General features: G+C 36.6%; 8 protein-coding genes and 1 long non-coding RNA gene across 14 annotated transcripts; 3 read left to right on the forward strand and 6 right to left on the reverse strand.

Annotated features, from left to right (window-relative positions):
- Positions 1-10,530: 10,530 nt before the first annotated feature.
- On the reverse strand, positions 10,531-11,341 carry LOC125186033 (uncharacterized). The gene is made up of 2 exons (XR_007170351.2): positions 11,028-11,341; positions 10,531-10,837 (listed from the first exon to the last, which is right to left on the reverse strand). It is a non-coding gene; the product is annotated as an uncharacterized LOC125186033 (long non-coding RNA).
- A 12,166-nt stretch (positions 11,342-23,507) lies between these two features.
- On the forward strand, positions 23,508-27,809 carry CRK1 (CDPK-related kinase 1). The gene is made up of 11 exons (XM_048084441.2): positions 23,508-24,600; positions 25,228-25,358; positions 25,581-25,622; positions 25,712-25,820; positions 25,920-25,998; positions 26,080-26,376; positions 26,525-26,637; positions 26,730-26,837; positions 26,939-27,001; positions 27,086-27,253; positions 27,353-27,809. The coding sequence occupies exons 1-11, from the start codon at positions 24,112-24,114 to the stop codon at positions 27,488-27,490; spliced, it is 1,737 nt and encodes a 578-aa protein (XP_047940398.1). The 5' UTR covers positions 23,508-24,111; the 3' UTR covers positions 27,491-27,809.
- A 9-nt stretch (positions 27,810-27,818) lies between these two features.
- On the reverse strand, positions 27,819-30,589 carry LOC125189436 (pyrophosphate--fructose 6-phosphate 1-phosphotransferase subunit beta-like). Its single transcript, XM_089059233.1, has 12 exons — positions 30,499-30,589; positions 30,134-30,234; positions 29,676-29,752; positions 29,508-29,613; positions 29,206-29,409; positions 28,929-29,099; positions 28,736-28,851; positions 28,537-28,666; positions 28,372-28,456; positions 28,239-28,283; positions 28,091-28,159; positions 27,819-27,999 (listed from the first exon to the last, which is right to left on the reverse strand). The coding sequence occupies exons 1-12, from the start codon at positions 30,587-30,589 to the stop codon at positions 27,923-27,925; spliced, it is 1,272 nt and encodes a 423-aa protein (XP_088915359.1). The 3' UTR covers positions 27,819-27,922.
- A 626-nt stretch (positions 30,590-31,215) lies between these two features.
- Positions 31,216-34,480, reverse strand: LOC125190186 (transcription factor TGA2.3-like). 2 transcript variants are annotated; one of them, XM_089059019.1, is made up of 10 exons: positions 34,079-34,480; positions 33,425-33,528; positions 33,132-33,229; positions 32,855-33,049; positions 32,719-32,775; positions 32,578-32,637; positions 32,362-32,485; positions 31,989-32,260; positions 31,676-31,906; positions 31,216-31,592 (listed from the first exon to the last, which is right to left on the reverse strand). In XM_089059019.1, exons 1-10 carry the CDS (start codon positions 34,174-34,176, stop codon positions 31,443-31,445), a joined length of 1,389 nt encoding a protein of 462 aa, XP_088915145.1. In that variant the 5' UTR covers positions 34,177-34,480; the 3' UTR covers positions 31,216-31,442. The 2 variants fall into 2 exon arrangements, with proteins under 2 accessions (XP_088915145.1, XP_088915146.1); XM_089059020.1 differs by having other exon boundaries at positions 32,855-33,040; positions 34,079-34,478.
- Positions 34,481-41,111: 6,631 nt separating this feature from the next.
- On the forward strand, positions 41,112-44,548 carry LOC148926736 (uncharacterized). 3 transcript variants are annotated; one of them, XM_089058060.1, is made up of 3 exons: positions 41,112-42,043; positions 42,138-42,304; positions 42,461-44,548. In XM_089058060.1, the coding sequence occupies exon 3, from the start codon at positions 43,139-43,141 to the stop codon at positions 44,066-44,068; it is 930 nt and encodes a 309-aa protein (XP_088914186.1). In that variant the 5' UTR covers positions 41,112-42,043; positions 42,138-42,304; positions 42,461-43,138; the 3' UTR covers positions 44,069-44,548. The 3 variants fall into 3 exon arrangements, with proteins under 3 accessions (XP_088914186.1, XP_088914187.1, XP_088914185.1); XM_089058061.1 differs by having other exon boundaries at positions 43,125-44,548; XM_089058059.1 differs by having other exon boundaries at positions 42,138-44,548.
- Positions 44,549-46,431: 1,883 nt separating this feature from the next.
- On the reverse strand, positions 46,432-51,137 carry LOC125189435 (nudix hydrolase 16, mitochondrial-like). Its single transcript, XM_048086715.2, has 4 exons — positions 50,686-51,137; positions 48,683-48,797; positions 47,177-47,260; positions 46,432-46,975 (listed from the first exon to the last, which is right to left on the reverse strand). Exons 1-4 carry the CDS (start codon positions 50,754-50,756, stop codon positions 46,703-46,705), a joined length of 543 nt encoding a protein of 180 aa, XP_047942672.2. The 5' UTR covers positions 50,757-51,137; the 3' UTR covers positions 46,432-46,702.
- A 979-nt stretch (positions 51,138-52,116) lies between these two features.
- Positions 52,117-55,264, reverse strand: LOC125187473 (amino acid transporter AVT1A-like). Of its 2 annotated transcripts, XM_089058190.1 has the most exons (13): positions 55,135-55,264; positions 54,754-54,961; positions 54,409-54,671; positions 54,120-54,334; positions 54,013-54,036; positions 53,757-53,937; positions 53,463-53,682; positions 53,249-53,384; positions 53,132-53,152; positions 52,875-53,019; positions 52,736-52,779; positions 52,593-52,658; positions 52,117-52,366 (listed from the first exon to the last, which is right to left on the reverse strand). In XM_089058190.1, exons 2-13 carry the CDS (start codon positions 54,900-54,902, stop codon positions 52,274-52,276), a joined length of 1,557 nt encoding a protein of 518 aa, XP_088914316.1. In that variant the 5' UTR covers positions 54,903-54,961; positions 55,135-55,264; the 3' UTR covers positions 52,117-52,273. The 2 variants fall into 2 exon arrangements, with proteins under 2 accessions (XP_088914316.1, XP_088914315.1); XM_089058189.1 differs by lacking the exon at positions 55,135-55,264 and having other exon boundaries at positions 54,754-55,080.
- A 6,243-nt stretch (positions 55,265-61,507) lies between these two features.
- LOC125188056 (uncharacterized) lies at positions 61,508-62,527 on the forward strand. The gene is made up of 4 exons (XM_048084797.2): positions 61,508-61,688; positions 61,771-61,891; positions 61,986-62,058; positions 62,163-62,527. Exons 1-4 carry the CDS (start codon positions 61,664-61,666, stop codon positions 62,412-62,414), a joined length of 471 nt encoding a protein of 156 aa, XP_047940754.1. The 5' UTR covers positions 61,508-61,663; the 3' UTR covers positions 62,415-62,527.
- Positions 62,528-62,618: 91 nt separating this feature from the next.
- LOC125188054 (nonsense-mediated mRNA decay factor SMG7-like) lies at positions 62,619-68,844 on the reverse strand. Of its 2 annotated transcripts, none has more exons than XM_048084796.2 (8): positions 68,564-68,844; positions 67,512-67,580; positions 66,367-66,975; positions 66,129-66,251; positions 65,628-65,860; positions 63,594-65,542; positions 63,240-63,356; positions 62,619-63,146 (listed from the first exon to the last, which is right to left on the reverse strand). In XM_048084796.2, exons 2-6 carry the CDS (start codon positions 67,578-67,580, stop codon positions 63,622-63,624), a joined length of 2,955 nt encoding a protein of 984 aa, XP_047940753.1. In that variant the 5' UTR covers positions 68,564-68,844; the 3' UTR covers positions 62,619-63,146; positions 63,240-63,356; positions 63,594-63,621. The 2 variants fall into 2 exon arrangements, with proteins under 2 accessions (XP_047940753.1, XP_047940752.1); XM_048084795.2 differs by having other exon boundaries at positions 67,512-67,658.
- Between the last annotated feature and the right edge of the window lie 401 nt (positions 68,845-69,245).

The raw sequence follows: 69,245 nt of genomic DNA on the forward strand, positions 1-69,245 counted from the left end.
AGGACATTATCAAACGAGACTCACCTCGTGCACGATTCAATATAATAGCAATCCTAGCACCGCTAGATATCGATCACCACTGCCCAATATATCAGGATAATTGGGCTACGAAAAACCCGCACCATTTGATAAGTCAAAGCAATGCATAATCAATACCGTATGCTCAATGCTAACCTACATTGATTAAGAAATAAATATTTATCAAGACCTCGCCTTTCAGTAGATAGCCCAAGGCAAGTCTTGCTGTTAGATCCGTTCAGTGCTATACCACACCAATGTCATCTTATTTCAGTAAGGCTTAGAAATATACGGACTGACATTGCAACCTTTCTCGATGGGTAGTCTAATTCCATCTAGGTTGTGAAATTCATATTTTTCTTTGTTTAGAACTGACCGTATTACCTTAAAGTGGACGACGCCCACAACCGGTCTACTAAAACAAAGACTTAGACTTTGTTAAGTTAACTTATACATTTAAACATGCATTAACATCCATTAAATGTAAAACATAACAACATTATGACAAAAATAATCTGTTTTATTCATTGGAAAATAAAATAAGAGTTTTACAGTATTCAATCACTCGAAACGTGATTTCTAGTATACAAACTCTAACAATCTCCCACTTATACTCAAAACACTTTCGAGTATACAAAATGTGCTAACGTCTAAATCTCCCACTTATACTGAAAGCGGATTGAGGTCTTGAATTAGTCGAACTCCCATTCCTTCAACATGGCTTTCATACGGCTTTACCGCTAACGCCTTCGTGAAAGGATCTGCCAGGTTGTTTTCTGACTCAATCTTGACCACTTGTATGTCTCCTCTCTGCACTATATCTCGAATGATATGATACTTCCTCTCTATGTGCTTGCTCGTCTTATGAGCCCGTGGTTCCCTCGAATTTGCCACAGCACCAGAGTTATCACAATAAACGGTGATGCGCTTGGGCATATTCGTAACCACACCTAAGTCCAGAAGGAAGTTCTTAAGCCATACAGCCTCCTTTGCAGCCTCCGAAGCGGCTACATACTCGGCTTCCATGGTAGAGTCTGCAATGCATTTCTGCTTTACACTCTTCCAAACTATAGCTCCACCTCCTAAGGTAAACACATATCCGGAAGTTGATTTTCTCGAATCCAGATCAGCCTGAAAGTCTGAATCTGTATATCCTAAAGGACAGAGCTCGGCTGCATTGTAAACTAGAACATAGTCCTTAGTCCGATTAAGGTACTTGAGTATGTTCTTTACGGCAGTCCAATGTCCTTGGCCGGGATTTGATTGATATCTTGCTACCATGCCAACAGCAAAGCAGATATCGGGTCTAGTACAAAGCATAGCATACATGAGACTACCAACTGCCGAGGCATATGGTATTCTTCTCATCTCTGCTATCTCAGATGCTGTCTTAGGACACATCTCTTGAGACAACTGGATGCCATGTCTAAAAGGTAGGAAACCTTTCTTGGCATCTTGCATGCTAAAGCGTCTAAGTACCGTTTCGATGTAAGATTCTTGGGATAAGCACAACATTTTCTTACCTCGGTTCCTAAGAACCTTGATACCGAGAATGTGTCCCGCATCACCCATATCTTTCATCTCGAACTGGCTGGACAACCAAGTTCGCACTGATGACAACATCTTTTTATTGTTTCCAATTAGAAGAATGTCATCTACATACAAAACTAAGAACACAACATTTCCTTTTTCAACCTTCTTATACACGCAGCTTTCATTAGGGCATTTTTCGAATCCAAACTTTTGAACAGTTTGATCGAAACACTGGTTCCATGATCTAGATGCTTGCTTGAGACCATAAATGGCCTTCTTAAGCTTCCAAACCATGTGTTCCTTGCCCTTCACTACATAGCCTTCGGGTTGTTCCATGTAGATGGTCTCCTCAAGACTCCCGTTTAGAAACGCAGTCTTAACGTCCATCTGCCATACTTCCCAATCCATGTAAGCTGCTATAGACAAAAGTATACGGATCGATTTGAGCATGGCCACTGGGGAGAAGGTCTCATCGTAATCGATACCTTCCTTTTGGGTATACCCCTTAGCCACTAGTCTTGCCTTGAAGACTTTAACTCGTCCATCGGGTCCACGTTTACGTTTGTATATCCACTTGCTCCCAATGGCAGTACAGCCTTCGGGTAGGACAGACAAATCGTAGACGTCTTTGTCTAACATAGATTGTAGTTCCGAATCCATTGCTTTCACCCATTCGCAATGATCGACATCAGCCTGCGCCTCTGCAAAATTCCAGGGATCCAGTACATTGCTGTCCGAGGAGTGATCCATACACTCACCCAAACCAATGTATCTATCGGGCTCATGAGAGACCCTCCCACTGCGGCGCGGCACTACAATATCTGGAGTATTAGTTGAAGTTTCTGGAATTGTTGTTACACTTGGTAATTGTTCTTGGTTAATGGAAGTTGAAACTTGAGTTAGCTCTTCTAGAGCAATCTCACTGCTGGACTTATGATTCATTACATAGTCTTCCTCTAAGAATGTGGCATGAGTGCTCACAATCACTTTCTGATCTCTGAGACTATAGAATTCATAAGCTTTCGTTCCTCTAGGGTATCCTATAAACACGCAAACCTCAGTCCTAGATTCCAGCTTAGTTGGATCCTTTTCCAATACATGAGCCGGACACCCCCATACTCTGAGATGTTCTAGATTGGGCTTACGCCCATTCCACAACTCATATGGGGTAGTAGGAACAGATTTAGAAGGTAAGACGTCTAAGAGATAGTTTGCAGAAAGCAAAGCATGACCCCAAAACGAAACAGGTAACCGTGCATAACTCATCATCGATCTGACCATATTTAATAAGGTCCTATTCCTTCTTTCAGCCACGCCATTCTGCTGGGGTGTGCCCGGCGCAGTCGTTTGGGATTCAATCCCAGCTACCGATAAATAGTCCAAAAACTCGGCACTTAGGTATTCGCCTCCGCGATCAGATCGCAGGCATTTGATACTCTTACCATGTTGCGTCTCTACTTTAGCCTTAAACTCCTTGAACTTGTCAAAAGTTTCAGACTTGTAGCGCATCAAATAGATGTATCCGATTTTCGAGTAGTCATCTGTAAAGGTGACGAAATATCGAAAACCGCCCCTTGCCTCGGTTGACATTGGTCCACACACATCAGTATGAATGAGCTCAAGTACTTCTTTGGCCCTATTCCCCTTTGATCTAAAAGATCTCTTAGTCATCTTGCCTTCGAGACAGGACTCACACTTCGAAAACGGTTCCTTCTCAAGACCTTTAATAAGATCTTGATCAACCATCGCATGAATCCTTCTTTCGTTGACATGACCAAGTCTAAGGTGCCATAAGTACGTTTCATTCATTGAAGTTGAAGGTTCTTTTCTTTTCTTAGAAATTTTCGATGTAGCATTGAGTTCTGATTTACGTTGATTAAATTGTGTAGAAGTGATCGTGTACAGATTGTTTTCCATGATACCGCGACAGATATAAGAACCATCTTTCTTAATAACGCAATTGTCATTAAAAGAAATCGAATATCCATCATAAGACAATTTAGAAACTGAAATTAAATTTCTTCTAAAAGAGGGTATCAACAAAACATTCTTCAAAATCAAAAATCTATCACTAGAAAAACGTAAATAAACGTCTCCCACTGCAACGGCCGCCACTTTCGTAGCGTCGCCCAGCTGGACCTCTATCTCACGATCATGTAGCCGTCTTGTCACCTGCATCAAGTCAGGATCAAAACATATATGATCAGTTGCTCCAGTATCAATAACCCAAGTATGAGTAGATGTCAAAGCCAAACATGACTCGACTACTAGAGCATGGTGCATACCTGTAGCCTTGCCCTTTTTAGGACAATCTGGCTTCCAATGACCTTTCTCTCCACACTTGAAGCATTTTCCAGTTTGCTTCTTGTCACCCCGCTGTTTCTTCTTTCCCTTAGCATTGTTGACTGCTACTTGGTTCGGTGCCTTTTTCTTTCCTCTTCTAGCCTTAGAGCCAGAGGAATTAGGCGCGATACTCATCATAGCTACTTTAGCTTGAACCATAAGGTCCTCCGCCGACTGAAGTTCAGTCAGCAACTCTGCTAAAGTATAATTCCGTTTGTTCATCTCAAAGTTGAGCTTGAACTGCTGGAAGCTAGGGGGAAGACTCTGAAGGATTATAGTAACCTGGGACTCGGGATCGATCGTCCCTCCCAATACCTCAATCTGGTTGAGGTGACTCATCATCTCGAGGACGTGTTGCCTCACAGACGAGCCTTCCTTCATAGACTTCGTCATGATACTCCGAAAGGCTTGAGACTTAGCCGTTCGATTCTGAGTACCAAAAAGATTTGCGAGATTTGTCATGATCTCGGCGGCAGTTTCCATGGCAGAATGCTGATGCTTGAGTACTGATGACATAGAAGCCAACATGTAGCACTTAGCCATCTCATTCGCCTTATGCCACCGTCTATGCGCATCTCGCAATGCTTGGCTGGCACTAGCAGCCGGGACAGCTGGGCGTGGAGTAGTGAGTACGAACTTGTACTCTTCTGCTGTGAGAACGATATCCAAGTTTTGTTTCCATTCGATGTAATTTTGGCCTTCGAGTTTGTTTTCTTTGAGAATGGCAGAAAGAGGATTAAAAGACATCTTGACGAATTTTATTGCACTGCAAACAGAAGATTTTACTATTTGTCATAAACTTATGTAAGGAAATTGAGTAGATTAACCATAAAACTTTTCAAAATCTTACAACAGCAAAATTAATAAATTGTATCCTCCTCAGGAGGTTAATACGCATTAAAATTTCGACAATTTACTGGTCACAACACCGACATATCAATAGCTTCCTCCTCTGGAGGTTGACATGTCAAATGCTTCCTAAGCACGACCACCTGGTTTAGCATTACAGTATTTTATTTCTACAACACACTCCCATAACAATGTTCATGTGTTGATAACAAAATCAAGCTATCTCATAAATTCCGATTGAACCCTGAAACTCGCAATTCCTTAGGATTATTGTCCCTACTCTGTAGGTGGCGATAATATTAGGAATCACTTTCTAGTTCACTCTATTCATTATTTGAGAAGTCCGCCCTTATGAACTTACTGTTTTCGTAGGATTATTGTCCCTACTCTGTAGGTGGCGATAATATTAGAAAATCAGCTTCACAAAATTTGGCAGTCCAACCGATGGAGACCATATATAAACCATTAGTTCATAATTATCGCTTAGATATTTGGGTTATGGTTTTAATTAATTATCCTTTAGCCTTAAGGCAGATTAAGACTAATTAAATTCTGTTGGTATTTAATTTACTGGATAATTAAATCTTTTATAATCTTTAATATCTTAATATAGAAACTATTAATCTAGAATTTAATTCTCATTCATGTCTTACTATAAGATATATCTAAAATAAAATACATTATTTATAATCTTAATTAGACATGAAAAATCAAATTCATATAATTTCCAAGTTCAAGATTAGGAAGAATATCAATTATATTATTTAATGTATTCTTATATATATCATATCTTATAATAGATTCTAGATATATATTATAATTAGGAAACTATTAAATTATTCTTATCTATATCATCTAGGATATAAAATATTCATAGATATAGAAAATAATCCAAATATTCCTAAAATCTAGGGAAATCTTCCCAAAATGTTTTATTTCATTAAATAATATTATTTTTAATGATATCTATTAATTAAACAATTAAATAATCATTAAAATAATCTTTCGTCAATTTCTAGAGATTCGAGGTTGGCACGAATCTACACAACGAAGATACGAAGATATCCCCGGAGATTCTCGCCGGGACGGCGTGTTCGCCCCCCGACGACCGCCGGAAAACCCGCGCCTTACGGCGCGCTCTTCCTTCTCCCTTCTTCCTCCCGGCGGACAACCGCCGAGATTTCACCCTCCGTCGTCGTCGAGCCAGAAGGCGCAGCCAGAGCCACGACCTCCCGGCGATCTCCCACTGCCCGACGAGCTCGCGCGCACCAGCAGCCGGCGGCTGCTCTCGGTTGCGCCTCGCTAGGGCTGGGTCGGCTAGGGTTTCGGTATTGGGGTTAGGGTTAGGGTTTTGCGAAGAAGACCGGCGCCTCGGTGGTTCTCGGACGAGCCACCGTGCCAGGCTTCCTCCGTCCGACGCGTCTGGTGCCGCCTGGGCTCGCGGTCTCGATCGGCGGCGCGCGCGAGCCCCTGCTCGCATGCGCGTCGCCGCGTGATCGCACGTCCTCGGCTCCTGTCGCGTCGCATCGCGTTTGATCGGGGCCGGCTAGGGTTTGGCGGGCTTGGCCGGTGGCGCGCGCGAGCCCTTGCTCGCCGGCGCGTCGCCCCATGCCCGTCGCCCTCGGCTCCCACTCGATTGGCAACCCTCTTCGATCGATCATAGCGCAATTCGTCCCGGCGCAAGCGCCGACGAATCGCACATCTAGTTCGTTCGAATAATTCAAGTTCTATGATTCGAATGTTCTTGAGTTCAACATGCATAAACATAAAAAATAAAAACACAAGAACATGCTTCGTAATCAATCAAGACATGCATACATGAATTTCGCGAAATTTAAATCCAAATAATCAGAGCCAAAGACTGGCTCTGATACCAATTGTTGGTGCACGCAGCGGAAGAGCATGTAAATAAATCACATAATAATCAGATCTATTTAGCAGATTATTTAGACAAAATCTATTCGCGTAATTATCACATGTATCATGCTCATAACTTGAATTAATCATGCTTTAAGAATATTGAAAACCTAAAACATGCTTTTCTACGGAGTAGAATAATACCTAATTAATTCTCCAAAGAATTGAAGATGGCTAGCGACTTCTCCACGTGTAGCTTTAAGTACTAGACCACAAATCTTCTCTCTGGTTCCCGAACTGTACTCTAATATCAGTGTGGGCTGATCTTACTAGAATACTAGGACTTAAATAAAGAAGACAGAAGAAATCCTTTTTGGAATAGGACTCAAATTCGAAATCTCCTACAGCTGGGAGAGATCGAAATTTTCGAAAATTGCAATATGAGATATTGTGTATTTTCTGTCTCCTTTATTCTCCTATTTATATTAAGTTCCTTTTGGGCCCAGACAGGGATCTATGGAAGGCTTTGGATATGGGCTCATCCAATTTACTTTTTACTAATTAAATTGAACCCACAATTTAATATAAGTTATAATTGGAATATTACGAGCAGCCACTACAGAAGTAATATTGAACTCTCCCCATCCAAATCCGAAATTATAAGTAATCCGGGTTTCCGTTTATCTTTCATTTCCCGTGCTTAAGATTAATATGTCCATTAATTAATTAATGTCTGCTATTGACTTAATTAATTAACTTCTTATTAATTCCAAGAGTGGACTTAGCATGAAACACTCATTTATTATTCATAGAGTAATCATACTCCAACTAGCTAGGTTCCGAATAATAAAACTTAGTTTCGCGCTCCTCTTGAGGACATTATCAAACGAGACTCACCTCGTGCACGATTCAATATAATAGCAATCCTAGCACCGCTAGATATCGATCACCACTGCCCAATATATCAGGATAATTGGGCTACGAAAAACCCGCACCATTTGATAAGTCAAAGCAATGCATAATCAATACCGTATGCTCAATGCTAACCTACATTGATTAAGAAATAAATATTTATCAAGACCTCGCCTTTCAGTAGATAGCCCAAGGCAAGTCTTGCTGTTAGATCCGTTCAGTGCTATACCACACCAATGTCATCTTATTTCAGTAAGGCTTAGAAATATACGGACTGACATTGCAACCTTTCTCGATGGGTAGTCTAATTCCATCTAGGTTGTGAAATTCATATTTTTCTTTGTTTAGAACTGACCGTATTACCTTAAAGTGGACGACGCCCACAACCGGTCTACTAAAACAAAGACTTAGACTTTGTTAAGTTAACTTATACATTTAAACATGCATTAACATCCATTAAATGTAAAACATAACAACATTATGACAAAAATAATCTGTTTTATTCATTGGAAAATAAAATAAGAGTTTTACAGTATTCAATCACTCGAAACGTGATTTCTAGTATACAAACTCTAACAGCACCAATGTCTACGATTTTGTGATTAATCTTTATTATGCTATAAAGTTTTTTCGTAGGCTAACACATGCCGACAATGATTTACATATGAAAGTTTTTTCAGTCTCTTTTAACCATGCATAAACAAAAATACATTCATCCAATGTGTGTGAGTCGACCAAGTGATAGAATGGTAATTTTTTAGGCCAAAAATCTCAAGTTCAAGTATATTGTGGCGTGACCTTTGAATTTGTATTCATTCATCTATAAAAAAACGTTTCTCCCATTAATATTTAAATTGACAAACAAAATTTATTGTTCATCATAACTTGAGAAGAAGTTTAAATAAAAAAAGTAATAAGGGATAGTTACTGAAAGGTACGGTTAAGTTCGATGTGTGTTCAAGGAAATAACAGGTTCCCTAGGTCCAGCAAATCCACTAGATCACGCGGTCTAGGAACTCGTTGGTCGCAGGAAATCCTGGTCGTCGGACACACAGAGCACTTCTTTTAAAAACCCTCAACCACTTTACTAAACCTAGTATAGGGAAGTAGGGATCGATCCCACAGAGAAGGATGCGTAATACTCATGTTCAAGGATTTGGATGTGTTTTTGGTGTTGGCTGCTGCCACGCATTTTTTGGGGTTGAGGAAAACAAATTAAACGTGACTTGGGAATCTTAAAACTCCTAAACTAATAGCTAGACCTAGGCGAAATAATAAGAAAACGTTGCGAGAAAATTAACTGTTCGATCACTAGATCTAAGAGAACTACTCTACTTACCTAGACCTAGGAAATAAACGAACTGTGGGGACCATGACTGAAAAAGCAGAGTACGGACGAAAAGCTGGCAGAATAACTAACTCTAGTACTAGCTAACAGCGACATCATCTTCTACAACCAAATTGCGTAAAAACTCATAAGAAAATCAACATGAACGAAATCAAAACAGAGCAAACTAGATCTAAGTCAAATTTATGCATAATCAACGAAGAACTGAACAGATCTGCAGACGCTAGACGAAGTAAAACAGAAAACAAGAAGAAAACTCAAATCCGTCTAACAACTTTCTTTTCTCACTTCGGATCCAACCTCAGACGCTAAATCCACTCCGGATCCAAGCGTCCGACACAAACTCCAACCAACAGAAATAATTCACCACTTCCGATTTAAACAACAACCTCCAATCAGTCAATAAACCACAGATCTATCACCGAATTCTCATATCAAACACCACAACATCAAAATAAAACAGAGATCGACATAATACTTGTTAACATAAACTTCCAGCAGCGAGATCTACGTAAATCAACTCAAAATATCACAGCTAAACACGATTCAACAAAGCGAAAAGATAACGAGTATCTTCAACAGCCAAGTCGACTCCCAAAAGTGAAGTTCGACAGCAAAAAGAGTAAAACAACTGAAATTAAGAGAGATTGTATCTTCGTCCACACTCGGACGGTGTTGCAACTGCGAAACTTCTAAAGAAAAGTAACCTTTCGTACCCGACTACCCCAGATCTCCCATTCCCAAGTGTGTGTAATGTGTGTGAGCTAAGAAGAGAGTGAAAAAAAGTGATATGATGTGCGGTGCATGCTCTTCTATATATAGGCGTTATAGTGGACCCAGCGAGATATAGATAGACTTTGATGCCCTCAGCTATTGACTTCCTCTGTCACGCCTTCTTTTCTTTTAAATCCTGCTCACTTTATTTCATTCCTTCGCTAGACCATCTCCTTCAGCGTTTCCTCGATCTAGCGATTTTTCTTCACACACCTGGCTTAGGAAACGTGTTAGCCCCAGCAAATTATAACGTTTTTCACCACATAACCGATGCATGAAATTAGTCTTATCAGTTACCTATGCTGTCATTTCTCAAATCATTGGATCTCTCTCTAACTGCAATAACATTAGTGGAAGTAAAACTTTCCACTACCCTTATCGTTCAAAACTATTGTAGCTAGGAATTATTAATTACTATTAACCATTACTTTTGTATGTGCTCAAATCAGCTACCTTTTAATTTTTATGTAATTAACCTTCTTTGTCGTTCCATAAAAATTTTGCATATGATATGGATTACGATGTATAAAGATACAAACAAATACACACACGTCCAAAAATTAATATTATACTATCATTGTTTAAAATTATTTTTATGGGATTCAATAATTTATAAAATCAAAAAGGTCATTCTAACAACGTCATGAGTCAATAGAGCGCGAAATTGAATAAAATTAAGTTAAATAAAAAATAAACAGTATATTTTAAAAAACAAAGATCCAAATATATTAGTACTCATTTAAGTACTCTCTCCGTCCCAATAAATATGAAACATTTGGTTTCTGGCACAGGATTTTATGCAAGTGTTGTTTTGTGAGTTAACAAAGAGAGAGAAAAAAGTAGAGAAAGTGATGTTTCCATTTTAGGAAACGTTTCATTTTTAGTGGGACAACCTAAAAAGGAAAACGTTGCATTTCTAATGAGACAGAGAAGGGAGTATATAATAACAAAATTATATATACATTATTATAAACCGACTACTCAATCAATCTCCAAAATGGATCAAACATCCAAGCAATTCTGGCGGCCATGGCTTGCTTCTTCATTGTCAGCTGTCACCATAATCCTCCGCTCGATCATCATCGACTGCTATAGCGAATCCAAGCTGCACGCCGCCGAAGCCCAACACGAGACCTCCATCTGCGACAGCTTCGACCCGAGTCTTCCCCATGTCTCGATTTAGGAGCTCATCACCGGCGACGACTACGAAGCTCAAGAGAAATGAAATTCTTATCAACTATCCGAAAAACGTTTAATAAAAATTCAGCGAGAGTATCAAGTGTTCCATTACAGATCTCCAAGGAAGGTCTTCTTGATAAAGAAGAATGAGTAAAAACTCATTCATGAATGTTGTTCTTCAAACTTGTCATAGACAATACCAAACAACTCTTACCCGTGGTGTGGAAGTATAGAAGATGGTGGTCTTTGCATCAGCTTGAAAGAGAAGTATCATCTCTCTCTCTCTATCTATCTCACTCTCTTCTTCCATTCCCACTCCACACAAAAATCCCCTCAATTGAGAGAAATGTGTACTATGAATTTGATGATGACATTTTTTTATATGTGAAACTTGGAGTATTTCGTCACTGCAAACAAATTCTGATTTTGTAAACTGCATCTCACCAACAATTTATAGACAAAAGTTTACGCATTTGAGCTTTTTTAATTAAAATTAAAATTAAAATTTAAATATTAGTACTACTACACACTTTACAGAACTTTTGATATGTTTAGCTGAATTGGCACGCCAGCTCCCATGACAACTGATACAGATAGCAGCCTTTTGCAGGCTTATTTTTCTGATAAAGATTACTTTTGAACGCTACACACTATCTCCTCGATAATACTGATAATACATATGCTTTCATATATACACAAACTGCAGTATATCACTCATTTTCCCGCCAAAAATTGTGACACGTGTCGTTCCAAAAAACTGCTGCATTATATATGTATGGATTTCACTATATGTACAAAATATATACTACTCCCTCCGTTCCATAAAAATTGAGTCGTATTTCTTTTTAGTCCGTCCCATAAAAATTGAGTCGTATTTCTTTTTAGTCCGTCCCAATAAAGTTGAGCCATTTCCTTTTTTAATTAAAGACAAAACATCTAATCACTTTTATTTTATTCCATCATTTACTTTACTCTCTCTTATTTTTCCTACTTTTTTCATCTCTTCTATTTATTTAATATAAATTCTTAATCTCCGTACCCAAAAGTTTTGTCTCAACTTTTATGGGACGGAGGGAGTACTACTAATCATTGAAATTGGTGGAGACTGTGGGCCCCTTTGGACTAACGGGGCTTTGCTCTTGTTTCGTGAGTACTTAGTAAGCGTGTAGTTTGTGTATAATATGTGTATGCGCACTATGTATTATGCGTGTGCAATTCATTTGAGCTCAATTTCATCAATCACTTCATTTTTACCAAACAAAACAAATGATTACTTCAAATTCAATTCCATGATATTATCGACCTTATAGGTTTTCTACATGTTTATAATATTATGGGCTTTATAATTCTCTTGTCGTATAGTATACATTAAGTTTTATGATGTAATTTTTCTTATAAGTTTTGCTTAGTAAGTACTATTTGAATGCAATATGATAAAATTATACTAATCCTCACCTCTATGCATAATCAAATTATCGGGATAGAATCTCTTAATCGTGTAAATTATAGAAGTAGTATGGAACTTTAATAGCCCTAAGGTCGCGTAAAACTGGATCATAGCCCAAAATTTTAACCCATCTTTATTGGGCCTCAAAAATGTAAAAGGCTATTTGTTTTATTTGAGAATCTAAATATATGTTGCTTTAAATTTAACTTTTTTCGTTTTTTAGCAAAAAACTGAAAAATACTGATGTCAAATTTATTAATACTCACCTTCACAAATTGACGACCATTCCCCAAATATGGCAAGGACCTCTTCCAGAATGTGAAAAGGAATCCAAATCTCCAAAATCAAATTTGTATGATGAAATTTGGAGAAAATCCTAAAATTGAGTAAAATCTATGAGTGAAATCACAAACTCTTTCCCTAGACCACATCGTTTTGAATAATGAACATTTTGTTCACCGTCGGTAATTTCAATCGCCACATAATCATCGATTTGATCCAAAAATTGGCAGTATGATGATTGAGAAAAATAGAAAATTTGATACTAGTATTTTATTTTTATCCTTGTTGAGTAGAGTAGAACATAATTCCACGTGGTTCGGTAATTTAAATGATGATTAATTAAGAGAATATTAGTCGATGTGATGGTCTTATACGCTGGTCATATTCTAATGTGAATAAAAAGGAAATGATTTTCAATGATTAAAATCGAAAATTGCGGTCACTTTTGCCCATTTGTCAGAACTAAATGAAGACCAGCAATGGTGGGTCACCAAATATATTACAATGATGCTTCAATAAAAGTAAAAGTGTTTAATCTCTAAGAGACTAATAATTGCTGTTTTATTCCATAATCCTACTTGATTTTACTCTTTGTATCAGCAAGTAAATATTTCCGTCTTTTCCATTTATCTTTTTACGCGTTAGCTTTAGGAATAACTATTTCAATATATGAAGAAAAAGTTTGATTTTTATTCCGCAATTATTTACAAATATAAAAATAAAGTAAATATACTTTATTCTGAAGAAAAAAAATATGAAAACAGAATAAAATTAATACAAATCTGCAAAATTCAGAGCCTAACGTCTTTAACTCTTTTTATGATGAATTCTGAAAAGATGGTGCCATATTTATAGAATCCAAAGATTTATTCATTCCTTCACCTATCTAAGGTAATGAAGTCGTGACTCGTGTGCAAGTGTCCTCTCCCTGCATAATCTGAGATTTTTCAATCAGTCGACACTGTTATTGTGTGCCTCAATTCAAAAAAATAAAATTCTGAGATTTGAAATTGAAATTGAACTTAATTCAGTTCATAAATTATACGGAGTAGTATTAATGTTGCCTTTTCCCCAACCTAATCAAATCACTACATTCATATTCTCAATCAACAAAAAATAATTAGTACTACTACTAACATTCATGATTGAGAAATGCGTCGTGATTGGCGTTTCCTATCGTCATTGGATTCTTATAATTTTTCTTCAAAGCTGTTATAAATAACACTAAAATTATATAATGTATATTTATTATTTGGCTGAATAACAAACAAAACAACACAATTCCACTGTCTCCCATGTTCATGTGAAGATGGTCTAATTCTTTAATTCTCAACAACTACTCATTCCGTGTGTATATCAGTATATGTACGCCTTGGTCTAATTCTCTAATTCACATTCATCAATTATTATGTATATTTTAATAATTAATATCCATAGGAATTAATAACAGCAAATTATAAAAAAATGTTCCTTCATGGTTTAGTAACTTAGAATAAAACAGAACCAATATATTCTAATAATTTTAATGGAGTTATGGAAGATGAAATCAAATACTCCTAATTACAAGTGTTAGAATTAATATATTCTAGTAATTACATAAATATATAAAATAAGTTAATAGTATATTTTTCTAAATGTGTATTACCATATTTCACATTAAAATAGATAAGCTGTTTATATTCATTAAACAATACATGCACTTTTTATACATAAAAGATGGAGTAGAACATATATATAGTTGACACATAAAAACTTAGATGAGGGAATATATATCTAGAACTCTTTTAAAAATTTGTTCGTCTTTGAAAACCAACTTTATTCCTCGAAATAAAGATATGGAGGAGAGAAGGGTATCAAAGAATAAGAATTAATTCTCTCTTTTTTCGCCTTTGATAAAAGCTCCACTATGCCCACAAAAGGGTGGCAAATTCTTGTACAATTATTTTATCAGACCAAAAGAGGCCTGTACATTTTATCATTCTCATGATTATTGGATCCTGTTTTTTTATTTCAAGAATTTTGTCAATACATAGTGGTGAAGACACAATTGAGATTTAATTAAGCAATTTCATATATTTAATTGCATAGGGACTTTCAAAAAAGGGAAATTGAAAAACCAATAGGACCAAGCACTGTGCTTTTCTTAATTCTTCAGTTGCTTCGAAAGCAGAAAATTTGCGATTAATAAAATGCGATTAGTTGTTTAGTGTCTTAATCAGGTTTTTCTTAAGAGAAAAGGGATTACTAAATGTGTGTGAAATAATCATAATCACTATCTATTTTAAAGCCCTTTATATTAGTAAGTATGCAAACTGATTAACAATTTGTCACCAGCTCCAATTTCTTTTTCGTGTAAGCAACCGATCGATCTGAAAATTATTATAATATGATAATTACCGAATTGGATTTGAATATATATATTTTAACAGGAAAATAATTATGATATTTAATAAAACAAAAAAACTTAGAGAATCCTAGCTACTATAGTAAATTTGGCCATTAAAAGTAATATGGAAAGAAAGGTGTTAGAAGAATCCAGAAAAATCAAATAAAGATAATGGGAATAAATTCTCTCCCTATGATCAAATTTGGGATGAGGCATGTCACATGTGAGCATTTGTCAATTTTCAATGAATGTGGGTGGATTTATTATTTTTCACTTTTTCTGGAGATAAACTTATACACATATATTACGAAGTACATGCATGTGATCTATTCTACGAAAAATACTAAAACTACAACTACCAGTTTAATTACATGTAAATTAAATGCCCCTTTAAATTCTATAGTTGCCTTTCCGTTTGCAATCCGTTACTTATTTTGCCATCTTCCAATTAAGTTTCTAATCTTGAAAAATTACTCTGTTTCAAATCTTCCAAATGTTCCATGGAAGAACATGAATTCAAATCTTCTTATCAATCCAATCAACATTTTTAAAATGAACCATTAATCAAGTGGAATGATATATAATCAAATATGAGTCCACTTATAATAAGACGATGAAAATACTAATATATTTGAACTTTTAATTTTCAAATGACCTTGTATTCAAATTAAGAAATTGGGATCGGATATAATATGTATACAAAGGTTTTCAGTGACTTAAAATTGCATAAATCTAAATTGACCCAAAATTATTCAAAATTAATATTGTTAAAAAAACAAGGCTAAGAGATATAATCCAAGATTAATAATATATTGATATACAACATTTTATATGAAAAGGTAAAAAGACTTGCTATCCTGGTGTAATCATTTTGAAGTAGTGATTTCGTAGAAATAAGGTAACCCCAAAATAGATAAGTTAAATTGATAATGACAATGGGTACACACTTTCACACACACACTCGCATGTATTATGGATCAATTTGTTTTTTCTGTTCGTATTTTCCTTTTCTTCAAATATCATCTATAAATAATTTTGTCGTAAAGTACAAAGTAAAATAAAATAATCTACTCCATGCGAGATGACAATGCTTAAAAAACACACCACACACTCGTGATTATGATTATCTTGAGATTAGTTACATAAATCTTAATTAAGTACTCAACAAAATTCGAAGTTACACATGTAACTTTAGTTAATTTTGTAAATAAATAATCCAATCAAATATGTGCAGGCTATTGAAGCACATTAATTTTATGAAATTTATGGCTTGGTTAGTTGTTAGAGGCAACAAACTTAGTCGTCATCATATTAATAGCGTTTTAATGACATTTATGGAAAATAGGCCACCAACACTTTATCTAAACAAACTGCTAATTGTGACTATGTAATTATTCAACTTAAATCTAATTTAGTCGTTTCGTTTGTACCTTGTGATCGTGCCTTAAATATGTATTAACCCATGTTTCAAATTTTAATATAGGGCTTCGTTCGCACGGTGCAGCCACCCTAATTAACGTTTAATTAAATTATAATTATAATCAAATTATTTATTAAATATTTACATTTTAGTCATGGATAGAATTGAATTATGGTTCAACAATTAAACATTACTCATGAAATAAGCCCATCTCTAACCGTATTGCAAAACCTAAAATGCAGTAGAATAATACTTTCAATGGTACTGCAAAACCAATCCCATTATAGATTTTTTAAGAAAAAATACATATCTTTAAGTTTGCACTAAATGTATACCAAAAACACTTTTTAAAGTTTGAGTTATTGCATTCAAGTCTAAATCAATTCATATTTATCAAAATAGAAGAAGAGAAGGGGAGAGAAATTAAAATATAGAGATGGGAAAACTTACGTAAGCAGACGGCGTGGAGTGGAGAAGAAGAACATGTGAAAAATTAACCTAATTTAATTTTATTAATATTTGATTAGTAATTTAATATAGTGGGCTGACCCATATTAGTATTATAGGAGTATTATTTAACACAATTGGAACTAAACAAAGAGAGCCGTTATTTTATTCCAAAATACAAAATCCAATTTTATTAGATAAACTAATAGGTACATATAAATCTACGGAAACAATTATTTTATTAGATTGATTAATAACTATACATACATTAATACAGAATCTAATTTTATTAGATAGATAACAACTATATGTACATTAATATTATTCAATCTAAATATGCTACTTAAATATATCAAAAAATAGTTAAATATTAATAATTAAAGATAATAGATTATGTAATTTATTATTTAATCAATAATAGATTTCATATTTAGTTATATTAGTTAATAAATCTTATTCTATTATTTAATTTATTTTAAGATATTGACAGAGTGTTATGGAGTTAATGTATAATTTAGATAAAATATATAGGTATAATTGAAAAGTATAAAAAGTTAGTGGGTGAGGAATATTCTTTTGAGTTTGAGTTTAGTGTAAATGATTGGAACAAAATCAATATTTAGTGTAACATTTAGGCCATCCGCAACGCTGTCTCTTATCCGTCTCTTAACCGTCTCATCTCTTCACTATTCATGGGTCCCACTGTACTTTTCAGCTCATCTCTTAACTAAGAGACAACACCTGCATCCATCAATCTCTTAACCATCTCTTAACTATTCATTCAATTTCATTTTTTATTTTTAATTCCAACAAATTCAATTAATAAAAAACACACTTCATTATAAATAAAATAAAATTACAATTTAAATACCTAAAAAAATAAAAAAGACATAATTAAAAAACTAGAAATTACAAATTGCACACTTAAACTCAAATAAAAAAAATGGAGGCAAAGAAGCAGAAGAAGGAGTTCTCTAGTGACGATCATCTAATGGTTGCCAAATTTTGCCCAAATGTGCTCCATTAGATCCTCCTGGAGTTGGGCGTGGGCGGTAGAATCACGTGTCCTTGCCCGAATAGACAACCGCTCTTGCAAAGACGGATGCACTCCCGTTCGAGGCGGACTACTTACGGTTGAGCTTCCCGGGGTTTCAGGGTCGAACCAATTTCCCGCCTCAGGTCCTTCGTCGGCGACAATCATGTTGTGCAAGATTATGCACGTATACATGATGTCGACCATATTCTCCATAAACCACTGTCGAGCCGGGGCTTTGATAATGTTCCATCGAGCTTGGAGAACCCCGAACGCTCTCTCCACATTCTTGCGAGCAGACTCTTGCTTCTGCGCAAAAAGAGACTGATTTTCGTCCGCAGGCCTGTTGAACGTCTTCACGAAGGTTGGCCACTTCGGATAGATGTCGTCGGCAAGATAGTACCCCATTTTATACTGGCGATTGTTAGCGATGAAGTTGATGGCCGACGCTTTACCATTCAGAACTTCAGCGAAGAGGTCGGAGTTGTTGAGCACGTTGACGTCGTTGTTCGAGCCGGGGACCCCGAAATACGCATGCTAAATCCATAGCCGGTAGTCGGCGACGGCCTCGAGTATAACGGTGGGGTGGGTGCCTTTGTGGTCGCTCGTGTATGACCCCCTCAACGCCACAGGGCAATTCTTCCATTGCCAATGCATGCAATCGACACTCCCGAGCATCCCGAGGAATCCGTGCACTTGTTCGTGAAGACGGAGCAGAAACTGACAATCTGCGGTGGTTGGCTTCTTCAGAAATTCGGCGGTGAAGGCTGCCCGGACGCCTTTGCAGAAGTTCAACAAACAAAGTCTCCTAGTGGATTCTCCGACGTGCAGGTATTCGTCGAACGCATCCGCCGTTTGTCCAGTAGCAAGCTGACGGATCACCGCAGTACATTATGGAGCGTCGTGTGGCTAGGACGGCCAACAGCGTCGAACCCTTCTCTGAAGAACTCTTCCCGTGCCGCCAATGTACTCGCGATATGCAAAAATAGCGCGCGTGACATACGGAAACGGCGACGGAATTAGATATCTCCCCACACCGGGTTCGGACTGAAGTAATCACGTTCCAACCTTGCGGCGGCTTCCTCCTGGTTATGATGGATGTATGTCCGGCGTCGCCTAGGAGGCGCGGTGGCTTCCTCCTCCCTACGTCGATCTTCTTCTAACGATTATTCCATTATTCGACGCATTTGCTCAAATGGATCCATAATTGATTAAATTTGGGAGAAGAAAAAAATAAAGGAATGATTTTATAGAAGTGATTAGAGAGGAAAGAAAGAGAGATGAGAAAATAGATGTGTGTTTGTGTGTAAAATGGAGAATAGAGAAGAGTATATATAGAATATAAAAGAAAAATTAAAATTAAAAATATGACCGTTGAACGGTCATATTACCATTTTTTTAAATTTTTTTTTTTTTGAAAAATCTGATTTAAAAAAAATTGAATTATGACGTCATAAATCCGACGCCACGCCAGCCGCCCGCGCGCGCCATGTGGCGCCGGGCGCGTGTCTCGCCAGCTCGAGGCCTGCCTCGCCGGGACGCGTCGGGCGTCGAGACATCTCGTCTCGTCGAGACGAGACGGGAGCCGCAACGTTGTCTCGTCTCGTCGAGACGAGACCGAGACCGCATCGCGCAGCGTTGCGGATGCTCTTACACTAAAATGGGTTTGGGTTTAGTGTAATGGTTGGAGATGCTCTAATTCACGAGACAAATATTTACTAAGAATATTTTCAACCATACATCAAATCTAATGTTTTATGTAGAAAAATTCTCCGATCATACTACAAATCCAAATCTTTTTTTGCGTTTTTCTACGAAACAACACCAAATATGGATGTGTATTGTAGTTACCATAAAAATTTTGTGACATATATACTCAAAATTAGTGTAAGATTTGAATTTGGTGTAAATAGTTGGAGTAAAATTACGGTTTGATGTGATATATACTTAAAAATGAGTTTTAAGTTTGACGTAAATGAATGTAGATGACACCTGTATATACCTATTGGATGATAATGCTTGAGAGATACAGCGCTTGTGTTATTTCGATATCCTAATATAATGTAGGAGTAATTGTTAATGATTACTGTACTAAATTAATTACAACTATAACGGTAGTTAATCATAGGTCACCAACTTAAATAAAAAAATAAATCTTGATAATAATGGAAGGAATTAACAGTAGGATGAGAGCACTCCCAATGGAGTTCCCTAAAAACTCCCTTATTTCTCCCTAACTCCTGCCACATCAGCGCCACATCAGCACCAAAATTTATCCCCAGTTTTTAGCCAAGTGCTACATTGGTTTCTCCCTTATTTCTCCCTTATTTCTCCCTAACTCAACATTTCATTTTTACATCATTATTTTTTATATTATTTAATTTTCCCTACAAATGTATTTAATAAATAGACTAATAATGAACAATTCATCGTTGTATTAATCATTGGAAAATATAATACAACGAGAAAAAAAAAACTACAAATAAAAAACGCAAATAAACAAAGATTTAAAAAAAAAAAATCTAAGACGGAGGGGCCGGAGGGGCGTCGGGATCGAGCCCCAGCGTACTCTGCAGGTGTTGGATGCATTTCCAGAGGGCCGCCTTTTCTTCAGGGGTCCCGCCGCCGGTGAAGTACAGCGTGTACATCTGGGTCAGATTGGCGACATTGCTCGAATAAGTGGCTTTTTCTAAGTCGATGACGGATTCCGACGCGACTTCCGACGTTGCGCCCTTCCCCTTCCGCCTCCCCTTCGCCTTCTTCACTCCCTCCGGGCGCTCGTGCGGACCATCCCCACTCAAGTCGATGTGGGCCGCGCTCCCCTCGCTCTCCGAAACGCTAAGTCGCGAGCGCACCGATTTCCCGTGCAGCGCGTCGTGCATTCCCGTCCGGAATTTGGGGAGATCCTTCAGCTTATCGTAGATGTTCCAATACTTGAAGCCCTTCGTCGACAAGTACTGGCTACTATACATCCGGATGGCCTCATCTCGGACCATGTGCTCGTTCTGGCCACTCGTCATGTGAGTCATCAAGTTAGAATAAATACCGTTGAAGTGCCCGCAGTCCCTCATGAGGCGCTCCCAATGCCGACGGATCGCCTCGCTGCCATGGTCCTTCATTGAGGCAGTCTTGTGGCTCCTGTACTTCGCGGCAATCCGCTCCCAGAATATGATCTCAGTCTGGTAGTTGCTGCGCTCCGCGTCCTGTGACGTGTCCGCCCAGCAGTCGGCTATCAGCTCGGACTCTTGCAGAGTGTAAGTAGTCCTTACCCGCTTCGGCCTCTCATCGGAACCCGTATCAGTCGCAGCCGACGACGCCGGCGCCTTCCCCCTCCCGCTCCTAGAAGGCGGCTCGGTGGGCGTTTCTTCCACCTCGAAGTCCTCCGCGCTCAGTGTCGCGGCCTGAGATTCTTGGTCGCCTGGGGTTGATCCGGGGGTGTCGAACTGGGGCCGATACACATCGTCGGCTGGAAAGGGCATTCTGCCGGCAGAGTTGAAGTACGGAGAAAGTCTCCGCGCCGGAGGAGTCTGCAAAGGAGACGGACCCCCGTATGGAAGTTGGCCGGGAGGAGAACCCATCGCCAACAACGACTGCATCCACTGCTCGTTTGCTTCATCCGTGTTGGGAATTTGTGAACTCGACTCTTTCCCCTTACCCTTATCCTTACCCGATCGGGAACTTTTCTTCCAAAAGCTCATAATTTTGATGAAAATTGAAGATTGGGAGAAGAGATTGAAAATGGAGAGAATGAAGATTGTGGGTGATGAATGGAGGAAGTGGAGGAAATATTTATAGGGGTGGAATGTAAAATAGCCGTTGGGTTCAAAAAAAAAAAAAAAAAATTTTAATTATCGCCGATTATCGCCGAGCGTCGCCACAGTGGCCGGCGATCGCTCGGCGATAATCCGGCGTTAGAACGCCACTCGGCGAAGCAACGGCAACATTATCGCCGAATTATCGCCGACTTCGCCACAATGGCCGGCGATAATTCGGCGATAACCGGCGATTTATCGCCGAGAATTCGCCACCTCCATTGGGAATGCTCTGAGAGAAGCAATGATATTGCATGTCTTAATAATTCGTGAATAATTATTGGTGCAGTCAAGCTGTTTATTTTAGTCACATTTAATTGTTTATGCTTAGTTTTTTCATTATAAAATCAATAAAAATTTTGATCTTCATGTGCACGGTCAATTAATTCCAATTGAAAATTCTGTCATTTTAGTATTGCCAAATTCTCTCGGCTAGTGAAGAATGATTGTGTTATTTTGCATTTGTTTATTTGTGTTTGGTGCACGAATTGGGCATTTTCAATTTAGACATTGTAAAGTCCATAAATTTTTCCCATATTATTGTTGACAATACGTCGGCTTTATTTTAAATTTTTTAGTATTATAACAAAAAAACAACTAAAACGATCGTTTGATTTTAGTATTAGAACTATTGGAACATTTTTGAGTTGTATATAATATATAGTTTGTCATATGTCACAAACATTAATTTGGAGAAAGCTGCAAATTAACAAACTTTGTATTACATAAAAAGATGCAAATTAACAAACTTTGTATTACATCAAAAGAAAAAGAGTAGGTTAAGATATGTGCCTTTTAAAATGTTACTCCCTTAATTTCACAATAAGAGTCACATTTTGTCATTTCGATTCATTCTACAATAAGCGTCAGATTTCATATTTACAAGAAGTGATAAATAGGTCTCACATTCTACTAACTCATTTCACTTACATTATATTATAAAACCAATGTAAAAAAAGTAGACCTTATATTCCACTAACTTTTCCAATTAATTATTCTTTACATTTCTTAAAGCTCGTGCTTACACCAAATGTGACTCCTATCGTGGGACGGAGGTAATATATTATGTTCCTAATACAAGTATATATTATTCATGAGTATCATTTTTGTTTAATCGTATTAGTATCATTTTTCTATTCATGAGTATCATTTTTGTTTAATCATGTTAGTAGCATTATTTTTTTCTGTTTCATGCTTGTTGGATCCAAAATAGTTCGAATGCTCGAAAAAGTTTCGGAACAAATAGAAATGAAGACCAAGTGGACTACGAGCCCCTCCATGACGATGGACTAAGACCAGCTTCAATTTTTCTAGCTGTGTGTGGGACGGAAGGAAAAGGACGACATTTAAACGAGGGAGAGTGAGTTTTACAAAGCTCCATCGTTTTAGGGTTAAGCAAGGTCAAAATTGGAATTTTAAGATTAAAGAATGGGTACTTTTTCATGTTATATGAGCTAACATCACAAAATAAGATACTATCATACGCTATAAACCAAACAGGGGTGAACATACCTTTCTCTCTATTATACATACTATAAAAAGTTGGAAATTTAGCACTAATGACAGGAGTATGATTTGCTGGTTTTCAAGAATATGTACCTAATTAAGATGTTTGAAAATTGAATGCGTTGATCAAATACCAAAAAGCCAGTCAAAGATCTATCTACAAGAGATTAATTATAAAAGGATAATTTTACTTAGTTGTATTCGGATGTTTATACTCTATCTCTCTCGATGAAGACAGGCTGGAATGATCCAAACCCTAACCCCACCACATTATCACTCTCTTGCAATTAATAAGAGGCCCTCTAAAAAATGATGTATCCTTCACATACCACCCAACAAAAATCGCAGAAAAAAAAGTGAAATTCTTGGCATAATATCAGTGGGAAAACGAATTAAATAGGAAAAGGTGAAAAGAAAAGAAGAAAAGAAGAAAAATTGAAAAACCAGTTGGAAGAGAGAGAGGGTTTGTGCTCTTTTCTTGTTGCCTGAGGCAGGCATCTTTTCTTCTCGCTTTAGTGCTCTTTTTCTGACTCCCATTTCCTCACCCTTCTTCTTTCTGCTATTCTATTTATGTTTTAATCCATTTTTTATTCCAAGTTTCAATCTTTTTCTCTGCTTTCAGCTGATTTCCTAGCTTCTATTTCTACCCATTTCCTCCTGCTGATCACATTTCATTTTTTTTTTGCTTTAGCTTAAAATCTTTTCCGGCATTGATCACTGCAAAATACTCATCCCCTTTCGTCATCTGACAAGATTTAATTTTTTATATTTATTTCCCCCCAATTTCTGGGCCTTTGGTTTTTTGTCCCTTGTTGGATTTGCCGTGGGATTCCATTTCCACTGGCAAATTCTGCGGTAAATTCTATCTGGGGTTGTCTTGATCAAGCTTTAAACTAAGCCTTTGTGGATTAGCCCTTGGGACTTCCTCCAAACTGTTCTCTTGAATCTTCGTTGTTCTTGATTCCATGGGACTTTGTCATGGGAAACCCATTGAATCCCCAGAAAATCTCTCTGGAAATTCGATAATCCAAGGTGAGAACAATGAGCACGCACTCAATTCAACTGGGAAAACCCCCAAATTCCCATTTTATAGCCCTAGCCCTCTGCCTAGTTTATTCAAGAACTCCCCTGCTAATTCCAGCAGTGTTACTTCGACCCCTCTCCGATTTTTCAAGCGGCCGTTTCCGCCGCCGTCGCCGGCGAAGCACATCAAGGCGTTGCTAGCGAGGAGGCACGGCTCTGTGAAGCCCAATGAGGCCACCATACCTGAAGGGAGTGAGTGTGAGATTGTTGGGTTGGATAAGAATTTTGGGTACTCGAAGAGTTTCTATAGTCATTTTGAGATGGAGGAGGAGGTTGGTAGGGGCCACTTTGGTTTCGCTTGCGCTGCTAGAGGGAAGAAGGGGGGTTTGAGAGGGCAGGATGTGGCCGTTAAGATTATCCCGAAGTTGAAGGTTGTTATTGTTGCTGTATATATATGTGTTTTATATATGTGTTTTAGTTGTGGGGTGATTGTTGTGAATTTGTCTCTGTTGTGGTTTTTGATAGTTTTAGTGGTGTTTCATAAATGGCAATTTGATGTTTGGAAGTGTTGTTGCTTTTACTGGATAATGAATGTGTTGTTGCTCTTGTTTTCTGCAATTTTGTCTATGTGTTGTGCATTGTTTATGTTTTTCTTGCATCTTCTCTGTATGTGAGTTGTGGAGCTTATGTAGACTGCACGATGTAGTTGAATGGGTTGATGATCTCACAGTGTTTGCTGTTTCTGGGATCAATGCTCGATAGGATATGATGGACCGTGTTGTGTAATGCATGATTTGTAGTGATTTGATTAATGACTTCTATTTTACCTGCTAAAATTACGATGTTTATCATCTTATTTCATGGACCCTTGTTTGTTGGCTCTCTCAACTACTCATCAGTGCATTCGTGTCATGAAGTAGTGTAACGTGCTCATGGGATTTCAGGATATGCATGGTTTTGCTTTTGATTGTTTTTTTTGTGCTTTAAAGGCGTGCGATTTGATATATGGAACATGGCTATACAAAAAAGGGGGAAACTAAATGACTTATTATGTGCAGATGACTACAGCAATTGCTATCGAAGATGTTAGACGAGAAGTAAAGATACTACGTGCCTTGACGGGGCACAAGAACTTAGTGCAGTTCTATGAGGCCTACGAGGATGAAGACAGTGTCTATATAGTGATGGAGTAAGTTTGGACTTCGGATCCTTTCTGCCCTACCAGTCATTTTAGTGCATTTCTTATTATCTAATCTTTCAGCTCTCTGGTATGCGTTGATTCAATATAAGTACAAAATGCAATCTTTGGACCTCGATAGGGGATACACGTCTAAATCCCCTCTGAATGATAATGAGTTCTGAATGATAATGAGTTGTATGATGGTGTGCATTTTTCCCATTACTTTAACAGGTTGTGCAGAGGAGGAGAGCTTCTAGATCGCATACTTTCTAGGTATACTTATCCATTTACCCTCCTTTTCTTTAGTGAAAGATCTCCTGCGCTTCATCTCCTTTTTAGTGACTTTTTGTTTGTTGCTCCAGGGGTGGAAAATATGCGGAAGAAGACGCAAAAGATGTGATGGTACAGATTTTAAATGTTGTTGCATATTGTCATCTCCAAGGTGTGGTTCATCGGGACCTAAAGCCTGAGGTACATCTTGATGTCTCCAACTAAACTTCGTCCCTTGTTTTTTGCTTAAGGGGTAACATTCTTTTAGCTTATTGGCTTACATTTCTTGAATTACCTCAGAATTTTCTCTTCGTCTCCAAAGATGAACGCTCCTCTTTGAAGGCCATTGACTTTGGACTCTCTGATTATGTAAAGCCAGGTCGAGCCTTTGCTATACACTTCCCCTTCTCATTGCTAAAGTGCAGTTGAATCTGATGGGTGTATATTTTGATTTTGACAGATGAAAGACTGAACGATATTGTTGGAAGTGCTTATTATGTGGCACCTGAAGTCTTGCATAGATCTTACGGAACAGAGGCCGACATGTGGAGCATTGGTGTGATTGCTTACATTCTTCTTTGTGGAAGCAGACCCTTCTGGGCGAGGACAGAATCTGGAATCTTCCGGGCTGTTCTAAAAGCTGACCCTAGTTTTGAGGAAGATCCGTGGCCAAATTTGTCTCCTGATGCCATAGATTTTGTGAAACAATTATTGAACAAGGACTATCGTAAAAGGCTAACTGCAGCTCAGGCTCTTAGTAAGTTGCTCGGTTAAATTATTTTTAGAATTATGATTGATTTATTTTAATTCTCATTCTTATTGGTATGATATGTTAGGTCGTGTTGGAAGTGTCTCAACTTACACGATTTCTTCATTCATTACGCTAATCCTGTTCTCCTCTGTAGGTCATCCATGGCTTGCTGGTCATCAGGACGTGAAAATTCCTCTTGATATGATCATTTATAGGCTTGTAAAAGCTTATATATGCTCTTCTTCGTTGAGAAAGGCAGCTTTAGGGGTATGTATATCTTGGATACACGATGCTTCTCTGAATGATGTTTCTCTGCTTTCCCCTTTGAAATAATGTGTTTCTTTCTTCAATCACGACAGGCTCTTGCAAGAACTTTGACGATTCCTCAACTAGCGTATCTTCGAGAACAGTTTACATTATTAGGTCCAAGTAAAAGCGGATTTGTTTCCTTACAGAATTTCAAATCGGTCAGCAATCTCTCTCTCACCTCCCTCCGTGCGTGTGTGTGTGTGTGTGTACACCAACTTTATGCTTTTTCTAGTTTATCTTACAACCACCTCGACTGCAGGCCATGGTAAAGAATTCGACTGATGCAGTGAAGGATTCACGTGTTCTTGAATATGTTACTGTGGTAAGTGTCCCTTTCAGTTGAGAGTTTAACTAATGAACCTCATGGTTTTCTTCTTGCAAAAATTGATGTTCTTGTTTCATGCAGGTGAGTTCTCTTCAGTACAGAAAGTTTGATTTTGAAGAATTCTGCGCTGCAGCAGTAAGCGTGCATCAACTGGAAGGAATAGCTAGCTGGGAGCAACATGCACGCAACGCGTATGAATTCTTTGAGAAGGATGGGAACAGGCCCATTATGATAGAAGAGCTAGCTTCTGTATGCCTCTCTCTCTCTCTCTCTCTCTCTCTCTCTCTCTCTCTCTTTTATGCCTCGCCTGATAGAAATTTCTTACCTCGACTTTGCTTTCTTTGACAGGAGCTTGGACTAAGTCCATCTGTTCCAGTCCATGTAGTTCTGCAAGATTGGATTAGGCACTCAGATGGGAAGCTCAGTTTCTTGGGATTCGTAAGGCTTCTGCATGGAGTGTCCTCCCGTGCATTTCAGAAGGCTTGAAGCTCGTTCTATAACTGTGGGTACCACATTTGCTCGATAAAGGGGCATCCATCACGTCCCTGTTAGGTCTTGCACATATTTGTTGGACGTTGAAAGCTAATACCGTGTTTGCAGCAGCGTATGATCCGGCTTCGGTATGTCTTGTTAGTTTCATTTCCGTACCTGTGTTGTGGCGATGAGATGTAGAGGAATGGAATGTATAGGTGAGAGTGGTAGTAGCAGAGGTGTTTTCAGGTCTAAATTACAGCTTGTGCCTTTGGTGTATTACTTTGTGTAACCTCTGCACCTAGCTTCTCAATAAATCATATAGTTGTGAGGAGCTGTTGAGTAACAAAACATCCTTCAAATATGCAGAATTTCATAAAGTCTTTACTCATGAAAAATCTAGAATATGAAAACAAAATAAAGGGTATTATGCCTAATTGCATTAGTTTAAGCATAGGCATCAAGTTCCAGCATCAGAGTGTGGTTTGTGACATTTGATGTTGGACCCTGAAACTGAAGTGGACCTGCAACCAGACAGTAATAACTCTTTAATTTTCTGCGACGCGGCCCAAGATGAGAAGAGAGTGAGCTATATGTCGTTGTAACTCGATTTACCTGGATTGCAGTAGTGATTGTTGAGAGCCCATTCTTCACGCATCGATGCAAACTTTTTGAAAGGAGCGCCTAATTGTACACAACAGATGTGGTTAATTTTTTGTTTACTCAAGAAAAACAGAGCATGGAACATGATGATGAATGTTACCTTCAAGTTCCACCATTGCCTTCTTGATGACAGGCTTGAACTTTCCTGTTGAAAGAGAGAGACAGAGAAGCCCTTCAGATCATAAAATAACCAAGCTTTAGCAAGCCATTCGTTTTATTAGGATAGAACAAACCATGTCTTCTTTCAACATCCATAAGAGATGTCAGTGCTGTACCACCTACAGTCCATTTCTCGACCGGTGCAGTCAAGTTTCCCACCTGAGCCATACACAAGGAATTCAACCAATGTATATATAGACAGATTCAAACGTGAGGTTTATGTAGAAGAAGGCACAAACAGAGGAAATGAGGCCAGTCTTCCCAGAATGAAGGAGAGCCCCAGCAGCATAACCCAATGCATAGCAGTAGTTGGCATCAAAATTCGAAGGTAAACCACATCTACCTTCGTATCGGGAAAAGAATTTGTAACTTATTTTTACTTCTGAATACCATGACAAAGGGAGGACATGAATCTACTAGCACGAGTTTTCTGGCTACCCGAGAAAATGAGATCGTCCTCTGAAGTCGTTTTTGTATACACATTGCTTCCTTCTAAATTCTAATTCTGTTTCCACCATTTCAATGAGCATTTTTTCTGTCTCTATCTTAGCAACCTAGATAATGTGAAATGAAAGTCATACAGTCACTTTCTCATTGTAGGATAAAACAAAAGTCTAACACGGTTGGTTACCTGCACGTTTCCATGAGGATCTCTTTCGAGTAGCAATTGTGCTTGAATTGCTTGTGGTAGAAGTTCAAAGAGCTGGAGAGATTTGCTACCGAGTTTCTTCTTCCACATTCCATCTCCATCAACAACATCATTAGCTAGGATTTCATTAAGTTCGGAGATCAGTTGTTGAATCTGTGAAATTGCAAGAACTATAATGTCAAGGGCTGTTCAGAACTTGATGATTGAAAACCAAATGAGGTAATGCAGCATGTAAAACTTATTGTAGTTGCACATAAACCTCAGGGATGAAATCAATTAAGCCTTCAGTGAAAAATGAGAAATAACTGCACGGATAAAGAATCAATGAGCCTTGAGTGAAAAATGAGAAATAACAAAAAGAATATAAATATAAACAAGAATGACTAATTCCACACTTACAATGATAATATTTCCCAGTTGAACGAGCATCTACCATAACATTCCCAATCATTTCTGAATATATCTGAATCCAAAGTAAATATACAGATAAGTCTCCCAGGTGATTGTGGCTAAAGAGGAAAGGAGTGAAAAAAAACATAGCCATATGCAAGATAAGATCACCTTGCATGCTGTATCAAATCCGAAACTTGTAGGAACTTCCTTGCATTTCAGGTCACCATCAATTGTCTTGGGGCATCCGATGACTCGTGTTTTCATCTTCTTTTCCCTGAAATAGTTCATCAGATGTAAGTAACAAAAAAACAGATGAAAAAAAGGCAGAAATCTTACCTGAAATTCTCAGCAAGAAGACATGCATTGGTATTTGAATCATCTCCTCCTATGACAACAAGTCCGTCCAAATCAAGCTACTGAAAAACACACAATATACATACATGTCTGTTTAAGCAAATAATTCATACGAAGCAACAGAAATTCGAATGATGGAATAGCTATGAGCTACTTGTTCATGGGTCTCTATCTTGTCCCTTCCACTCACTGCAGATCATGTCAAAGCCACCCTGTTAACAAAAGAAAGTAAAAGCAAGAATAGTTGGAAACAATATAACAGTAGCAAGACCAGAAAGAAGAGGAGGAATGGATACAAAGAAGATGTTCCAACCAAAAGCATAGGATGTTTTGATACCTTAATATGTTTATGAAGTGATTAATCATTTAAAGATTAAAACAGTAATCAAACAGAAAAAAGGCATGAGTAGGAGTCTGTCTTGGTTTCTGTAAGGACGAACAAAGTCGGATGTCAAGAAAACATATTTACTATTCATGATTCCTGCAGGGCCGCCGCGAAAACCATTCAACGTGCTACCTTTTGCTCTTTCCTCCAAATAATCTGTAGTTTCAAAAACATAAAATTAAGCATAAGTAGCCAGGAACATTTAAGTAGAAAAGGGACTGACCAAAAAGTTCAGAAATGACATTAAGTCCAGAAAGAAGAAGAGCGATTTTTAAGGTTGGATCAGAAGCAGCTGGCTAGGCAGGAGCAATGCTGATGGGTGGGCGAAGAGGTTTGGGAAAAGCTTTGCAATTTCATCTATTCACATAAACCATCATGCACAAGACACAAGTGTAGTTAAGGATGAGATCGGTGGGTGACCGTCGACGACTTGGAAGGAGTGTTTGAGAAGTGAGAGATGGAGGCGGCTGGCCTGCAATTCACTGCAACCACTGCCGAATCGCGCAACCATTTGATCGGCTTGCCGGAATGACTTAGGTGCTTCAAAGGATATCAAACCATCTCACAAATTATGTGATTCATTTATTACTGAGTATTAATTGATAACGCCGAATTTATTTTATTTATTCATTTCTGGTTAAGTATTTTGGACTACTTATTATTCACCTTTAAAACAAATGAGACTTTTTTGAGCATCAAATAAACAAAGGGTAACTATTTATGGTATACATATATTGGAAAAATCGTGCATGTGTAGATCCATTTAGGTTAAAATCGGAGTATAAAAATACTGAATTTATAGGAATTTATTACTACATCCGGCCCCTGGGTGGAAGTTTAAGTCAACTGTACATAAAAAAAAAAATTACTTCTTCTAAGAACTATCTTAAAATCTCTTGTCATTCAAGAATGTAGACATCTAGAACAGAGGGAGTATACAACATATACGAGTGGAGTATCGTTTACATAATCAATAAAATATCAGTTTATAAACATTTTTCCGTACATACCAAACTAACAAATGATTATATATTAATTTCTGTACTTACTACTTTTATTCAATACTATATGATAAGTTTATATTGTCAAGAAAATTTATACTGCACTATATATTTCTGGGGTTTAAAAGACAAAACGAGTTCGAATGTGCTAATATTATTTCATCTATTTGAATTTTGAAGTCAATTTGATTGACTTGTATTCTTCTTCTGGCCTGTACATGATCTATCATCATCTGTCTATTATATCAAGCTATGAATACATGATTATTTGCCCTATTTCATAAAATCAGAATGTGGACATGGAAACCACACTTTGCAGGGCCATTCTTGCCTCTCAGATTCCTCTTCCTTCTTTAGACGCATCTACCCTTCCTTGGGCCTCGCGAGCCACAGAGAGCTAAGGGCCCGGAGCCTCGAGAAGTAGTCGTGTATCAACAGAAGAGCACGAGCCGACTGACGCGTCGTCAGTGTGCGACGCATCTGCTGCAGAGTTTGCTGTCTTAAGTTGTCCGCCTAGCACAACGGAAAGACAAAACACGATGAGTCAAGATCCTACTAGCTCTAGTCTCCATTAACCGGAAGGAAGGAAGCATCACCTGTTGTAGGAAACCCTCTAGAGTGCCTAGTTTGCCCATTGCCATCGCCATCTGACCCATATAATTCGCCACATTCGCAGTCGAACCACTGGCTAATGTCTCAGCTAGAGACTGCTGCAACGCCTCCATACCCTGCGAGAGGGCGTCTTCTGCTTGGTTCGACGACTGCTGCAGGTTACTGATCCCCAACAGCTGCTGCTCCGTCAGGGGCTCCAGCTGGCTCACCAGAATCTGCACAAACCATCATTCTCTAGTTTTTAACAAAATAAACAGAAAACGACCTACAGAATGTGGAGCGATCTAAACGACGGACCTTCAGAAGTTCTGACGGACGGAAACCACCAATCCATAGAAAACACCTCTCCGCAGGAGTCTTCCACATTCCCGATAGGATGTGAAACACCTCCGCCTTGGCTGCGTTACCTTTCAGCGTGAAGATCTCGTTGAAGTGTGCCACAGTGTTCTCCACAATTGTAACCAGCTCAGCATCGCCAACATGCGAGTTTACGGCTACCCTCAGCTCGTTTATCCTTCTGTTCTGCTCTTCCACCCACCTTGCATATTCCATATCGAAAGCTAAGGTCCCTGCAATGACAGAAGCATAAGCAACTAATCCTCATCTATGTTTTCATAACTCACCACAGAGAGAAATGTAGGAAGGGCCTCTGTGGGAACAGAAATCACACCGTTTCCAGTTCCAGATTGTTCTCCATTGCTTGAAACGATCGCGCCATGCTGGCGTGCCTGCTGCACCTCCTGCTCCAGCTGAGTCAGCTTCAGACGGCTATTCTCCAGCTGCTGCACGTAGGCCTGAAATATACGTCAAAGGTTACCTTAATTTGCTCAAAAATACAAGCACCAATTGAGATACATACATAACTCGAACAATAAAGGTAACCTACTTTCTTCCTCAGTCTGCTCTTCCTAGCAGCCTCTCGATTCTGAGCAAGCCTCCGCAATGTCTGGTGTCATATCATAAGAAAAGGATTGATAAGATGATGATATATAAACTCGCAATGTCTGGTAAATAAAATCATATTTACCTTCGATCTGTCACTGGAATCCCCGGCTCCAACATCCACAGATTGGCCTATGTCAAACTGTACATGGAGCACAGAAACATCAGACAATTGAAGTACACGTCTTCAGATGAAAAAAAAGAATAGAAAGACAAATCACCTTGTTATTTTTATCATCAGGATCCATATCTGTTGAGGTTTCTGTGTGTGAACTCGAATCTGCCATGTTTGACTCTCTCCAGTTTTCATTCTGAGCTCCGGTTACAGACACTAGATTTTTCTGCATGCCCTTCTGCACTTGCCCTGCCCCGGATCGAAAGAAATTTGCGTTTGTTGAAGCACTAGACTGTACATACTTTTATCGGTCATAAAACATTACAAAGGCTATGAAAATCGAATGACGTAAATAGAGACGCGATACTGAAGGAGATGCTTACCATGTTGAATGCACCAGACTGATTATGATGATCCAGACTAGTCGCTTGGCTATTCAGAACTAGATTAAACACTTCCACCGCGTTAGAACAACTACTTCCTAATAATGTGAAGCTTTACTAAATTTCTTTCCGCGCCAAAACGAGAAAGTTAGACTAGTTCATAGTTTCACACAATTTTACGTTCGTTATGCTAAAACGACCATAAAATATGACGAGTACCTAATCTTTTTTGCAAAGTTAGAAAGGGCACACATGTACACACACAAACCAACTCTACATCCTGTGAAACTCACCATGGGTGGCATTACCAGTATCCCCTACACGAAATCCAATATACTGTTCAAGACCCCCCAAATCAGGCCGCTTAGAAGTCTGTGTAGCATTCGCCTCTCTACCTCTGCAAACACCAAGTTACACTCACATATAGGTACTAAACACACATAGATCACAATAATGTTAAACTTCCATAACTCAAACACCAAAAGCACAATAATGTTGAATCCCACGAATCACAGAACACAACCAGATCATATGAGTGGAGACAAACACCAGTAGGATTGAGACTTGAGAAGAAGGACCACTTCAATCAATATATAGTCTAATACCAATAAAGCAAATCCAAGAATAACTTTATCTGCAATAAATTCATTGAAGTAAAAACTCTCAACTACAAGCTGAATCCATTTCAACATTAAACACCATTTAACTAAGCATTGAAGATTTAACAAGAAGAAAACTTTCACCCCCCTCACAGTCTCACTTCTTTAGTGCCTACATCTCTTTTTCTACCTACTTACTGCCCATCACCTTTACTTCTTAACCTACCCTCAACAGCTCTGATTTATTATCATAGCCCGATTCAGCTTTTACCAAGGGGGAAATTTGAAAGGTCCAACTTTCAAAATTGAACCCTAAAGATAATTACTTAAGGATGGAGATAGACTTACATGGTGTTAGAAACTGGTGCTTGGGAAATAAAGCTTGGCATCCCTGAACTTGCTCTACTATTTGCATCACCCCCAATATTTACAGTTGCTCTAGCCATGAATACACCATCAACACCTTAAATATCCCAAACCCATGTGTATTGACCTAATAAAATCAAAGTTTCAAGCCCAAATTGACCTAATGAAATCAAGATCTTATAGAGGCCTTTTCACAAACATCTTCAAGGCATGGATTACACAATAAAGATAAATTTCAACGGTTGGATCTTTGGAGCTGGAGAAAAGTTAAGCTGATTGACCAGGAAAATCGTATGACTTTGATTTCTGTCTAGAGAATTTGGTGGCGTTTAATGATTAGTGTCTTTCAGCACGAAAATTCAAGGGGCCCAGCAGATTATTGTAATCAAGATTCCATTTTTCAAATGATGCAATTTCAGAATCTGTTTATTTTAAGTTTTGTTGAAGTTAGGGAGGTGCCATTCCGATAATGTCATTTTCAACTGGAGAATGTTGTCCACTTTCCAAAATCCTCTCATCATTTTTGCTATGCTTTTGTTGTTGCCCAACTTTTAATTCGTGAGTGGAGTGCAGAATTGTGGTGGAAACGACTTCCCCTTTCTTGTTTTGGAATCTCTATTTGATAAAAATGTTTTAGCCTTTCTGTCGGTCACGTTCAGCGGTTCAAGGAAAGAAGATGAATCAAATGAAAATTCGTTCATTTTTTTTTTCTTTTATTTTGAAAGCTTTCATTTCAATTGAGTATTTTCAATAACCTTATAGATATTGTCGCAAATTATAATTTGTTTTATTTAATTGATCATGTGTAACACATATTCATCATCCCCATTTTCAATATTTTTTTGAATTACAAATAAATTTTGAGATGCTAATTTATTTACATTTTATGATACTATCTTGCCGACGACATCTACTCGAAACAGTCGACACTCTTTAAGATTATTTTGTAACCAAATGAGGTTAAAAGAGTTTGTTTTTCCGCATAAATATGATTTGACCCAAAATACGCCAAGCGAGCATATATTAGTCTGAAAGATCTGGGTAGTACAAGGACATACTCACGTACATCATATATGCATGATTACACTGCGTAATATGATAATCAAGAGAATAGTTGTAATTGGAAGACTAATACATGCATATGTGACACTTAGAGCTCCTAGACCAAAAACAAAACCCGGACTTGAAGTGCGCACACGACATTTCAAGATTACCGATAATTTATTCATTGATGTGCGGACATTGAAGCCCACATACAAGTACAACAAGATTTAGTTTAAGAAATATAGGATTGATTCAATCCCCTCAATGGCTTACTAGCACTTTTATCACTTGTAGTTTCACTTATATAGCTTTTTATTTCAATATGCCAATTTTAATTTTAATTTTAATGAAATTATTATTACTCAATTATTCGCATATGAATTTTATTATGTAATAAAAATACGTAATTACAAATTATATAAAATATAAAATAAAAGGATGAGAGAGTGTCATGGTGAAAGGTGAATAGTAATATACTTTGGGGTGTTCGATTTGCAAGATTGTATCCGTGATTAAATTTGTATTGGGTTTAGTTCATGAGATTCAACCCACAATTCAATCCTAGATGGATAATCATTGGATAATTAGTCATATCTAACCCCCCTATGACTAAAATAATTTCACCGCTCAATCCTAGATTATATCTAAGTATTATTTTATCTTGAAAACTGAACACCACCTTTATGTATGACAAGAGGGTCATGACTCATGAGCACATTCACAACGCATGGAGCTCTATTGAATCACTTAATTTGCATTATTTAAAGATCTCACATGTGGTAGTACTACTTGTTAAGTGGGCCAGAGCATCACAATCCAGGCTATGGAACAGGTTTTCATAATTTTTCATACTAGGAGTATAATTTTACAAAAGCAAAAAAATTTAGAGACCCCTATATCATTGTAGTAGAGGCTTATAGATTCAGAATAAACTTCAAAAGTACAAATTCAAAATATTTAATATTTATAGGTTTATAAATTTAAATTTTTAGCATTGACCAGCCCAATATTGTAACGGGTTTGGATAATTGCCGCTCCCGCGTCCATTTTGTTTCTATGATGGGCCAAATCATGACATGCCTGGGCTAAGTCAGCACGACCACGCCTCAATTCCACATAATCACGACCACAGTCCACAAACCTATCATATATATTTAACTTTTTCTTTATCTTAATAATGTTCATATGCAAATAATCGAAAAGTACGAATTTTATTAAAATTGAAGAATTACATTTTTGAAACAAAAAAAATCACCCTAAAGTGAATGTTAATCGTAGGATTTATGGTTTACAGTTCGAACCATAAAAAATGCGATTTTTTTATAGAAGTTATTGGGTTTCGTTAAACTTTAACATGTAAGCTAACACAACATTTTGTATGTAAATTATTTATTTATATTAATAAATCAATTGAAGTCGAAGAATACATTGTGGTATGCGAACACGGCGAGATCGGAGAGGTCAACATGGCTCCCCGTGACCGCGTGGCCGTGACGTGACCTCCGCTTAATGCCTGAATAGCAAATAAATTTCCAAAAATAATTGGCTGGATTGTGAATCACAGCATCCCCTGCTGTGATTCCTCCACAACAGGGGATTCAAATCCGTTTTCAATAATCAAGACGTGTGGAGTTTTCAATCAACAATCAATAATCAAGACGTGGGGTTTTTTTGTCAATAAAGAGGAGCACGTGCTTTTACTAACCACTCAAATCAATTCAGATGTTTAAATTCTACTACTAGTATTTGGTTAATAACGACGATGACAATGTTGATTTGGAGTGTATTGCGTTTCAAAATCAGCTATCAAAATATCCACCTAACGTTTAGTAAATTCTATCGTTGAAATTAACGGACAAAAATTATAGTATGAATGAGTGCAACAACGAACATCATCTTTGCACTCAGTTTGATACAACAACATTACTACTATAGTGAATATTTTAATTCATAAACAACTCATTCATTCCATTACCTAATTTACTATTGAACGTCTTAACTCTACCGTCTAGATCTTTTATGCGTATGAAGGAGTCTTAATTAAAAACAATTTGCTAAATGAATGACAATAAGAGACAGTTTTAGGTTGCGAAACCTTTACTTGAATTGTCTTTTTATACTCCATTCGTGTTTTAGTGAGAAAAAATTAATAAAATTTGAAAAGAAAATTACAATATTATCAGTTGAAGGGAGTATTAAACAAGAAGAGAAAAAAAAATAGCATGTATATTATAAAAATGAAATATTATAAATGGATAGTATCATAGTAGCATGTACTCAATCCATTCCTAAAAAAATACTACTCTACTAGACAATATTTGAAACGATACGACTTTAATATACAATTAGTACTGTAAAAGAGACGTAGAAAGAAAAAAACAATTGGAGTATTATTAGCGTAGAGGATGAAACTCACCTCATTAAAGAGGGAAAAAAATACTTTAATATAATTGGTTTATTTTTAAGGAGTATCCCAAAACGTTGGTTTATTTTTAAGGAGTATCCCAAAACGATAACGGGAAAAAATTGGCTATTTTTAAAATAGGCTGAAATAAAGAAATAAAGTGATATGTTATATATACGAAGTATTTTCTCTGTACCATGTTAATAGAATCATTATTTTATTTTAAAAAATTCTAAGATAATTAAGTTAGTTTTAGTAAAAAATAATTTTTTTATTTTATTATTTCTCTATCTCTCTTAAGTATTTTATTCATTTTTTATTTAACACATTATTTTTAAATTTCATATAGTCAACACTAAAACAAATGTTTCTATTAACAAGGAAGCTTGTTAATAAAGGAAAATGAACGAAGTACTAGAGTACTAACAAAAAAAAAAATATTTCTATTAACAAGAAAGCTTGTAAATAAAGGAAAATGAACGAAGTACTAGAGTACTAACGAATTAGAAAAGGCTAGGTTGTATCGTTGTCATTGTGTGCTGGAAAGTGGGCCACGAGGCCAAAGCTGGTTGGCGGATGACGTCATTGACTACATCGACGGTGACGTCAGCAACACAAGTTCATTCGACAATTTTGCGCCATGTGGCAAACATACTTACACATATAAGCTTGGGACCATTCGCAGTTCTAGTACTCCTTCTCTCTTTCTCATAAAAGTATATGCATTTTTACGCTCCCTTCGTCCCACATAATTTGATCTAGTATTTTATTTTGGATCGTTCCATATAATTTGACATATTTCACATTTATCATTTTTAGCAGTGAACCTCATATTCCACTAACTCATTCTTACTCACATTTTATTATAAAACTAATACTTTAAAAGTAGGACCCACGTCCCATCAACTTTTTCAACTCACTTTCTATTAGATTTCTTAAAACCCGTGTTGGGTCAAAATGTCCCAAATTATGTGAGACGGATAGAGTATTAATCTATTTCAAAAAAATATAATTATTTTTATTTATATAAAGTTATCTCAATTTATTTTTCATATACATCAAGCTATTTACAACTCTTACAATTATCATAGTTCTAATAAATTATTAATAATATCGCTCTCACTAGCCACTAACACTACTTTAATTCATGTGTCATATCATATGCCTATATTTTTATGGGACAAAAGAAGTATAATATACCATCCATCCATCCCACTCTAAGTGAACCATTTTCCTTTTTGGGATGTCTCACTCTAAATGATACTATCTCCGTTCCATTAAATATGCAACATTTGGGAATCGGCACAGATTTTTATGTAGTGTTATTTTGTGAGTTAATGAAGAAAAAATAAAGTAAAGGAGATGAAAAATAGAGATAGAGATATTTCCATTTAATGAAACGTTTCATTTTTAATGAGACAATCTAAAAAGGAAAACGTTTCATTTTTAATGGGATAGAGGGAGTACATTTATAAAAATAGAAACGCCACTCTCCTACTTTTTCAATAACGTTGCATGAGAGGGATCTCGAGTCTATGTAACAATTCTAATTAATTTAAGATAAATGAAATGTAATCTATTTCAATTAATTTAAATAAATACTTAAGAATTGGATTATTATTTCTTATATTGAATTTGATTTTTTTAAATTCTATTTCTGTGTTATTAAATTATACTATTACTTAATAAGCAAAATATAATGCATAATACACTAAATATTGGTAAGATTTTTATAGTTATTCATTTAATCATATGGAATATTGAAATAGTGGTCAAATAAACCAAAAAAAATAGATAATTATATGGATTAATTGAGTGTGGTGAAATCAAATTAAATTGCAATGGATCGAATTAAAAGTTTTCAACTATTAACCCAAAATATAGCAGGTCACTACTATTTTTGAAAGATTTATCCATGACCACCTAGCTAAGGGAAGTACCCAACCACAACATTTATATAAATATTTTTAAGCATGAAAACGACACGTATCAAAAAATGAAAAAATATGCAACGCTAAAATGCCAAAAAGTAAACATAGCAATAAATATAAAAGACACCAATACCAAAAAAAATTGCAAACTAAACTAGTTACGTGAAAAAACATTTGCATTTCAACAAATAGGGAAGAATATATTTCACGTTCTACTTTTATCACCCATTAACAGTGAGTTGCCTCTTCTTGCATTACGAGAATATGAAAATTTCATGAAAATTTCACTTTGAACATTTTAAAGATTACGATAATTAACAACCTAGGATTCCAAGAAATTTTGAGAATATAGTAAAAACAATATTGGATTTATAACAAAATAGGAAATGGGTGAAACACTAAAAATAGAATATTTTAGTTTGTATTTTAAATAAAAAAAATCTTATTATCTGAAAAATATGTGAAACCAATTAAATCATGCTAAGTGTCATCATTTGGTAAGATACCAAATTGTGTCCACCCTCTACCGCAGCGGTTCTGTCCAATATTTATATACTGATGTGTCAGTCAACATTCACTAGTAATTTAAAAATTGAAAATAGTTAATGATATTACTAGCCCTCATCAACATTTTTTAACTATGAAAGGCCAACACTTATACTAGTAACAAATAAACAATTTTGGGTTAATTGGTTATTAAAATTATGTGAAATAAGAATAATTAAACCTAACTAGTTAATTTTAATCAATTCTAGTGACCTATAGTAAAATTAAACTAAACCATGCACGTGAACCTAAATTGAAATAAAAATGGACAGAAGAATACTATTTGAAAAATTGTAAAAACTTTTATTTGAATTATTTTTGTTACTAATAAGTTTGAAGTTATGAGCCCATTTACTCACAATAAATTCTAAGCAGACTAATGGACTTACACTGTGTAACAAAAATTGTACTAGATCATTTAATGCCATTATAACAGCTATTTATACGTCACATAATAATATTGAAAATTTGGATACAATACTATTTCAATACTACTATACTTGACATGTCGGCAGAGTAACTTGAACAATACCTTTACATACCAATATTATTTGTTATATATATAGAAAATACTATAAGACATGTCACTTTCTTCTTCAAGAAAATTGAGAAGAAGAAAGAAAAAAAGATAGGCAAGTCTTCTTGACCTCATTTCTAGGTTTTCTATATATATAAACAAATCCCACTTCATTTATTCATTTCAGAAAAATGGAAAGAATCCCAAAAAAGACAAACAAGAGCCCAAAAATAAAGAAAAGACCGCCACTAAAGGTTGTCTACATCACAAACCCTATCAAGTTCGAGGCAAGTGCCTTGGAGTTCCGGTCACTTGTGCAAGAACTCACCGGCCAAGATGCTGACGTGGAGGCGGTGAAGGCGGCCGCGGCGGAGGAGGACAATGTTCATGCAGCCTCGGAGGAGGGACAAGTCACAAAGTTGGGGCAGTTTAATGGTAAAGTGGATGAATGGGAGGAGTCCGACCCGGCGGCCGTCAGATCCGCCGTGTCGGACTACGATGACGTTGCGTCGCCGATGATGATTGAGGGGATTTCCCCAAACCTATTTGATATCCTTCAGAATCTAGATGCAATGTAATTATTTGTTTATTTATTTAATTTTGATATTGAAGTGTTCTATTGGAGTTTCCACTTGGATTTCTTGTTGATTTGCTTTGGTTGTAGTGTAATTAAGAGCTTAATTTTCATAGTTAAACCCCGTTTTCAACCTAATTCATTTATTTTAAGCTCAGGAGATATTTTGTTAATTAATACTACTATCACAGAAAATAAAACAATTTCAACGTGTATAAATCGATAGTATTCATATTCATAGATGTGGGTTCATCAACTCAAAAAAGTTTGCAAGCATCAAATCAAATTCAGCATATTAATGAGTATTAAACCATGTATTAATCATAATAGTATAGGGCTGTTAATCTTATACAAGGAAACTTCAATAAGTTGTTGATATATATGGGTTTGGATTTTGATCAATGTTTTAATTTATGATTAATCGAGTGAAGTCAGTGAAGGGATCCAAAACCAATATATATAGAGCTAAGAACTTTGAAGATATTAATTTCTAACTAATGGAAGATAAGTAGTATGAGTGTGCACAGAAATGGAGTCATCTTTTATCTTATTTAGTATCCAAGTAGGAGTACAATTTATGTCCATCTTTTTCTTGTGACTCATTTTTTGTGGGTAACTGGTGGCATATCAATTTTCACATCTTTTAGGAAGTCACGCAGAATTTAGTCAAGATAAAGACGTGTGTGTGCAATTATTTTTTGAAATAATGATAATAACAATAAGTTTTACTTTGGGCTTATTTTCCATAATTTACATGAAACAACGGCCAGGTGCAATCTGTAGGTAGGGCGCTTCTTCTCCAATTAATTAAATTTCGGAGTCTTCCAATCACTTAAATATTAGTGTGAGTGTCCAAAGTCTTTGTCCTAGCAGCAAGGATCCTAGACATTAATGTATGAGGTGCTGAGTTCGAGCCCTCTTGACATCAGTGGTAATTTCTCATTTCTTAGGAGTTTATTTGTAATTTCCTCCTTCATACTCAAATAAAAAAAAATGGCGAGCTAAGACTCCAAAAGTACAAACAGAGAGGAGCAACAAACACGTTCAGTAAAAAGATGTCCCGCTAACAAAGAACAAGAGAAAGCCAAAGGTAGCAAAAGCAACTGCATTACCCAAAAGAAGGGTGAAAGAATGTGAAAACGTACCCGACACCTCCAACATACGTACCCGACACCTCCAACATGTCACTGAGGTATTCTTTTTCTTGGATTCTTTGGTTCTTTCCACCTTCTAATGTTGATAAAATCATCTATAACTTGATAAGATGAAAAAGGAAAGGTCGAACACCAACCTCTAATCCACATATGAAGCTGTCAAAATAAACACTTCTTTTCTTTATTCCAACTAGGATTGAGTTTCTGGAAAATCATTATGTTCCGAAGGTCCCATATCAACCATATATGAAAAGACATAAAACGTAGATGGCCACGTCTTTTTATCAAACTTTCAGAAAGGAGAATTCATCTAGGTAAGTTAACACTTAACACAACCTTAGCTTTCTTGAAAAATAATTTTCACAGTATGAGCTGTCTGTTAAATTAAAATTAGTAAAATATAAAAGAGAAAACGGAAAAGTGATTGAATTAGTTTTAATAAAAATGAGATACAAATCATTAGTGCGCAATCAACGTGTAGTGAATTTTTTTCAAAAAATACATACAAATTTCATGAGATGTATCAAAATGGCAGATGATTTTACTTTGAAATAAGAGCATCCGCAATGGTCGGCTAGCGACCAGCTAGCCGATTCTTCGCGGTGGCCGGTCGGCTAGCCGAACCATTGTAGGCGGCCAGCGGTAAACTGGCCAGCCGATCGGCGTGGGCTGGCCGATGTGCTAGCCGATCGGCTAGCCGCCATTGTAGCTTCCCGATCGGCCAGCGATCGGCCAGCGCCGATTTTTGTTTTTTTTGTTTTTTTGTTTTACAAACCTATATAAACGCGATTTTCGTTTCATTTTCATTTGCACCACTTGTTTTAACGAGTTTTCTCTCTCTCTAACTTTCTGTACAAGAGCATCATCGCGCGATGAGTAACGCGGGTGGTAGCGGTGGTGGTAGTGGTGGTAGTGGTGGGGATGCTGAGGAGTACGAACGGAGGATGAACGAGGCTATGAATGCCTACATGAACCGCGAGATGGAGCGGTACATGCGTATGGTGGAACAGCAGGCGATACCTCGCCCTCCACGAGTTGTCCACCACCGAGCAGTGATTGATCGGGATCACGTAGCTGCACATCAGCGGCTGTACGACGACTACTTTTCAGAAAACCCGCGGTTTCCCGCCAACATGTTCCGGCGGCGTTTTAAAATGCGCAGGGAGTTGTTTATGCGCATCGTTGGGGCATTAGAGCGTCAATATCTGTGTTTCCGCTTCAGGCACGATGCGGCTGGCAGACCCGGCCACACCCCTATCCAAAAGTGCACGGCGGCAATCAGGCGTTTGGCCTACGGAGGCGCGGCAGACATGTGGGATGAGTACCTCCACATCGGTGAGTCGTCAGCCCTGAAATGTCTGAAGGAGTTCTGTGAGGGCGTGATCAGCATTTTCGGTGAGCAGTACCTTCGAAGCCCTACTCCCGAAGATTGTCAGAATTTGATGCAGATGCACGGGGAGAAGCATGGGTTCCCCGGGATGTTAGGCAGCATAGATTGTATGCATTGGGAGTGGAAGAACTGTCCGACTGCCTGGAAGGGGTCCTACACGACCGGCTACAAGTCAAAGAACCCCACGATAATCCTCGAGGCCGTAGCTGATTACCGGCTGTGGATCTGGCATGCGTATTTTGGGGTAGCCGGGTCGAACAACGACCTCAACGTCCTGAACTCGTCTTCCCTCTTCAACGAGAAGTGTCAGGGCGTCGATCCAGCCGTCTCTCATTTGTGGCCAACGGCAACCGGCATGATATGGGCTACTACTTGGCGGATGGGATATACCCTCGGTGGCCGGTCTTTGTGAAAACGATCCGACAAACAAGTGATGAAAAGAAGGCCTACTTTGCGCAACGACAGGAGTCGGCGCGCAAGGACGTGGAGCGCGCATTTGGTGTGCTCCAGTCTCGATGGGCGGCAATTAAGGGTCCAACGCGTTTGTGGGATGTCGGATGCGTTTCCTAGATAATGTACGCCTGCATTATCCTTCACAACATGATCGTCGAAGACGAAGGCGTACAACTGACTAGTTGGGTCAGTGACGATGAAGCCGGTCCAAGCCACGGAACGGCCACCCCTAGTGTACGACGTGGGGTACCTCTCGATGAAGCCGGCCGCCTTCAGGAATTTGCCAACATGCGCCAAGTGTATGCTCATATTCAACTCCAAAAGGATATAATTGAAGAGTTGTGGGCACGGAGGATTGCACGGCGATAGTTTTTTTTCTTTATTATGCATGTAATTTTTTTTATCTATGTAACTTTTTTAAATGCAATTAATGAATTTTCCCGTATATGTGTCGTAAATTTAATTCCGTATTTTAATCGTAATTTTAATTTCGTAAATGTAGTATATTTTGAATTATTTTTATTGCGGCTGGCCTATGGCTGGCCTAAATCTGATGTGGCAGGTGGATTTTTTAGTATTGCTAATGTGGCAGGGGAGAGAATGGCTGGCCTATGACTGGCCTAAGCACCATTGCGGATGCTCTAAGAGCGAGTATCATTTTTCTCATGATACACGTGTCTCCAACTTTAGTACTATATCACATGATCTTGAAAATTTCAATAGTATCAAACTTTTTCTTGTAGAAACGAGAAAAAGATTAGAAGCACAGAAGTTCCACATCACGTTTTCTCCCTGATGCTCACATGTCTGGGTCATCAATTTGGATGTCAGTTTGCTGATTTATTTCATCAATGAAATAATTGCATTTTATTAAATAAAAGATTAATCATAGAATGTATAATAGAGTTGTCATTTTATTTATTAGAGTGAACTACAAAAATGTTCCCTGGACTATAGGTTTATCTCGTCCATAGTCCCTGAACTTTAAAAATATCGCCAGACATTCCTGGACTAAGGGTTTATCTCGAAAATGATCATTTTCACTGTTTTTGGTCGAAAATATCCTTTTGGGGGATTTTGGAGGGTTTGGGCAATTTGATCTTTTTACACTTTTAATATTTAAATTTGATATTATTTCAGTTATGTACTAAATCTGATATTATTTCAAAATTACCATTCTTCTTCCCTTTTGTCATCCTTCACTTTGTTTCTTTATTTCAATATTAGATTTAATTTTATAAAATTAAATTTTAAATTTTGATTTTTAAATATCAATAAATTTTTTTAATTAAAACTATTAATTCATGGACACTATAAATATTGATTAAAACTATTAATTTTTGTTATTTAATATAATATTCGGCTGAATTGAAGAGGTACAGAAAAATAATATTAATCATTATGGAAAAATAAGAGCTATTCTATTTAGCCTTCGTTCGGTTGTTATAATTGCTTGTAATTGAATATTATGAAGTTGACTAAAAATTTGATCCTACTAAAAATTTTATATAGGAGTATTTTGTTGAAATAGTAAATATTGATTGTTTTCAAATTAATAAACGAAAACTATATTAGTCTTACATTAGATACATATCTATTACAAAATAAATCGTGTTATATTATCTATTTATGATTAAAGCTATTAAATATTGATTAAAACTAAGGCGTTGTCATAACTTATTGATTAAATATGACACTATCAAATATTGATTATGACTATTAATTTTTGTTATTTAATAATTTTATAATTAAAAAAATTTATTGATATTTAAAAATTGAAATTTAAAATTTAATTTTGTAAAATTAAATTTAATATTGAAATAAAGAAACAAAGTGAAGGATGACAAAAGGGAAGAAGAATGATAATTTTAAAATAATATTAGATTTAGTACATAACTGAAATAATATCAGATTTAAAATGTTAAAAGTGTAAAAAGACCAAATTGCCCAAATCCCCCAAAACCCCCAAAAGGTATTTTTGACCGAAAACAGCGAAAAATGATCATTTTCGAGATAAATCCTTAGTCTATGAATGTCTAGCGATATTTTTAAAGTCCGGAGACTATGAGCAAGATAAACCCATAGTCCAAAGACTTATATATCAGCATGTGAATATAGTATTGATTCTTTATACACGTTAGAATGTTTTTTACGATATACATGATCAATAGTTTAACTAAGCTCCTAATTATTTAAAAAGATCATTTCAGTTTTCAGATAACCCAATAATATGAAATCCTTTTACACCTAAAAACATCTTGTAAATTATAGATAAATTATTACGAAAGGTTATAAAATAAGCCAAAAATTAGTAGCAGGACAGTCAAAAAGTGACAAGTCACAAATTCATTTCTCGATTTTTTCTTCAAGAGGGGCATCAATTTTGGGTGTGGAAAAACCCAATATGAAATCCTTTTACACCTAAAAACATCACAATCTATTTGCATCTTACTCTCAAAGTTCCTACCTTCTCCAAATTAAGGGAATTTTAAAATTAGAGAGAGAGAAACAAAACAAAACAAACAAACAGGCACCAAGAATCAGCATAAACAGCTAGAAAATTGTTCTAACAAAAAATTCAGTGTTAAAAATGTCAACTTGACCCCTTTCTTGGTAAAGTGTGGATCATGCCATCCTCACACCACTTTGAGAAACCTTTCTCAAGCGCCTCCCGCATCCACGCATGCCTGCAGCATCCGATTGCTTCCCCGATGGTTAGCCAGCTCCTCTGCCGATGGCTCTTCTCGGGCCACGAGTCGAGTTCCTCCTTCACATGCAAGGCGTACATAGCTGCTCGACACAGCCCTTCCGGGCTGTATTCATCCTGGAGTGTTTTGCTCTTGAAAGAGTAGCAACCAAGAAAATGCTGACAAAAGAACAAGCATGAGAGAGACAGAGAGACGTGTAGACTCCACAGCAGATATAGTTCATAATTAAATTACACAAACAAATGCACTTCTTCGTTGGATCGACGTGCTAGTTTGCTTAAACTAGGCAGGTTTTGATATAAAACTAAGTCATAGGAATGCAATCGAGCAACCAACAAAGACATAGATATATATTTTACCACTAGATCGCCTCGAACTCCAGCCTCTTCCATGGCTTCCCTTTCGGCGGCCTCCTCAGCCGTTTCATCATTCTCCCACCCACCCTACAGAAAATGACAGTAGAATGAAAAGGCAGGGCATTATTAATATAAGGATTAATTCCTCGAAATAACACAACATTTTACACGTACATCACATTTTGCATTCATCTCATATGAAAAACATATGTCATCCAAATTCAAAGCTGTGTATATCACCACGTATCACTCAACGATAACTAAACAAGACTTCTTACTTTAGTTTAAGTCATAAAAATGTCATATGTGACCTCTGTCGTATATCTAAGCACACTAAAATTATAAACACATCCAATCAAATATTAACCTTCGAGTTTAACTATCACATGTGTAACAACATAGATGGCCTAAGCTAAGAATTGCTGTAAGATATTTACTACTCCCTCCGTCCCGGATAATTTGACCCATTTTTCCATTTCAGTCCGTCCCACATAATTTGTCCCATTTGACTTTTTTACCATTTTTGGTAGTGGACCCTATATTCCACTAACTGATTCCTACTCACATTTTACTATAAAACGAATACGTATATAAAAGTAGGACCAACATTCCACTAACGTTTTCAACTCACTTTTCATTACATTTCTTAAAACTCATGCCCGGTCAAAGTGGGACGAATTATCCGGGACGGAGGGAGTACTACTTTCTGGAATGAGATAATTACTGAGGGAAAGGATGTTACACTGACAACGATAAAATGAAGAACATGCGTATCACTCAGTCAGCACTATTGCTCTAATAAAAGGAAGGATTAGCTCGAGGAGTCATTAGAAAATCTCCAATGTTCAAATAGGTGTAGAACAAGGGAGTGAAATGTTCAAGAAACGCCTCATTGTTGTTATGTATGGAAAATGAGTGCAACCCTGAAATAGTTTACTCAAAACCTCGAGTTTTGCTATAAATAGGAGCTTGAACTAACTTCTGAAAGATGGAAAAAACTGAATACAAACTTGAAAAGAAAGTAAGAGAAAGTCCCCCCTATCAGTATTTGAAAAAGTGAGCCTATTGGTCTTCCTGACTGGTCAAAATTGACAGATGAGAGATAAGAACAGGTTGTCTATTTGTACGAGGAAAACTTAGGTACTGAGGGAGAAAACAATTGTATTACAAACCACCCTTATGAAGTTCGAAAGCATTAAAACAATTACTGGAGCATGCCTAAGTTCAGTTATCATCCAAAATCAACACTATGTACTTAATTCGTCTTATCCAGTCCCCATCTTCCTTTACACCTTAGTTAGACCTTAAAGGTCACAGAGGTACAGAAACCAAATTTCTAGTTTAAAACATTTATCTGAAGATGCTTCCTAGCGATGGTAATGCATGATCTATATCTTATCTCATTTTATCAGTAACAACATGCACAGCAACCAACAGCGAAGCAGTGGACAGAAAAACAAAACATGCTTTATGCAGTGTGCATCCAGTGACATAGTTCAAAGATCCAACCTTTGGAAACAAAAGACCAGGCCCACCAGTCGAGTTGATCATTAATACTTCGATTATATTTTCATTTGTGCCACCACCATCATCTTTCATAGTCCTATGTCTGAAAGGAATACACCTGCGAAATCACGCTTCTGATCAACAAGGATACAATATGGAGAATGCTCTTTTATAAAAACTAACAAAACAAATTTATTAGATCAAGTAACAAGGTACATTGAGACAAGGGATCTCAGAAGACAAAAACATACACAAGACGCAATATGAAAGTTTCAAAATCTCTAGAAGTCAAAACCCACCAAGAAATCCCGAATCGGACCTTACCTAAACTTCCTCTAGAGATCCTCCACAATCTTTAGATTATCAGATTTTTTGCTAACCAAAGAGACTGGTAAAATGCTTAAACAGTAAAAACCCCAGAAAGCATCCACTTTTCCTACTTCACTTCTCAGCCCATAGAAACAGAAGGAGAAGAATGTCAAACTTTTGCCGCCTTTTCCAAATTCAGAAAACATGTCTCCAATTCAAGATTTGCCATATAAGCAGGAAAAAATCATGTTTTACTGCTCCTTAAGGGTGTCTCCGGTGGCGCCCCTCCCACTCGCCCCTCCCACTAGCCCTTCCCATGCCACGTCAGCACTAGCCCTTCCCATTCCACTGCCACATCACTAGCCCTTCCCACTGCACTAGCCCTTCCCACTCGCCCCTCCCATCCCCGCAGTCCCACCCATCCCCGACATATTTGCCGGCATACCCGCTGCCCCCGGCATCATCTGACCCATTTGACTCATCCAAGTGTACATATTGTAGAACATTTGGGGAGTCATCGCCGGCACACCGCCCATCCCCGCCATCTGGGGATTCATCCCCGCAAAATTTCCCTCCGATCCGATGGGAATCGAGGGTGTGTTCCCTCTGCTCGTGGTGGGGGAGTTTCTATTGTACTCCATTGTAGTAGAAATGAAATTTGTAGAGAGAGAGAAACTTATCACCACAAGTGGTGTGAATGAAATGAAGTTGGGGAGCCCTATTTATAGAGTTTATTATTTAAAAAAAAAAAAAAAAAAATTTTAAATATCGGACGTCCGACCTTCGCCACAGTGGCGGACGTCCGGTCGGACGTCGACGGGAGGGGCGAGGCCATCGCAGGGGCACACGGGACGGGCGTGGGCGGCCGTCCGGCCCACTATGGCGCCCGTCAGGTCGCCCGTCCGCGACGGGCGAGTGGGAAGGGCACCGGTGGAGACACCCTAAGGGAAATCATCTCTCAGGGAAAAGAAACCAGTGCTAATAACAGATGAGTTGTCAAGTTTATGGAAGAAACAAACAGTCAATGAACAGTGAAGCATGATATCTTTGATCATAAAGATTTCTGAGGTCAGAAAGATTAATATGCTCTTTATGTCGCCCATACATTTACGGAGGATTGAGGAAAATATTACTAGAAAGTATTCCTTTGTGAACCTAGACAAGAATGAGGCACAAAACCAGTGTGGAAGCTAAAATCAAAACTTGAGAGCTTTTTCTCAATCGATCAGAAAACACTTAGTTGCAGAACACCCAAAAATTGAATCAATTGGCAAAAGAAGCCCCAAGTAACCAAAGGAAGAAACACAAGAAGCTAAAAATCACACAAACAATTAAAAGGGGATAACTATACCTGATTTCACTACAAGCTCCCCAGCACCATTACCAACAGGGAGAAAGAAAATATCCAGTAATTAGGCCAACTCACAAACAACATTCACATGCCATTTCATCAAAGATTGCACATTTCATTCTAATTAAGCAAAACCTAGCAGCCACAACCATCTAAAATGATCCAAGTAACAAGATCCTAAACAAAAAGAATCACACATTCCTCAGTTAACAAAACTAACTCAAATTTCTCCACATTCCCCAATTGGACACGTTTAGCACAATCCTTCATGCAAACAAACATGCACGCCTCATGAAAATTAAAAATTTAAAATACACAAATTGAAAAATTGAAGAGAAAGAGATACCCAGCAATGAGACGGTAACCATCCTCGTAACGCTGCTGCTGCCGACCAGTTCGCGCCACCAATTCAGACATCTAATCCAGAAAAGGAACAAATGATGAGAAATACCTAAAATTAAGTGTGTGTATGTATACGGCCCTGTATCTGTAAATACGAATCACAAGCTGCCCTCTCGATTGATGAAAACGAAGCAATAAATCATTACTCAAATTGGGCTCTAAAATATCTACATTACTCCTCTATCTTCACTCATTTTCAACCCAAGAAAGTCCCCGAATATTTTCGCATTATTTCATCAAGGGTTTCGAAAAAATCAATTTTTTTTAGCGTTGGTTAACGGTGGAAGGGCTGATACAGAAAAGGAAATGTTTTTGAGGAAATAATTTTGAGTCAATCTTGATGTGTGTGCGTCCAAATTCAAGAAAGGTCGGTTACAAAATTGATTCCTAATAAATCAGAAATAGTCTGGAATAGATAGATACATTCCACTCTGTATGTATAATGTATGTGTCCTCTCTGTTTCTTTCTTTAGCTTGTGAATTTCTATATTTTTCTTATTTATTTATTTATTTAAAGTGCTTACTTTAATTTTCTGACATAGAAATTTTTAAAATGTAAATTCGAAAAATTAATAAAATGTAGTAGCTCTTTTAATTTATTCATTTTTATGCTAATAAAATATGTTCATTGGATATAATGTCTATTTTCATTTATAGTAAAAATAAAATGAAAAAGTATTTATAACTCAAGAGTTATTACTAATCTAGCAAACAGTCTCATCGTTTGTACAGTGAATATGTCCGGGTCATAAATCCATTTCTAATTTCAATTTCTTCATAAAATAATGATAGCATTTTATAAAAATGCTAAAATTGGGTACATGGAAATTATCCCTAAAAAAGAAATTGAAATGGAAATGGGGAGTGTGTTAATTTGGATCAGGCATAAATCTTGTCGCCCACAATTTTTGAATAGACTTCTGAGTCCACTTGAATATAAGCCATAGATTGCATCACATTCCAGCTTAGACTTATGCTATTATAATATTATGTCATATCAATTTGAAATTCAAAAAAAAAAAAAAACTAAAAACTATTACTATTATCAAATCTCAATATTACATCGCAATTGTAGGATCATAACGTTTTTATAATCTCACATTTACTATTCATACTATTATAAAGTTAACATAGTAATGCTATCTCACACTGTCAACACACTCACACGCACATGCTTTTCTAAATATTTTACTTTCATTTCCAACATACTCCACATGAAATCGAGAGCTCCATTTGAATACTATATAAATCATTGAAATTTAATGATGAGAATCGACCATGTAATTTTCATTCTACTAACAACTAATAGCTTGTGGTTCAAGTTTTTAATTTAAACTTTACATTATACAATTGGTAAAATATGTCACTCAAAATATGAAGCAAAATCAATAATCAAACTATAGCCATTGAAGGAATCAAAAAGTTACAACTTGAAAGGGATGTTTGAAGCTAGTTTCCTCCAAAGAAGCCATAAAACAGACGAAAGTTTGTCTGAAAATCTGGTGAAGGCCTAAGGTTTATTGCATGAGAGTTCAGCACTTGTTAGCGAGGTCTACCAAAGCGCTGTATGTCCCGATGATCCCACATACGAGGCCTATCACGACAATGCAGCTGCTCAGCGCAATCTGTGAAGAAGACGACATCAAGAAACAGCATAAACAAGAGCCACAAAATGCAAAAAATAATAAAAAATTAAAAAAAGCAACATTTGCACAATCCTAAAGATTTTGCTTCTTGTCTAGTGTGACTGTGTAAGACATTAGTCATCAGACAACATTTGACATGTGCCTAAAATCACATGTACTAACATTTTTATGTCTTCAAACGTTTTGGAATTTTAGATATGCCTACCTGCATTTTGGTGGCACTTTTCCTTCCAAGAATTTTCAAGAAGCATAGAGATGGCATCACCATAGCCTGAATCAAATTCCCGATATTTTAAAAATCAAAATAAAAAATCGCGTAAAAGATCAAAATGAAGTTCAACTCCTTACCATGAGAACGCTAAAGAGAGAGCCTATTAGAGACATCACCGTTCCTGCAAAGACGAGCAAGAAAAAAACATCACAATCTGATGGTGTTGTCTACAGGAGACGCGTTGTGACTTGTGAGAGAAATATTAAGGCCACTTACCGAAGAAGGGGATGAGGAAGGCAACTAGGAGAGAGGACAAGATGAGTGACGTTCGTATAAGAAGGAAGCACAAGTAAGTGTTAGAGATTCTTGATGGCAGCAGCTCCTCAATACCTCTAGCCAATGGATTCATTGTCAAGGCAATTTTATTTCTAGCTAAGGAAAATCTTGAAACATATCAAGCAAAATTTCATATATTATGTAATATGATACTCTATATAAGCAAGTTGAAAAAAATATGTTTATAGTAAAGGATATTTGGAGAATGGATTGATAACCTGTCAAAAGGAGTATGAAAATCAAATCATGTTCAAATTTCTTAGTTTTCAATAACATCAAAACACACATGAATGGGAAGCTGAGAAGCATGTTACCGTTGTCCACAAAGCTATTTTGGAGCTTAATTTGTGCTGTGGTAGATTCAAAGTTATTTGCGCGTTTGTGCTCTGCCCGAACATGAGGAATCCCATCACTGCAGCGCTACCATAAACGGTAACACATAGAATGAAACTGCAGCCAAGAAATGATGAGATTGATGAGAAAAAAAAAAGACCAGAATCTAATGCTTCTTTTAGTAAGTTTTAGTACCTTATGATAACTGCTTTCTTGAATTTGGTTTTATCAGCCATCGATTGGTATATATTGGGGAAAACCGAGTGGCCTGAGTAGCAGAAGCCATATACACCAATGGAGAAAGGGATGCCACTCAAATCCAGTAGTTTGCCACTGTGGTGAAAGCCAACTCCCTCTGTTGTACCAACAAATAACAAGCACAGAACTACAACTATCGTTGCAACGACTCCACTGGCTGCAAAAACCATAAAACATCATTCAAATTGTGGATCCAAACAAAGAACATGGTGTGTAAATACTTTGCAATACCTGAGAGGTAAGAAAGAAATTGAAGATCTTTAAGAAGAAGAGTGGGAAAGACGATTAGCACAGCTACGGTTGCAAAGAGATGCATAGTGTCAATCTTGAAGCCAAATATATTCAAAGACACTCCTGAGAATATTGTTGAGAGATTATCCCCTTCCAAGATTAAGTAGTCCGTGCACGACATCTGCATCCGTGGTTTGTGTTAGAAACCGGTAAAAAAAGATAGTCTGCAGAAGAGAAAGAGTACTATTGCCCTTACATATAGCTCTGAGTACAATATAATCTGCAAGAAAACAAAAAAAAACCAAGATAGTTAGTTTTTTATAGTTCAAGTTCAGATGAAAATGTGTAAAGATATCGACATACGGATATGAAGAGGCGACCCCATTTCCCAAACGCGGCCTCTCCCATGTCAGGAAAGGTGAGTATGCCTTGAGCACTTTCGAAGCAATGCTTCATGAGAATGGCCGTGTAGCAACAGATGAACGCGAAGAGGACTAGCACGAACAAGCTGGCCCAACCGCCTACTTTGACAGTGTAAGGCGTGGAGAGCAGCCCAACACCGGCCATCACATTCATACCTGCATCACAGCGAATTCAAGCACATGATATCAACAGAGAGAGTGTTCGTGTTTGGAGTCACTGCTACACTCACCGTTGAATACGGTCTGAAGAAGGCTGCATCCGTGGCCGAGAGGCGCGTGCTTGTGGAAGGAGGCCTTATCGGAGATAATGATCGAGTGCGCCCTCGATCTAGGAAGGTCTTCCGCCACAATGTGAACCTTGTTGTAATCAGCAAGCAGTGGGATTGTGGCATTTGATTCCAACAAGTTGTGGCTGCTGATTGCGGCAGACGTCCGAGGCCTTAGTATGCCGAAGCTTGGTGATGCAGATATCGAATATATGTCAACTGCTTCTCTGAAACAGGGGAGGCCTAATTGCTAGTTAAAAACTCCGACTTACTCAACAAATTAATCAAATTAAGGTTGAATGGATAAACCTGAAGCTCTGAGGCCACTGCTGTGAGACTGCGGAGGAGGAGAGGGAGGCGTCGTCTTCGATGCTGCTGCTGCTGGCGGTGTCTTCCACGTCGTATTCGGAGTCGTCCAAGAGATAGTCCAAGGAATCTCTAGTCATCTCCGGCGCCATTACACGGATTTGGTAGTACAGAGCTCAGTTGTTACAGCAGAAGCAAACCTCCTCAAATCCTACGCACACACAACACAATGCATGCAATTGCAATTATTAAGTGTGGGAATGGATTCGATTATTAACATATATACGTATATTCAATAGACTAGTTTTACATCCTCCCCATTTAAATCAAATTTAAAATATTCAAAGTTTTCGATCATACACATTATTTATAAAGTGGACCCACCATCCATTGTTAAATGTTATTTCTGTTTCTCTTACTTTATCAATTACTCTCTCTGCTCCCTAAAATCCATATCATTCACAAATTTATTTATTTTCTCAACGACTACAGTAGTAGTATAGAATATGGATTAGGCTCACAAAAATCTATCTAATTATCTATTTATGTGATAACACAAATTTGGAGAGCATTATGCAAACGAAGTAACGTATATATGGGGGCAGATGTGAAAAATGACACCTATAACAGGGACTAAATATTCCAAATTTAAAATTCAGAATTTTAAATATATACTCTTATTATGACCTCACGATGAATTATACTCCCCTCATTCCATAGTAATGGAGACGTTTCTTTTCGGCACAGAGATTAAGAAAAATTGTGTTAGATGAGTTAAGTAAAGGGAGAGTAAAGTGGAAAATAAAAAAAGGTAGAGAGATGAAGAGAGAATAAAGTAAGAGAGAGTAAAGTAGCGTGAAAAAATATGTTAACTTTTACTAAAAAGAAAAATAACTCTATTACTATGAAACGTATCAAAATGGCAAAATGATTATTATTATGGATTGGGGGGAGTATTGTACTGTTGTAAAATTTTACAATTAAAAAATTCGTTTGATAGAGGCATTAGCCCTCCTTATTTAACACTTTGCAATTATCTCGACACTTGTTTTACTTTTAACACAAATACCCAATACCCTAATTAGTCATTTTTTTCATCATTTGGGCATTGACTAAAAATGTCTCATATTTAGGTAATTAGCATTTAATTTTAATTTTGAAAATAAAATCTCCCACAAAAATTTTCGACAATTATAATATTCACATGATAGTCTTAAATACATGCCGCATATAATTAAGAGTACATGATATTGGCTGTATAGCCTGTAGGTGAAATTTCATCCCAACGAAAAATATAGTAAAACATATCATAAATATAAGAAATGACTAATGAGGAAAGAAGGAGATGGGGTCGATCTCCCAAAAATGGAAGCAATGAGGAAAGAAGGAGATGGGGTCGATCTCCCAAAAATGGAAGCAATTCATATATCATCAAAGAAATGAGGAAACAGAGACAATGTAAATTAAAGTCACCTATGGTAAGAAAAGTGAAAAGCATATACTTAAAATTGGGTTTAAATTTCCCTTTTTTTTGTTATGATATATACTTAAAAATGGGTTTCAATTTGGTGTGGAAGGTTGGAGATAACCTAAGATAATTATAAAAATTTAAACTTTTGTTTTGAAATTCATATTTCAAACCTTCTAAAAGTATAGAAATTGATGTTAATTATTGTAGTTGGGGACGGCCATTTAATTGCATGTGACTTCTAGTGTTGGCTATTTAGATGCATGTGGCTGTGCATCTACTACTACTATATATGCATATGTGAAAATAAAGGAGCATGGTATGTATATATCAGGTAGTTAAAAATGTAAGAGACATATATCAAGACAACAATATGGAAATGCAACCACATAACTATTGACGAAATTGACATGACCTTATTAAGGTCAAAATTAGATTTATATGTGAAAAGTCGAGAAAAAATTGCCTCTTTGTGGTCGTGTGGAGCCATTTTCATAGTATTTAAAAAAACCAAATATATCAATTTTATCATGTGAAATGGAAATTAAAATGAACTTCAAAGCTTTAACGCATGCCATTTATTTATTTAATTTTAAAATTCCTATAATGTGTGCAAGACTTTGCCTCGGATTCTTCAAGTGCTTTCTATTCTTTTTCTTCATTTTGCAACTTTAAGTCACAAAGACAATACACATAACAACTACATGCCGATTACATAATTTAATGTGAATTTCATAAATTCGGAGTACTACTAATAATTTAGTTTTGCTTACAAAAATATCACATTCCCTTTATGGTGGTCCATAACTCCATGCTTGCAACTTGCAAGTTGGAGCAAAAATGGATTGATCGGTTTGTCACATTACGAATGCGTAGCATCTGTCCAAAAAATGGAATGCCATAAGATTAATATAAAATCCAAAAAAATGGAAATTTTAATAAAATTAAGAACTAGTAGTAATAGCCATTATTACTTATTAGTATACTTTGAATATACTTTAATTAAGAAATTTCTTTGAATATCAACTATTGTATTCGAATTTGAAATTGCATGCCATCCTAATTTTCAAATAGAACTACACTTATAGATTGAAAAAGGTATTATGGAGTACCTAATTATAATGTGTAGTAGCTACCAGAATTCGTCCCACCAAATTAGTCTTCTAATCGTTTTCGGATGCCCTACATTATAATTATTATAAACTTTCTATTACTACAATAACATTAATAAAAAATAAAGGCAATAGAATAATAGCATATAATTAAATTACACACAACAAATAACTTTAAATTCATGAGTGATAAGGGTCCTATAAGGCACACCCCTGTTCACCTAAAATATGTGCATTAAAGTAATTTACATGTCATTTTCATTACTACAAAATTGTCTACATATCAAGTAGGAGTACAACATATTTTTAAAAATTCAATTATTATTGATTGGTTTATCTATTAAAAAAAAATAGAAAGCAGATGTTTTGTTTATACACAATTTTATAGAGTATATATGTCGTACATGGATTTGGATCTAATCTCAAATACATAGGGAATGTGCCCAATCACATGTTATGTTGCAAGCATACATTATATGGTTCCTGAAACTTTATTTTTATGATAATTGTAGTATATTTTTTATGTTTATTTCTCATATCATTTCATGACAACACGCTATATTCATAGATAATAACAACATATTAGTCACAGCTGCAACACCATTTTTTTTGTCATAGCTGCATAAAGAATCACAATTCAGATCAAATCAAATTGAATTAGATATGAGCATGTGAGGGGAATTTTTTCCATCACATAGTATTGTCACATTTAGAGGTTTATGTCAAATATTATTTTTTTATATTTACACTTTGAACCCAGTTCAGAGTAAAATGATAAAAAAAAAATATTCCATAGTTTATTAGGGTTCCATAAAAGTATTAAAAAAATATATAGAAATGTCTATTTTTATCATTTTAGTCCGTCCCATAAAAATAGACATTTCTATATATTTTTGGTAATTTGTTCTCTAATAAAGTTATTAGTAGGCCTCAGTTTATGTTAAGTTATTAATAATAGTCTAATCATTTTTCCTTTCTATTTTCATCATACTTAATCAATCTATCTATACATATATAAAATGCGAGTTTTGAGAAGTTTTGAATAACTATTTTGTGCAAGGGATGTAAATGCAATAAATAAAAACTGCAAAAGTAAATTTTGATTAAATAAATTTAGCTGTGAAAATATTTTAATGTACTAGCAGTTACAATGATTATTTCCATTAATTGCTTTTAATTCATTTTATTCGGTAGTAATACAATATTCTTTATAATTATGAAATAGTTAATTGAGCCGTTTATTCTTCTATTCAAATTTATCATTTTTACACTATACAACAACACATTGGACATGTTGAATACATTGGATTATGTAATTTAATCATAGTTGATATTCGGCTACTACAGTCATAATTTCAATTAATGTGAATTACACTAAAGATAAATTTTCGGTTAACTAATTAAAAAAATGAAACTACCACCAATCAAATGTGAGTTACACATAATAAAATTCAATATGAATACTATTAAGAAAAGCCTCTATATATATGCCCTATATTATCTCACAACTCCAAATATTCACACACCAAATATTCATACATCATACATTATACTTCCTCCCACGGTAATCAACTTCCCCAAAATTTGGCAAAATTTCATGTATCCAACGGTATGGTATCATTTCTAGCTTATAATTCCTTTCCTCATTGCGATCTCTATACATGTTGCATCACTGAATTTTTTCTATAAAAAGATTGTGATTATTTATCTATTTTAAGCACTATTTTTGTGCAATTATTATGTTCATAATATGTGATCTTATCAGCGAAAAATGAAATTATGGGATTTACCTTTCTCGATGATCTACATCCTAACAATACTTCTGAGTCATCAAAAGACCCGTGAAAGACGAAGGACATGGGGTGTTGTGACTACAATAAAGAGTGAGTGAGGCTGAGATGGAAGATACTGACGTTGACAGCGAGCTGATTGCGGCAACTACTAGCAAGAAATCTTCAAGAAACAAGGATGTAAATGGTGTAAATGGTTAAAATTGGCACGAGGGAAAAACAAGGATAGAGCATTTCTAGAAATTTGTGTAAATTTTTCTAATTGGATTTTTCTCTTTTCTCTTTGCATTAAGTAAATATACGCAACCTATAACATGATTTCTAAATTTCCATGCCTAACTAAAATATGTTTGCACACCTCAACTTTCAAATAAATAAATTTAATTAAAAGTTTTAATATCACACTTTATTCATACTCCCAAATTATATATATTTATGATTTTATATTTCTTATCATAATACTTATCACAAAATACAAAGTTAATATGAAGAAAAATCAACTAGTCGTGCAACACACGGGGTTGATACTAGGGTTTAGGGTTTAGCTAATAATAATCAATTAAGATTATGAATTGAATATGATTATACATGATTTCTAACGCTTTTTATTTATATCATAAAATAATATATGTTTTAATTACTATTTATTAGGTAGATAAATGTTCTTTCATTTTTTGTGATGTATAGTTGCATTTGAAAGGTTTTAGAAATTGTTAGTGATCTTTGTCTATAAATACATGTTTTATCAATGTGCAAACCATAAATGAGGCGGAACAGGTGTCATATGAGAGAGTGAAAGACGAAGAAAAAAAGACGTGAGTCGGAGATAGTGGAGAGAGAGTTGTGCAAAAGATGGTAAAAGGCAAAGAGCACTTTTAAATCCTTTTTGAAGATCATTCTATTATAGTGATATTATTTCATATCTAAGTATTTTCTTCATGTTAATTTGTTTTATTTTTTCATCTAGGCTACAATATTTTATTTTTTACAAATAAAGAAATCACATAAGTTGTTGACTATCTATAATATTTTGAAGCTACAGCTTTACACATTCGTCGCCAACTTCGTCACTTCCATAATTTTCATGCAAAGAAAAACACCTAACAACGAAATGGCTAAAGGAAGCAAAGAAGACAAAAATCATAAATATCACATTTGCATTTGCGCATATGCATAAATCATCAATTTAGAGATTAAGGAGAAAAATAAGGCTGAAGAAGAGTATAGATGTGGTTTGTGTTTTTTTGTTTGTTTTGTTATTCATTATTTATCTTTTTATGGCGATATTATTGTCCTAATTATATTTTGTAGTGGTATATTAAATAATTGAATATTGATGGTAATTTAATATTAAAGTATGTATGCATTAAGGATGGTAATTTTCTTTGTTGTAAAGACCTATATAAGTGTTGTAATTAACAAATATTTCATGATGATTTAATTTAAACTTATTTAATTTTATATCGTTAATCCATATTGTGATTATAATGTATTACATTTTATTTTTTAATCTCGTAATGATGTTATTTTTTATTTTATGTTACTTATTCACAATGTCTATTTAATAAAACAGAAATATTTTGTGTCGCGCATAGTGCGTGGGCTAAAACTAGTTGTGCAATAAAATTCAAGCTATTTATATGGAACTATTTATATGGAACGGATAAAGTATTTTATATTAGGGCAAATAGTCAAAAGAAATACTATAAAGTTCGGTCAATTTCTGGTTTATCCCAGAACTTTAAAAAAAATCAATTTTAACTTTGATGATTATTAAAATTGTCCCATATAGTTGAATTTCAAATAAAAATTGCATGGCATGAACATAAAAAGTGTATGATATGGACGCCGGAATTGAACATACTTTCTGAGTTTTTGAAATATTGATGTATTAATTTAATTCCAAAGTTCAAATTACACACTCATACAATGAATGTACTGTGGATTATATAAAATATCTTACTTACATTAAATACACAAAAAAAAAAAAATTTGTTATTTGACAATCAATTGTCTACATGTTTTAGTGACACGTAATTTTAGGAAGGATTGTTAGATAAAACAATTAGAGAGAGAAAAAGATACATTAATAACGAGAGAGAAAGAGAAAAATTTATTTTCAAACAAAAAAAATGGACAACTTGAATGACAAAAAGAAAAGAAAGAAGTAAATCTATACCTGATTTGCCTAATTATATTTAATCTGCTGTACATTCTTATCTTGAGTTTATGTAATTGGAACTTTAGAATAAAATTAATAACGTGGTTTTAATTTTGACAAAGATTTCACAATGCTTCAACTGCAATCCCATAATTATTCCTTTCGTTACCCATCAAAACAAAAACTCCAAAGAGAGATACTTTACTTCTTGTGGTGTAAAAACTTCTTATTCTCACTCTTTCTTCATACTAACCTCATCAACTAGACCCCCAAAAATCTTACTACAAAATTAGAAAAACAAACCCTTCCACTTTTCATTTATCTCCCTAAACCAGATTCATCAACGATAAGAACCAATTCTTGCCAAGTTCTTCCGCAGAAAATGGGGCAGTCCCTCAACAAATCAGGTAATCGTATAGCACCGGGAATTCAAATTTCTCGTATAGCACCGGCACATAAAAATACACCAGTATGATTCTTGATGTGCAGGAAGTGAAGAGAAGGAGAAGGAAATCGAACCCGTGATCCTCAATCACTACGACAAATACTTCAGCAACACCAAGGATTGGAACTACGCAGATTTCTACCATGCTGTTTGCCAAATAGTCGAGTAATTATCATCATACATCATACTTACCATTTTAGATAATTAATGATGGATATAAACAGTCTCTGAATGCTTATAAACGTCACTTTTCCTACAGAGAAATTAACAGAACTATAGGCCGACCTCAGTTTAAGGTGCAAGAGAAGAGCAAGCTCCAACAAACCTATAATGTAAGCTAGTAACTCCTAATTTTTTTACCTATTTATCTGATGTTTTAGTGCAAACAATAGTCTCTTTCCTATAACATCTCAGACAAGTCGTTCTTCTGTTCCAGAAACACAGGGGAGGCGAGGGGACACCATTGAAAAAGGAACAGTTTCAGAAGATCTTGAAAGAAGTGATTCTTGACACAGGGGTTACCAACATAGGAGGAGCAAAGGATATGTTCTTTTACCTGTATGGAGTGCCAGCTGCAGCCTTGTTCTTAAAGCAACGTCTGGCTCCAAAACTCATCCCAAATGAAGTTCTCATCCCTGTTGTCACTTCTGCTACAGTCTTCCTTCTCGCAAAGCTCAACAAACTATAGTAATTCCAACAGTTTCATCTTATCACATTGTATTTCTCAAGCAGCTATGTTCGTGAATCTTAGTCGGAAATAGAGTTTGTGTCCGACCCAATGAACAAGGTGCTTCAAGACCATTTATGGTACCATCACAATCAAAAGACATTAAGACATAAAGGAAAGAGATACGTATCAAATTATCAATGAGCCCAAAAACAAACCATGGAGTGACATAAACAGACATCTAATTAGTAACATCACAATGTACTTGACAATGACAGAAAAAACAATCACCTAAGAATATTAGGTCTTGATTCTGTAATAAAACCATCAACCACACAGGTTGAAATACCTTATTGCGTTTATCAGCGCATTCTTATTTAAACTATCAACCAGGAAAAACTTCAATTATGAAAGAAAAATCTCTACGAATCGTCAAATTCCACTTCAGAGCATTTGTTGACATACTGACGACTCCAAAGACTAATATTATAAACTTTAAGCTTTTCAAACTTTCATCATGGCAGACGACACACGGAATGCTTCAGATGAAAGAACTTCACCAGCCACAAAGGTAAAAGGATTTGCTAGAACTTCTACAAATTCCCATCCAGGCCATCCACCACAATCCAAATATCCCTGAAGGCTTATCCAACTGATCCGACCAGAGAATGCATTCAAGCTTATAAGATTTCCACGCGCATTACTCACTGAATTATAAGCTCCATTCAAACCATCTGCCAAACTCGACACAAGCTGCAAGAAAATAAAAAAAGGTCATTCCACATAACCTCAAACAGAGAATGCAGAGAAAAGGTTCTAGGGTTTGGGGGAGGTGGAGAGAAAGACCTCTTGCAAAGCAGGTGCCTGCAACGCTCCAGACCAACAATGTTCCCTTAAAACTTAATAACATTGCCCATTTCCAAACATTGACGGACGAAATGTAGCACCCAAGAACATTTGATGCTGCAGCAATTTGGCAATCACCATAATGTGTAAGAAACCAAACTCAGTAAGATACTAGACTGAAACACTTAGTAATGATATATTCAAGGACCCCGCATATAGGTATATTCTCCCACCGTATTCAAAAAATAGAAACATTTGAAACGGCATGGGTTTTAAGGCACAATTGGTAAAGTAAGTTTAAAAAACGGAGGGAGTATAAAAATAAACATGCATGCCACAAGGAATAGACATTACCTTTGCCATCTATGCTTCCTTAATCATCTCACACAAAGAAACGACTTTCCCAAAGTGACTGTCCTTGATACTGCTGCTGTGGCAAGCCAAGTTGTTGGTTCCCTTTCTGAAATTCTTTCTGCTGCTCCTCATAGTGCAGCATATGTTCTGAAAAGGGATTGTCCTGCCAGCCTTTCTGATTATTACTCTGGACTTGTATTGGTACCTGCTTCCCAGGGAAAGGGAAATTAGCAGTTCCCATTAAGCCATTAATATTGCTCACAGAAGGGAATGCAGGGACGATATGATTCCCAGAATTGCTGAACCCAACACCTTGGTTGGATGAAGACAGCTGATAGCCATCAAGCCAGCTGTAATCATCTGTTTGAGGAATTGAAGTTTCATTCTGGGGCATGCTGTTGAATGCTTCATCCACAACCTTGGAAGGAAGAGAGCCAAAACCAGGTGGTGGACCGATGTGTCTAACAGGTCGACTCACTGGATTCTTTTTTGAGCCAGGCGGCATGACCAATGATGGTTTGGCGCTCAGGCCATCAACGAATGAACCAGAAGTTATGATAGAGTCAAACTTAGATGGCACACTAGCTTGTGGATTCATAACAGGATAGTTATGGCTAGGACCAGCATGGATAAATTGGGGGTAAGGCAAGGAAACAGATGCATGCTGATAAAGTCCAAACTTATCTTGCAGATCAGATTTCACTCCATTTTCCATCAAGTTCATCTGGGAAAAACCATTTGCAATAGGCAACTGATTTGCTGACCACATCGATGTGCTGGGTTGGATGGGTTGCGGATACTGAGTAGTTCCATTAGCAACAGTGTTAAATCCAGGTGCAGAAGATTTCATGCCTGCAGACACCGCACTCTTTAAGAGGAACCCATCTTGCACAGCAGAGGGAGATCCCTTTTCATTCCCAAAATCAACCTTGCTAGCCTCACCGACAGAAGCAGAAATCCCCGGAGAAGTCAATTTCAGAGAGAACTCATCCATATGCCTTTCAGTAGTTGGAGGCTTAAATACAATCACCTCGTCATCTTCATCATCCGCTTCCGCACCCACCACTATCTTTGGCAGAGCAGCCAGAGCCATTCGCCCTTTCGATGAAATATCTAGCGAGTTAACATTCACATTAGGTTCCAAATGACTGGGAAGCGAAAGATCATCAGAAATCTGAGGTTCAACACCAAAGACAAACTTTTTCATCTGATCGTCGAAATATACTCCATCAGGGCCAACTCGAACAACATTAGCAAGAGCCTTTCCAGCTGCTATAATCCTCTTTACACGTGCAATCCTCTCTTTGCTGCCTCCATCACCTCCAAATAAGTGCTTCCTTGAAAAATCAAGGATGAGTTGAGCAGGAAGCAGAGGATGAAATCCTCTCAACTCAAAATCTTCAGGTAATGCAAGGCGATTAGCAGTTTCACTTTCATCATACTTGCTCATATTTGAGAAACATGTCTCATCTTCATCTTCATTAATCGACACGAGGCCACTAGACAAGAGCTTATTCAGAAATATGATGCATTTATTCCAGAAAAAAGATCTTGCTTTAACTTGTTTCTCCTCCAATTCACTGCCAACAGCAAAATCCTGACGACACGCCAACCATTCTACAAACACCATAATCCCAGGTAGAAAATAGCTTAATGAGGGATCAGTTAAATGGTTGCACCGCTCAAGAATGCTGCCCACAAATTCAAATGCAGCAGTAAAAGCATTTTGAAGCAGGACATTGCGTTGTAGAATGTCAGCATAGGATTGGTTTTCACCTTCCCTGCTCACATTATGTACAGTGAATATTAGGACCGCAATCATTCTAATGATTGCAAGCCTACACTCAGCTGCATCTGAACCAAAGTTGAGCTCGTCATCAGCCCCACTGGAAAGAAGTTCCAATAAATCACTTTTAACCATAGAGAACGCTTCAGGAAAGATTTCAAGGCTGGAATCATAACAAAAGGAACAAGTGTCAGTAATTGTCTTCTGCAACTAGAATCTTCTAATGCTTTACCAAATTCAGAACCAACCTTGTGCGCGTGAAGAGAATGCCGTTCAACCTAACAAACTTTGTAATAAAAGCTTTGAAGAGTTCAGACTTATTTGGAGCTCTTTCCTTCATTGCACTAGCTACTGGCTTATTTTCCTTCAAGGCAGGCCTTGGCTCCCCTTTGCCTTTTCCCTTTCCAGGCAACCTTGCAGGCGACATCTTCACAGAAGGAGCTTTACCATCACCAAGTATCTGGGAGTAATTCTGACGATTCTGTGAAATAAATGAAAGAGCATTAAGAGAGAAAACTATAGGGTTCCATATGTATCTTCACCCATTCTGTAACCACTTTAAAATATAACTGTTGTTCAACACTTCCAGAACCACAAGACTTTTGAAAATGAGCAGTGACGGCAGGAAGTTCTGACTTGTAGGTTATTTTCTAAACTTAAGGTTCTACAGAACTAGTTGGCAGGTCAAGTTACTCAGGATGCAAGAAATTGAAGTTGTGCTGTCACAGTAGTCTGGACACTATTTTTACCTTCTCAAACGCAATGATTAAGTTGTCTCTTGCAGTTACAAATGGGATATCCACTGCTAGACTTCGAAAATAGCGATATATCGACAGCAGTTCATCATTTGAATATCCAGCCAGTATGGCAAGCTAAAAATTGCAAAGGACAACATTCAATTAAGGCGACCAAGAGACTCAACGAAGTCAAGCACGCTAGTTAATAGGAAGTAATTAAGAAAATAATAATATTGATGTATCAGTGCACCTGATGATGTGGATTACCACTTGAAGGCCATATTGAGGAAGCTTGCGAATAATAGCTTGATGCAGCTGCAAAATCCCGGGCTTTAGAATCCCCTTCTCCATATAGGCTTTTGTAACGAGCAAGATCACCCAAATAGATCAGACAACGATGACATGTCATCAAACCTTTTTTCCCCTCTGGAGATTTATTTCCATCTTTTGACACTGGGATCTGATTTTCTGGATCATCAGAAGAATATCCCAATGGGAGTCCATACTTAGATCTTATCTTCAACATCAAATCATGATAAAATCCAGTAGCCTCAGAGAGGAATGTCTTAAACTGAGTACGGATCTTTGTAAGTCGATCAGGTAGCGCACGAAGTGTCCCTTTACCATTTTGGGGTGCAGGTGATCCTGCCGAAGCCGCTGCAGCAAAGAGGGCCCTTAGCTCCTCAATCCTCCTATAATGCAATTGCCATAGAGCATATTCTATATCATGTTGTTCAGAAAAAGCATGGTCTTCAAGGAGAATTGCTTCATAATTTTCACGCATATTCTGCCATGTGTTAGGATCTGAAGGGATTCTGGCCTGTGCTGCTTTTCTTCGCTTGTTCTCCAACTCAACATTCTACAACAGGACAAAGAAGTCAAGTCAGACTAGAGAAAATACACCATTAACTTTTTAGGCAGACAGAGAAATAAAGATGCAATACTTTTTAGGGGTGTCAATCCCATAACTTTTGAAACTGGAATATAAGATCAGAAGATTTTAATTTTTCCCAAATGTCCTATGATGATCCAAATCAAAACTGATGTGTCAAAATTAAATATGATGTGGCAGCACAAGCACATGGTTTTTGAAAAATCATACTCCCTCCGTCCCCAAAGATTATGAACAATGTGTTCGCCACGGGTTTTAATATATAAAGGGAAAAGTAAGAGAGAGAGGGAGAAAGGGTAGTGGAAATAATGTTAGTGGAGAGTGGGGTCCACAATATTGTAATGGTATAAGTTTGTAAATAAAATGGTACGGAAAAGTTATGATTTTATATACCAGTTTCAAAGGAAGTTAATGTAAAGTTGTGATTCAAATGGTAATTATTCCGACTTTTTATGATGGCATGGCAAACATGAGAATCAAAGGAAGTAGTAGGAGATATATACCTTGTTGAAAAGTTGTTGAACACGCTCTCTAGAAGGATTTTCTTTGGCGTTATCCATCAGCAAGGTCATCTTCCATCAAATGAATGGTTGCAAAAGGCAATTGAACACGATAGAGACAGTAAAAATACACAACATCTTCATAAGAAACTGACAATGGAATAACATAGTAATCAGAAATAAAGGGTAAACAGAAAAACAAAGTTCATCGTTATGTGCACCAAATGTTATTACAGTAATTTTGAAAAATAGAGGTGCAAAAAAGCATACCAGCCAGAGCGAAACACATGCAAATATTATACTAATCTGATGTCTGCTATCGTGAATACACCTTATTCTTACAAAGGTGCAGCTAAAAGATGCCCTCTTTCAAGCCATGAAATCAAACATTTCAATTTTCAACTGCATAATATCATCTATGTAATAAGTATATTTCAGTGTTCATCACACGCCCTAAAAGTGCATAACCAACAATAAATCATAGTACTAATATTTTGCATTAGTTCTAATTGCCAACCCTTAACATATGGGACTATGGGAGTTCGGCAAGGATAAAAATAAGTCAAATAAATAAAAATTAAGTCAAAGCAAGTCTTCATCATAATCAAATAATGGATAGAATGCCAATGCTCATAAAAGTTGTTGCAAATTGAATGTTTACGATTCAGTTCCGGAGAGGATTAAATGTTCCAAAAATACATGCAAGTCAAAACCTTCATTCTTATTTTATTGATACTTACAGTAGGACTACAAATATAAATGAACATGAGCAACAATTGGGCATGAGCTAAAACATAACAAGACAATTGATTGATAAATGAACAATATCCCAAACCCTAAAATCATCCATATTGACCGGCATGTGGAAACAACTTCGCAGATTTTAGGTTCATGAGGTTAAATAACTATAAAAACATCAGATATTAACCACCAAGCATACAAAACCTTAAATTAAACCGACAGAATACATCAATCAAACAATGAGAATTATCATCATAAAATCTATAAGTGCACAGCAACCATAATCTCCCAATAAGAAACCAAAAGAAACTCACCACCAGCAAAACAACTGCACCAGATCGGCAAAATTCCACAGATAAAAACTGAGAATGATTACCCCAATTCAAATTTCATATCCATTCAATCTAGGGTTTGTAATTGGGGACTCTGATTTTGGTGGGTTTTCTGTATCCTCGAAATTCATTAAAAATCTAAAGGATTTTCTGATGCCATAGAATTGTGGGAAGTAGAAAAAGTGATGAATTGGTTGAGAGGGAGGGAGAAGGTGAGAGGAGGGAGGCGACGGGATGACGATGACTTTTTGATTTTTGATTTTCTATTTTTGAATTATGTATTTATATTGGGAAAATCATGACATTCAAGTATTCAACCAAGTTTACTCTATACGCAGCCGTCACTGTTTGTAAGTCACCTCCTCAAAAATATACTACTCCCTCCGTCCCAAGGTAATTGGGTATTTCTTTTGGGAACGGAATTTAAGAAATTGAAGTGTCAAAGGATAAAGTAGAAAAAATAAAATATAATAGATAGTAAAGACAAATGTATAAGAGCTGTCGCCGACCTAATATTCATATAGAGCACTACATGAAAAAATTATATATTCGACATTTCACAATAGTACATGAAGAAAAGGAAAAAAAAAATCACATAATTAAGCTCGACACTTCAAAACATAAATCACTTCCACCATAAAGACCTACAAAGAGAACAACATAA

This window comes from Salvia hispanica, chromosome 5 (genome assembly GCF_029641045.1).
Source record: "Salvia hispanica isolate PSC_SH4W2 chromosome 5, Shi_PSC_v1, whole genome shotgun sequence".
NCBI classification, from domain to species: Eukaryota; Viridiplantae; Streptophyta; class Magnoliopsida; order Lamiales; family Lamiaceae; genus Salvia; species Salvia hispanica.

What these genes read in the sequence shown, in the direction of transcription:
- CRK1 (XM_048084441.2), top strand. Translation starts at nt 24,112, where the DNA reads ATGGGACTTTGTCATGGGAAACCCATTGAATCCCCAGAAAATCTCTCT. An exon ending in AGTGTCTATATAGTGATGGA is followed by an intron (nt 25,359 to 25,580) that starts GTAAGTTTGGAC and finishes TTACTTTAACAG; the next exon opens with GTTGTGCAGAGGAGGAGAGC. An exon ending in CTCTGATTATGTAAAGCCAG is followed by an intron (nt 25,999 to 26,079) that starts GTCGAGCCTTTG and finishes TGATTTTGACAG; the next exon opens with ATGAAAGACTGAACGATATT.
- LOC125189436 (XM_089059233.1), bottom strand. Translation starts at nt 30,589, where the DNA reads ATGGTTGCGCGATTCGGCAGTGGTTGCAGTGAATTGCAGGCCAGCCGC. An exon ending in GATTTGATACAGCATGCAAG is followed by an intron (nt 29,410 to 29,507) that starts GTGATCTTATCT and finishes CTTTGGATTCAG; the next exon opens with ATATATTCAGAAATGATTGG. An exon ending in GGATGTTGAAAGAAGACATG is followed by an intron (nt 28,284 to 28,371) that starts GTTTGTTCTATC and finishes CTCTTTCAACAG; the next exon opens with GAAAGTTCAAGCCTGTCATC.
- LOC125190186 (XM_089059019.1), bottom strand. Translation starts at nt 34,176, where the DNA reads ATGGCTAGAGCAACTGTAAATATTGGGGGTGATGCAAATAGTAGAGCA. An exon ending in CTGATGATAAAAATAACAAG is followed by an intron (nt 32,776 to 32,854) that starts GTGATTTGTCTT and finishes CTCCATGTACAG; the next exon opens with TTTGACATAGGCCAATCTGT. An exon ending in ATTCCAGTGACAGATCGAAG is followed by an intron (nt 32,638 to 32,718) that starts GTAAATATGATT and finishes ATATGACACCAG; the next exon opens with ACATTGCGGAGGCTTGCTCA.
- LOC148926736 (XM_089058059.1), top strand. Translation starts at nt 43,139, where the DNA reads ATGAGTAACGCGGGTGGTAGCGGTGGTGGTAGTGGTGGTAGTGGTGGG.
- LOC125189435 (XM_048086715.2), bottom strand. Translation starts at nt 50,756, where the DNA reads ATGTCTGAATTGGTGGCGCGAACTGGTCGGCAGCAGCAGCGTTACGAG. An exon ending in GGTTACCGTCTCATTGCTGG is followed by an intron (nt 48,798 to 50,685) that starts GTATCTCTTTCT and finishes GTGATTTCGCAG; the next exon opens with GTGTATTCCTTTCAGACATA. An exon ending in GAGTTCGAGGCGATCTAGTG is followed by an intron (nt 46,976 to 47,176) that starts GTAAAATATATA and finishes TTCTTTTGTCAG; the next exon opens with CATTTTCTTGGTTGCTACTC.
- LOC125187473 (XM_089058190.1), bottom strand. Translation starts at nt 54,902, where the DNA reads ATGGCGCCGGAGATGACTAGAGATTCCTTGGACTATCTCTTGGACGAC. An exon ending in TTATCAATCCATTCTCCAAA is followed by an intron (nt 53,020 to 53,131) that starts TATCCTTTACTA and finishes GCTAGAAATAAA; the next exon opens with ATTGCCTTGACAATGAATCC. An exon ending in AAAGTGCCACCAAAATGCAG is followed by an intron (nt 52,367 to 52,592) that starts GTAGGCATATCT and finishes TCTTCTTCACAG; the next exon opens with ATTGCGCTGAGCAGCTGCAT.
- LOC125188056 (XM_048084797.2), top strand. Translation starts at nt 61,664, where the DNA reads ATGGGGCAGTCCCTCAACAAATCAG. An exon ending in GCAGTCCCTCAACAAATCAG is followed by an intron (nt 61,689 to 61,770) that starts GTAATCGTATAG and finishes CTTGATGTGCAG; the next exon opens with GAAGTGAAGAGAAGGAGAAG. An exon ending in GCTGTTTGCCAAATAGTCGA is followed by an intron (nt 61,892 to 61,985) that starts GTAATTATCATC and finishes CTTTTCCTACAG; the next exon opens with AGAAATTAACAGAACTATAG.
- LOC125188054 (XM_048084796.2), bottom strand. Translation starts at nt 67,580, where the DNA reads ATGACCTTGCTGATGGATAACGCCAAAGAAAATCCTTCTAGAGAGCGT. An exon ending in TAATCATTGCGTTTGAGAAG is followed by an intron (nt 65,861 to 66,128) that starts GTAAAAATAGTG and finishes TTTATTTCACAG; the next exon opens with AATCGTCAGAATTACTCCCA. An exon ending in ATTCTCTTCACGCGCACAAG is followed by an intron (nt 65,543 to 65,627) that starts GTTGGTTCTGAA and finishes TTATGATTCCAG; the next exon opens with CCTTGAAATCTTTCCTGAAG.